The sequence below is a fragment of the Hippichthys cyanospilos genome, chromosome 2, assembly GCF_059441005.1.
Source record: "Hippichthys cyanospilos isolate Australia breed blue-spotted pipefish chromosome 2, RoL_Hcya_1.0, whole genome shotgun sequence".
Taxonomy (NCBI): Eukaryota; Metazoa; Chordata; class Actinopteri; order Syngnathiformes; family Syngnathidae; genus Hippichthys; species Hippichthys cyanospilos.
In genome coordinates, this window is record NC_142370.1 from 17,140,511 (window position 1) to 17,201,458 (window position 60,948).

The 60,948-nt window shown below is 40.9% G+C and overlaps 2 protein-coding genes across 2 annotated transcripts in view; both read left to right on the plus strand.

Moving 5' to 3' along the window:
• Positions 1 to 6,544, plus strand: part of sox18 (SRY-box transcription factor 18) — a 6,715-nt gene extending 171 nt beyond the window's left edge. The window contains exons 1-2 of the mRNA XM_088409181.1: positions 1 to 526; positions 2,028 to 6,544. The exon at positions 1 to 526 is cut by the window's left edge and continues 171 nt beyond it. Of these exons, the coding sequence (XP_088265307.1) occupies positions 169 to 526; positions 2,028 to 3,220 (1,551 nt within the window). The 5' untranslated portion in view covers positions 1 to 168 and the 3' untranslated portion in view covers positions 3,221 to 6,544. The remainder of the gene's footprint in view (positions 527 to 2,027) is intronic.
• Positions 6,545 to 30,125: 23,581 nt separating this feature from the next.
• LOC148427612 (XK-related protein 7-like) lies at positions 30,126 to 60,724 on the plus strand. Its single transcript, XM_088408447.1, has 4 exons — positions 30,126 to 30,864; positions 53,657 to 53,856; positions 54,299 to 54,518; positions 56,184 to 60,724. The coding sequence occupies exons 1-4, from the start codon at positions 30,269 to 30,271 to the stop codon at positions 56,983 to 56,985; spliced, it is 1,818 nt and encodes a 605-aa protein (XP_088264573.1). The 5' UTR covers positions 30,126 to 30,268; the 3' UTR covers positions 56,986 to 60,724.
• The last annotated feature ends 224 nt before the right edge of the window (positions 60,725 to 60,948 follow it).

The following is a 60,948-nucleotide window of genomic DNA, read 5'->3' on the forward strand; positions in this document are numbered from 1 at the left end:
TACTCGGGATTTGTGGTCCAAATCCATCACACTCTCCCAATCCGTCCCGCCTGCATCTGAAAGAGCGTGCGCTTATCCATGAAACTTTGCAACCCACCATACTGAGACAGACGTTTGGAGAATTGCACTTGGACTAAAATCCAAGAAGACAGCAAGCCCAGTTCGGGGATGAATTTAACCAAGCCCGCCTTGTCTCGGCTGCATCCCGGCCAGGTGTCACTGGTAAACCCATCGTGGGCCTCAAGGACCCCGAGTCCTGCCTCTGATCTTGAAATGGGTTTTGACCATAACATCTCCGGAGACTGCAGCTCCCCCAGTGAGCATGGCGGCACCAGGAGAGTGGAGCCCACAGAAGGGGGCCACAGGGCAGATCTGGTGGGAGGCTCAGCCCACGGTAAGGCTATGGGGGGTGAGCAGAGGATTCGTCGGCCCATGAACGCCTTCATGGTGTGGGCCAAAGATGAGAGGAAACGACTCGCCTTGCAGAACCCGGACCTGCATAACGCTGTGCTCAGCAAGATGCTCGGTAGGTCAACCATCACCTCGGGAAAGTTGTCTTTTCGAATGATTGACTATTAAAACAAACGGCCTTTTACATTTGACAGGGCACACGCCAGGATCTGCTATGTTTCTTTTTCAGTAGTTTCATCACACATTTTAATGCAGTAAAACAATCAATTGATTTCACCTTCATTTTGTACCGATGTGTCTTGTTAAGGCAGGGATTCAAATTTACTTGCCAAAAGTGCATTTATGAGCACACTATCAGGACAGTAAAACTGCAGGTTTAAAATAATAATAGAATTGCTCAACCTGCGGCACACTGGAGCTTTGAAAAAATCAAAAAAAGATGGGTAGAGAAATATTTTTTGTTTTATGTGGTTTATAAACATGCCACAAATATATTTTTTTAATGTATTCCAGTGCTTTAAATTGGTTGAATAAATATGACATTTTAACATTTCTGTCAATCAAGATTTGTAGCAATGGGTAATGTTAATATAATACATTAGATTCTATTAACATATTTGATTAATTTCGTGTTTGCTGCATGTAATGGGCTTTAGGATTTGTTGAATACAATACAAATTAGACAGTCATATTTAGATTATATTGCAAATATACACAATGTGTGTATATATACACACACACATATATATATATATATATATATATATATATATATATATATATATATATATATATATATATAGATATAGATATAGATATAGATATAGATATATATATATATATATATATATATATATATATATATATATATATATATATATATATATATAATGTATAATGTTAATCTGTAAAGATAAATTTCCTTTTCACAATCAAAATAAATTTAATGACTATTTTGTATTTAAAAATATACAGCGGCTTTCTATTTTAAAGCTCTTGCCATGTGATAGTGAGAGAAATTTCTAATCCTCAAATGTTTGGATCTGCATTTCTTGCTTTTTTGCTTGTATTTTTTCGCTGCAGGTGCAGTGGTGTTGTAATTTTAATTGCTCCAACTCCTGGCGTAAATAAAACGGGTTCAACTCATTCAGCAGAATCATCACGCAATCATTGTTATTAACCATTAATTTGAAACATGAGCCAAGTTATAGCAGATAAAGTTTGAGTGTCCAGTATACATTCTTCTAAATTATATTACAAGTAGTGCTCAAGATGACGCTGTTGTTTACACCGCGGGGTACTTTGTCAGTGTTGAAGCAGGTCTATGAGGAAAGAAGGAAGTCAGATGACGGATAGAACGGATGAGTGGGGTAACAAAACAGCTGATTTTGCCAAGGAGCTCATGGTTGAACCTATACTTTCCACTGAGGTTCACTGTGCTTTTTTTGCTCCTCGCGTCACAGTTCTTTTTGCCAGGGTGCATTTTTACAAAAGCCCAACCGCCATCTATTCTGAAACCTTAACTAGTGTTCTGGTCTCTCAACCTAACCAAAAAAACTATCTCTCCGTAAATAAATCATGCAAGAAATTTTAACTCTACTCTCCATGTCCATCAGGCCAGTCGTGGAAGGCACTGAATTCGACAGAGAAGCGTCCTTTTGTAGAGGAAGCAGAGCGCCTGCGCCTTCAGCATCTCCAAGATCACCCAAACTACAAGTACCGGCCTCGCCGCAAGAAGACCACAAAGAAACTCAAGCGCGTTGAACCGGGACTGTTGCTTCACAGCTTGGCTCAGAGCCATGGCATGGGCCCTGGCATCGTCCCCCTGGGTGGAGAAAGTGGCTCTGGAAGCTCTCCATATGGACACATGTCTCACCACCACCACCACCCCCACCACCTGCTGCCCTCTCTGGGTCACTTCAGGGACCTCCAGGCACCGGGGCACCAGGAGCTTGAGAGCTATGGACTGCCCACCCCGGAGATGTCCCCTCTGGATATCCTAGAAAACGGAGCGAGCGAATCAGTCTTCTTCCCGCAACATACACAGGAGGATGCAGGAATGGGTGGCTGGAACGGCTACCACCATCCTCACCACCATAATCTACATTACAGCCATCACTTTGGCAACCACCACAGTCCTATGCTTGGCACACAGAACCCGAGCCCACGTCGGAATCCCAGAATGGCTTCTGTCGACTCAAACATGGCCTCCAGCATGAGCCCGGTTTCTTCAAACGGCTCGCGGATGAACTCCGCGCAAACATCAGGCTGCCATATCACCTTGAGGAGTCCCATGAAATGCCCAGCACCTCCCCATGACTCCGTGCCCTATCCCCAGTCCCCAGTCAGCCTCCATGAGACGGTGAAATCCCACCAAGGCTCCCTTCCTGCCAGCTACTATGGCCAAATGTACGGCAACGCAGTCTCCAATTTCCCTCCGACTCACCTGGGCCAACTTTCACCTCCTCCTGAACCCTCCCCAACTTCCTGCTCCTCCTTCCTCCCTCCTGTGCATATAACAGATCCATCCAATTCAGACTCAGCTGGTCATATGGGGCCATCTTCTTCCGCTGAATTCTGGTCAGAAGTGGACAGGCATGAACTGGACCAGTACGTGAATACCGCAAGGAACCGAGAGGAGTTCTTTGGACAGAGTGGGGTCGGGTCGAAAGGCTTGGTCTGGCGTGGTAGCGGTGCCATTAGCAGCGTTGACAGAAATGACGGCAGTGAAGAAGGAGTCAGCCCTCTTATATCTGCTCTTTCAGATGCTAGCAGTGCGGTCTATTATAGTGCATGTATCACTGGCTAAGACATAAATTTATGAATGCACCAGGGTCTGCTTTGGATTCATTTGAAATGTTAAAAATGAAAAACATTGCTTTTGCTATAATATGCTAGCTCTGTGCCTAGCAACATGGTGGTCCAATATGTCCCAATATTAGGCCAAAATCTTGTACCTTCAAAATGGTCAAATTTCAGGAGACCCCAAAAATACTCGGTAAATGTTGATCTGATCTTATGATTCAGGTGGGTTGCAGAAAGAAACAGTGCAAACATGCAGGATCTCTGCCCTGGAGATCTGACGTTTGACACCGCTATGCAGTAAGTTCCATCAGTGTCAAACTCCAGCCCTCAAGTGCCGGTATCCTGCATGTTTTTCAAGTTTCACTTCCTCAGACACCAGATTCCAATGATTAGCCTATCAGCAAGCTCTGGAGGAGCGTGAAAATGATCCGAATCATTTAAGTCAGGTGTGTTTGGGAGAAGCATTGAAAACCAGCAGGATACCAGCCCTTAAGGACTGGATTTTGACACCATTGGGTTCATGCATAATGCTGTCTAACCAGTAAAAGCATACGTATAGGGTGAGTATTTTTTTCTTCAAGGCAAGTGTAGATGGTTTTTTGGTTTGTTGATTTGTCTGTACAAGATTCAAGTTTTTAAAAGCAGATTCTGCAACGATATTTACTACTACAAATTCAAATGTACAGTACTTGTATACATTTTTAACTCAGGTGCTCTGACAAGAAGTGACAATGCTAAAATGAAGTGAACCACTAATTAACTGGAAGGCTTTGTTGACGTTTTCTGTGATTTGTTTTTCACCTGTGAAACCCTTCAGGGCAACAAATATTTGACTTTGACCTAACCATAAAACTGGAGGACATTTAACGAGGTCAGAGTCAAATACCTTGTGGTCATGAGGTTTAGATGAATTGAAGGCGCTTATTTAATGGCCGCATGAAGGCCAAACTCAGGAGAAAAAGGGGCTAGCGGGCGAACTCGATCCAACCTCCATGTGCGTATTTCCGGTAAAGCTTCGGCCACAAAGCCGGGGCAGACCACAAACTATTCAGATGTTTTACAAAATGGCTTTAGGTTTGTTCCTCAACGAGATTGAGATATATTCCTTATTTCCTCACTTCATGCCAACATGTCTTTTGGCAAACATGTGCGGATTAGGAAGTCTTTCCTTTTAATCAGTGGGTGTCTCATGCAGTTCTTGTCTCTTGTTTAGCTATATGCAAAAAGATGGAGCTTCAGGCCTCGCTCTGTAGATCATGGAAACTTTCAAATTCCAAGATCACAATCAGCTCTGAGATTAGCTCTTTTTTTTATTTTTGACAACAGGCCAGATTTGGCCACAATGTGAAAGGAGTATAACAAAAACATGGAAGTACAGATAATACAAAGCCCGTGATTATTGCCATATTTTGTTCATGGTCTGTAAACCACACTGTTCATACTGGCACTCGGAGGTCATGCTAATACATAATATAAGATCACTATATAGGGTATGCAACTGTATACCCCAGTATGAGGCTTTTTTTTTTTTTTTCCTGGCTGGCTTTAAATCCCATAATACAAGAGATTAAGTCTAAAGATCGCTTTTTATAACAGTTAGCTTGCTAGCACCTGACAATTGGAATGCCTGATTTAATTTTATATATATATATATATATATATGAAGCGTTTGAATCTGTGAAGGGGAATTTGAAATATGAAATGTTCTCTTTGCACTGGGTGTAATATAATGGAATTTGAAATGTCATGTCATGTTCATTGTCTTTTTTTATTTTGTGTTTCAATTAAAAGTGATGATTTATTGCTTTGGCCAAGCTACGTTTATACAACTGTGATGCTCAAAACCTAAATTAATGGCATAACCACACGTCAAAAAATGTATTCTAAATAATGTGTAGGATGTTTCAAGCAATTATTTTAAATCCGTTTGTGTAAGAAATAAATGTCCCAAGCAAACGGAATTAAATTGGCTTCATGTTGAAAATTATTTATTTAGTTCGTTAGTGAAGTTCCTATGCCGAACATTGGCGAGGTGAGCTCATCAAGATTCGATCACGGTAGCCAACGTTTCTCAAATTGTTGCTAGAGCTTCTCAAAGGGTTGCCATTTGTTCGCCAATAGTTTTAATTTTTTGTATTTTTTTTTTTTTTTTAACCACAAGGGAACCCCTGGCAACATTATGTCAAACCTTGGCGACCTTGAACGCACCCTGACGAGATCAAAACAGCCGCTTCCTTTGCGGACACCCGCCATCGTTCGCCCCTCAGTGGGATAGGGGCTTTAGAGGATAATGAGGTCTACCGTTTCAGTTGTTGTATGGACCGATGATGGGCCCAGTACGGCGTATACGAATGTGCCTCATCTGCAAATGTTGCATGAATAATTAGCTGTAGAGATGTCACGTTGCCCCGAGATATGTTGCATCGAAACTGATTTGTAGCAGAATTCTCTTCATTTAATTCATGTTTTATGCGTGGAAACATCATGCTCTTCCTTGGCGATGTGAAGGAATCTTTGTTTAATGTTTTTGCATTATGAATGTGACTCTAATTGAGAATGACCCGGCAAATCTGTTACACGTTTTACTTCAGTCAGCGCAAAAAAGGTTCCCTTCCACCCAGATTAGCCATTTTACTGCGGAGTGTAACGGGAATTTGTGGTTTTGTCTGTGCTGGGAAAAATGACAAACCATCCCACTTGTATTTTTTATTTTTTTGTGGATGTTTATACAACATGTAGTTTTGTTGCAAGCGGGCTCTTGAATGTGATCTTTCCCTACATCTGTTGTGCATTAAAGTCACACACAATACATTTTTCTACATGACACAGGAGAAGAATATCAAGTATGTTGTACAATATTTACCACACTGTTCCTTGTGGCCGAATTCATCTTTCCAAGTGTGTCCTCGGAGGGTTGAAGTTCACTCTGAGAAGCAGCGTTCTGAAAAAGTCCTTCTTCGCCAGAATTTTGTTCCCACTTTAATTAGCTGTGACACACAAAGAACATCAGAGGGGCATTTCTTTGGAGTCATGCAATAACTCTGAGGCTTTTGGTTATAATTATGTGCAGTGGGGTTGGGGTGGCGGGACAAAAAGGACACATAGCATTTGAGGATTGATACAAAGGACATTTTCTCAAGCAGCATAAATAAATTATGAGAAGGATTTTTCCCACTCGTTCACAATCTGTTTGGCAGGGACATTTTGTTGACGTAGAGCTTTTGTTTGTCTATTGTGTTTTCTTCCTTGAATATTTGGGTGGTCTGTACATGCTTCTGTGCTATTTTAAGGGGGAATTTTTACAAAATAAACACTTGATGAATGCAAAGGTCTGAATTCCAGAGTCTATAAAAATTCTAATCATCACTACAACTCAGTTGTTATTCTTTTTCTTCTGAAACAAAGATGACCAAGAACCAACTTAAAATCAATGCCAATTTAATTTAAAATAATATTTTATTACGTATTCACTTCATCAGTCCATCCATCCATTTTCTTCCGCTTTATCCAGGGTTGGGTCCCAGGTTCGGCAGCTTGAGCAGGGAAGCCCAGCAACCTCCCCGGCCACCGTCGAACTCCTCCGGGATCTCCAGGCGTTCCCCTATCGGTCCGGGGACATATTCTCTCCAGCATGACCTGGGTCGTCCCCGGGGCCTCCTCGCTGCGGGACATGCCCGGAACGCCTCACCAGGGAGGCGTCCAGGAGGCATCCAAAACAGATACCCGAACCAGCTCAACTGGGTCCTCTCAACGTGGAGAAGCAACGGCAAAGACACTAACCCCCCCCAGAGGACCGAGCTTCTCAAACTAAGGGAGAGCCTGGACACCCTGCCCAGGAAACTCATTTTGGTCGCGTGTATCTGAGATCTTGTTCTTTGGGTCACGACCCACAGCTCTTGACGCCAAGTGAGGGCAGGAACATAGATCGACCGTTAAATCAAGACTTTTGTCTTTGGGCTCAGCTCTGTGCACCACAACTGACCGCTACAGCGTCCGCAGCACAGCAGACACTGCACCGATCCGCCTGTCGATCTCCCGTTCCCTCTTCCCCTCACTCATGAGCAAGACCCCAAGATACTTGAACTTCTCCACTTGGGGCAGGACCTCAACTCCGACCCAGAGATGGCACTCCACCCTTTTACGACTGAGGACCACGGTCCCCGATTCGGAGGTGCTGATCTTCACCCCAGCTGCTTCACACTTGGCTGCAAATCGCTCCGGTGAGAGTTGGGGGTCACGGCCCGAAGAAGCCAACAGCACCACAGCATCTGCAAGCAGCAGGGATGCAATGCTGAGCCCCCCCCAAACTGGACTGGATGGAAAATAATCATCATTGAAGGCCATCATCATTTTTAATTTACTTAGGAGGCAAAAGTTAAACATTTCAATTTGTTTAGTTCCAACGCAAAGTTAAACATGTATAAAAGTGAAAAACAACAAAGCAATAAATCCAATGAGAGGTGCTTTGAGCGTTATTGCTTGAAATACGACTTTCTTGTTTAATAATAACCTCGATTATCCACCTCAATCTTAAATGTGATTCTAATTTTCTTGAAAATGTTTGGTTGAACTGCTATTGAACGACCTCAGCAAGTCAACTTAAGAGGTTCTCACTCATCTTAATTCTTTGCTAAATGAAGCCACATTTTTTGCCACATATGCTAGCTCATGTGGATCACAGATGAGCGAGCAAATTGATCGAGTTATCGGACTTCCAAAAGCTTGAATGAGAAAAATAAGAATAGAATATGGACAGTGGACCTTTTTTGCACTATGTACATCATTTCAATGTATGTGAGATGTTTGGCTCAAATACATTGGACGGATTTCGTTTCATGATTCTTTTTTTTCCCCCAAAAATAAAAATAAGTAAAATGTCCGTTTAGTCAAAGCAATGAAAAAACACACACTTGGAGATGATGTGCAGGTTCAGATCATGCGATCACCACGTCAGAGGCCCTCAAGCTTGTCAAGTAATCTTAAGAGCCACTTAGGAGAGATTTCACATTCAATCTTGTGTAGTCGGATCACGGACGACCTCGAAGAAGATAAGTTGCAAAACCGCAAGTTCTTACAGGAAGCCACATCACAACGGCAAGTGTCAGGGGAACTGTGGTCGGACGAAAAAGCATCCAAATCTTGAATCCAAATGATTTGAGGTTTTCTATGAAGAACATAAATTTCACGCTTCCCTTGATGTTTCGGTGTAAGTCATCCAATAAACTGCACGGGATGCTGACTGTACAAGTTCACACCTTGTTCAGCATGCATGAACAACGCAACCAAATATATGTCCGGGCATGACTCACTTTGTTTGAATCGGTGTGTGAAAATGCATTATATGATGTACTGTGGATATTTTTTGAAAAAGTCCACACGGCTCTGAATAAATGTCGGATATATGTGACCAGACCCAAATAAGTCATTTTAGAATCTTTTTTCCTCCACGAATGCCGACCTCTAACCCACGTGTGTCAAAGTGCCAGCCCGCGGGTGGAATCCGGCCCGCAAGAAGGTTTTCTGTGGCCTCCGGGATGATATCGACTTTTTATTAGAACTGGCCCGCAGGCCTACTGCGGTTTGCAGGCCGCAAACTTTATACTTTATACTTTATTTTCCACAATGCAATGGTGGCGCAGCTGAGCGCCATTCCATTATTCAACAGAAGTCTACAGCTTTGCACAACAGCAAATGTTAACTTTCAATACCGAAATGTTTCAAGTTTGTGACGCAGTTCGCCCAGACAAAACGCAACTCTTTTGAAACGTGAGCCTGATCAAAAACATCTAAAAGAGCACATCAATCTAAAAGAGCTGCGCTGTGACAAAAGCAAAACCGTGAATGACAACGTGACACTTCTGACGATTACTATCCAATCATACAGTACTTGTCACGTTTTCAGTAGGTTCAGTTAGGCGTACAAGACTAAGCGCCGTCTTTTTCACTTTTTTAACCAACATTTGCTCAGTCCAGCCCTCAGCTTGGTGTAATTTTTTTCATTTGGTCCCCCTGTCCATTTGACTTTGACTCCCCTGCCAACCTGTACACCTCAATTGGAATATGTAACAAAATAAAAATAAACAACAGAAAAATGTGGACGCACAAATGTGCACGCCTTGTCCTGTGGATGTGGCTGCTTTTAGAATACACCAATCACATTCAAACTCCCTTCAAACGGGAGTTAGCAGTGATACTTGGAAGTGTTTATCGTTTCCTCCACCATGTCTAAGTCCCCATTTCCAGCTGAAGAAAAACAGCATCATGCTTGACTAGAAGTATGGTGTTCTTTTCGTGATGAGCAGCATTGTGCTCACACAAAACTTTCAATTCGGAACTACGGCCGGAAAGTTCAACCTTGGTTTCATCAGACCATAACTCGCATGTTTTGGGGAGATTTCATTATGGTTGTATTTAGTGTGTCCTTGATTTTTTTCAACATGACGCAAACACCAATGGAACAAACAATACAAAAGAAGAGAAGGGACCGTTTGGGTTAATCAACAACATTCCTGCTGATGGTTGGTTTTGTCCCAGAGGCAAGTGTGGTAAATCTTCAAACAACTGGACAGGTGCGGTTTAATTGTGATTTAAACAAAGCAACAAGACCTTGGGCGATTGTAAGTGGCACATCTTATTTTAAAATGGCACAACCTGTGGCCCAAGGACATATAGAAGACAGATAAGTGCCATAATTTGATTGTAGTCTAACAATTGTAGAAAACGTCAATTTGTAGGGTTGAATGATGCAGACAAGTCGGACAGGAACCATTTGAAAAGTCCGACATTATGAGATAAGAAACCCCGACAACGGCATTCGTAATTGCTTTGATGCCATTTGAATAGCTCAGGAGATGTCTTCAATTTTGCCTGAAAGCTGCATCTGTGCTGTGCGTTTTTGCTTTTGGTTTTAATGTTTTTCATTAGCAACTGATGGTGTAGTGCTACGTGCAGCTAAATTCAATGCTGGCAGCGTGGGTTCAGCTCGAACTCAGCGATGGAGTCAGTTGGGTTGCTTGTCTCTTAATGTGCCCTGCAACTAACTGGCAGTCGATCCAGGTGCTAGTCCACCTTTTGCTCAAAGTTGAGCTGGATAGGCCCTCCGCCTGACACTGAAAATGGGTAAATGCCTAAATGGTATAGAAAATGAACGGTTGGAGGGATGCATGTTTTTCATTAAGCCCGAAGACCACAATGAATTGCGCGCACATGTTGCACAATGTTGTGCGTTTGCGCAGATAAAACGCTGCGCGGTGTCTTAAAAGATGTTCAAAGGGTGCGCCGTCCACTTGATGAACTCATCATAGGATTCTGTGTGGGAGGGGCCTCTATGCCCCATGTGATGGCAAACGAAATGTTCCAGAAGTTTTGGGAGAAATTCCAAAGGGGTGGCGTTTGGATGTCCGTGTCTGAAAGAGAGAGGGAGAGAGCTTGGGGGGTGAGTGACAATGTAAGAGTTGGAGGGATTTTCCCATGTTTTTCATTTGGCCATGTGCTGTGTATGCAACCGTGTGTGCAACTGCGTGTGCGTGCGCGTGCGTGTGTGTCCTACAAGCCAAGGTTATTTAGGCATTCACTGGAAAGTAGGTGATCCAGAGACTTCAGTGGATAGTAACTTCGGAAACCGCTGGTTTTATCTTAGCGCCAGCTACGGACCTAAAAGACAGAAATTGGGTTGATGAATTTTAGGTAGATAAAAGTTGACGATTTATTTTTGTTCAATCGAAAATTGTTGTATGATCACCAATAGTGCATAATGGATTTTTTTCAGGTATGGTGCTACGTCAAGGATAGCTTGCTGCGGAGCACAGCACTGTCAGCGATTCTCCAGCAATTTATTTTCTGTTTAACTCTTTCAGTGTCAAGTGTTTTCGGAAAAGGCAATCCTTAAAGTGCCAGCCGATTTTGAGCATTTTCACTCATATTTCAAACAAAATATTGGGTGCTATGTCTATGACTGGTACCTTACAAACGATTAAATTCTAATCTTCAATCCTAAAAAAAGTACGTTTCCATCTTATTTCGTTCTTTAGTACTCACTGTTTGAAAATAGCTACAGTATATTTTCAGACTATAAGCTGCAACTTTTTTCTCATCATTTGAGCTCTGCTGCCTATAGTCCGGTGCAGGGTTTTTTCTTTTTCTTTGCTAGCCACCAGGAGACAACAAGTGTATGTATCTGTTCAAGGTGTCTTTTCATGGAAAGCTATTAAATAGTCCTGAAAAGATGTGAATCGATGACCGTGCTCAAAAAGAGTTTTAAAATATATTAAAAATATAAAAATCATGCATGAATTGAAGAGCCCACTCCCTTGACCGAAAGGCAACCCCACACATGAACGGTCTCAGGATGCTTCACTGTTGGCATGAAACAAGACTGATGGTAGCGCTCACCTTGCCTTCTCCGAACAAGCCTTCTTCCGGATGCCCCAAACAAACGGAAGGGGGATTCATCAGGGGAAACAACTCTATCCCAGTCCTCAGCAGTCCAGTCCTTGTACCTTCTGCGGAATATCAAAAGTCTTCGCCTCACTATGCGTGTAGGTGCACTCACACCTGCCTTGTGCCATTCCTGAGCCAACTCTGCACTGGTGGCGGTCCGATCCCGCATTTGAAACGCTTTCGGGAGAGGGTCCTGGCGCCTGCTGGACTTTCTTGGGCGCCCTGGAGCCTGTTTGGCAATAACTGCACCTCTCTCCTTCAGGTTCTTGATCAGTCTCCGGCCTTGTCCTCATCAACACCCACACCTGTGTTAATGTGTATGACACCTGCGTGTCATTGACATGCCATTAGCTTGTCCTTTTGTGGCAGGGCTGAAATGTGCTTTTGGTGATAGCGTTCATTTTCAAGGCAAAGAGGAGCTGATCACTCCTCATAACATTCTGAAGTTTATGCAAATATCCATGATAAAAACTGAAAGAGCAGACTTTGTGAAAATTAATATAGTAGTTGTGTCATCCTCAAAACCTTTGACCAAAATAACACTTGTGACAAATACATGACGGTATGTACATGACCATAGCAACTGATATCACATTAACACATGCAGGAATTATTAGTGTTTTTTTGAATGTTCATTTTTGCTTTGAAGGGCAACTGCCAAGGGAGTATCTACCCAACTATCCTCTTCTGCTGAGGCTTTTTCATTTTTCATTATCATTCCTAACAACTTAACATGAACTAAATATTTGAAACATAAATGTATTATGGATTAACCCAGCATTAGACGTGGACCCCCGTCTGAACTCCGCCTGGAGTCAATGTTGTCACAAGGGCGTTCCGATCGCCTTTTCCCTTCTTCTAACCCCCACCACTTCCTGTTTCCTGTCCCTGCAGGAAGTAGCTCTGCACTCACTTCCTGTCAGTGAAGGGAGTTTATGCGACTCTGAGTAAATTTGGTATGAGGCATGAGGTCATGGCAAATTTTCAAAAAATGTGCACACATATACTTCAAACATGAAAGGAAAAGTAGGAGCGCTCACAAAGATGGACTGTCGAAATCAGTGGCCTACTTTTTTTTCCCTATTTTAGTCAACCGAGCATTTACATGATCAAGAATCCTATATTCTGTGTTGATTCAATTTAGCCATTTTAAAATTTGTAAAATTTGAATGGATGGATGGGTGGATGGAAATAAAATGAAATAGGTATGAATTATTTTCTTTATTTAAAACGTACTCTAACTTAAATATATGCACATGAAAGAAAATTGAATTACTTTGTTCTTTATCCAAGAATGACTTGGCCTAGATCTTCTGTTTGAAATTGAACACAAGCAAGATGTCACTCTCTCATTTGTCTTTTCTTTGTGTCGTTGTTTCACTTTATATTTGCTTTGCCTTTTTTTGCATTGGTTCTTATTTAGTCAGTCAACTGCGCAGATCCTGATTCCTAAATCTCCGCTCCTCCTTCCCTCATTGCTTGTTGCCTTTTCGCACTGCGAGCCAAGGTGTGGGTGTCAAACCTCTGACTCTCGCCCGTTTTGGTGGCCTTGGCTCCCAAGGTCTCGTGGGCTGCGGTTCGACATCCTGAGTCCCAAGAAGCCACTGACTAGTGGAGGCCATCTATCACAGTGGTAATAGCCAGCTAAGTGGCCAGCCAGAAACTGAGTCAGCATGAACTTTTTTGCTGGTCTTGTTGAACAAGTAGCGAGTCAGGGGTGCATTTCATCCCTTCGTCAGATGCTTGGCGACATACATTAGATTGTACAGTATATCATTTTGGGTTTCAGAACTATTTTGGGCTTTGAGCACTGGTGTGCTAAAAGTTACTTCCATTTTTTGCTTTCCGGAGACTTTGTTTTATTTTTTTCAAGCAGATATCCATCTTTAATTTCAAAAGATAGAGAGTATGTTCACCAATAATGTCCAAACTCAATTGCGAGAATGTATTTTAGTGTCTGTGGCTCGGAGCTTAACGTTTTCACCTATTGGACGAGTGAAGCATGAGAAAAATGAAGCTCCTGTAAAAGCTCAATATTGACAGTCAAGCCATCTTTTCAGTTTGATCCATCACTGCCGTTGGGCCAAAAGCTCAAGAGTCACCTTTTTGTGACTTTCATATATTTCCCCAAATCTATTCAACAGTCCCCATGTGAGCCTCTATGTGTGTTGATGTTATTTCACAACTTGTTCACCAATCTTAAGTGTTACGAATGGTTAGCTCTCAATCACATTGTTGAACAAGAACAAACAAATCTTGGGAGCCTTGAGAATTGGATCCCTCAGTTGTATTTAATGATAACTTTCCTTCCAAAGCTTCCTTTTGCTGATTGGCTGGAACACAGCTAAAGCAGTGGTTCTTAATCTGGGTTCAAACAAATCCTAAGGGATCGATGAGTTGATTTCGGGGGTCCGACGGAGCCTCCACTGCGGAGGTCAAGAGACGCCCGACTCATCGTTAGTTTGTGTTGGCACGCCCCGCTTGGCCATCGGAGGCTGCTGCAAAAGATCTTGTTACATTGCTTGGCCGATTGGTGCGGCCGGCAATTTAATGCTCTCAGTAGTCTGTATGTAACTGGTGTGGTAGTACATTGTCTACATTTTTCCATTATATTTTAATTCATATTAACTATGTCAAGAAAAAAAAAGTGGTTGGCTCTGGAATTTTTTATGCAAGTCTGTATAGCATATCTTTGCGAGAAATCCTGTTCAAAGATGCCAAATATAAAAACAAAGAAAGGTGACGCCACATATCAAAGGCAACAGCAGACACAATTCACACTGATTTGCAGCTAGGTCATTTTGATTGAGATGTTTGACTGTATTGGTTTTTGTTCTTAAAACAAGGTGTTGTTCATACACAATTCATTTCGTGCACACCAGTAAAAATACAAATACCCACCATATTTCGACAAGTGCAAGTCGAGTTTTTTGTCCTTGTTTTCAACCCCTGCATTAGGATCGTTGACTTATAATCGCACAACGCAAAAGAGACCTTTTGCAATAAAACTAATTTGAATGTGAAATAAGTAATATCATGTCATTTACAAAGCTTAAAATATTTATATGTAGCTTTACTTCAGTGCTTCTCAAACAGTGGTGGGGGGGATGGGTGGATGACCTCAGGGAAAAGGCTTTGTTTTTCTTATGTGAAGTGTAATTGCAATTAGATAAGAATTTCTTTTTTGTGTGTGTTGTTTTTGTTGCTGTTGTTGTTTCAGGCACTTTTTTTCTTTCTTTCTTCGTTCTGTTTTAGACTAAGCTGTAACCCGTGCGGACACTCCAAAAAATAGTTAGGTTTTTGAAAGTTAATTTACATTGTTTTTTTTTTTTTCTTTTGTTAATGTTAGAACGAACACAGGTTTAGGTGTACTTTTACAATTTTCATAGATAATTTATCTATGTAACCACATGGTGGGGGCATGTAGACTTCTAATCGGTGGACTCACGATCGCCTTTTTGTAAAAGTCACCCAAATTGAAGTTTGATTTATAAGCGGAGTCGACCCCATATTTTGTTTTTCATAAAAGAAGGGTTGAGTGATTGCACATTAGCCACTTTCACACCAAACAGTGCCGGATCGCGGGGGTTCCAGGTCTAAAGTTCCTTGTCTGCGGCCCACGAATTTGCGTTCATAACGAGGGGCAGCGGACCGGCTAGCTTATTCAAATTTGACTAATGACGGGAGGCAGTTGGGAGAATTTGCACTCCCCCTCCTGTCTAGCAAGTAGCGCTAACCAAAAAGATGAATGACAAGCAGGATGATGAACTAAAGAAGCTGCCACAGACTGCACGAAAATGGAGCCTAATTAGCTTTTTCTTCATTTATATGCAGCTCTGCTAGCTTGATATTAATAAAATGATATACATTATTTGAGCTGTGTAAACTATGAACAAAGCTAGCTGGCAGAGCGAGCACTTTTGTACTTAGAATGAAAAGGACCATCTTCACTGACAACAATCAGCGGGTGTGAGTCTATGTTCTTTTCTTGCATCATGGAGAGCTTCACGCATGTGCTTTGAGATGCGAGCTTTTAGGGAAGTGCCCCCCAGCTGTGGCGGGATTTCTGATCCCTTCCATAAGTCTGCTTCAGTCGGACCTGGGCCCGCTTCACTCGCTGCATGAGCCGCGAGTTCTTTTTGGGGGGTTGCTTTGTGGAGGGCATGTCGGGAGGCATCGAAACGCTTGGTAAAGGCGGGTGCCAGTGAGCGCTTCATCGGCGACTCAACTCTGTGTCTACACTTGTATTTGGGGGGACTAGAGCCTTCAACGCGAGTTTTGCTTCAACAACGAGAAATAGAAAATGCTCCAGAGAACCCATCCACCTATCAATTTTCTCTCCTTCCATTTTTTTTGTAAACGTTAAACTGGGCACAGCGAAAATGAAGCTCAAACTACCGGGATACAGCGAAAGAGTTCCTGATGTGTGAAAGAGGCTATTGAGACTGGTGGGGTTGAGTACATCCAATAAAGTTAAGAACCTGTGCTAAAGTTTCCCCTTGCAAATAGCAAGAACGCTCAAGTTGAGGGTTTAGAAATAGACGCTGTGGATCACAGAGAACCTGTTATCCAGGGCCTAGATAACATGCCAAATATGGTCCCTTGCATACACTATTTTAATTGCAGTTTTTCAAAATGAAATGGTTTGGATTTTTTTAACGTCCCACTTTTTAACAGCTATTTTTTTATTATTATTATTAAAAGTTCTCCTTCTTTTGTATCTGTCTTAACTTGTATTTTATGTGTTCTCTGCCATAAGCAATTAGTTTGAGATGTACAAAGTTGAAGCAAAAATAAGATACAAATGAGAGATGAGGTTCTCTGTGATCCACAGCGTCTATTTCTAAACCCTCAACTTGAGCGTTCTTGCTATTTGCGTGTCCAAACGTTCTGTTATAGTTCAGAATATTTATCTTTCTGGCCGGCTTGGTTTCCCTGAATCGACATGCGTGGGTCTAAACACTGGCTTTGTAAGCACAGCATCAATGTGGAAATCTGGCTAAAATTAAATGGAATTTCAGTTCGTCTTTCTATATTTGTGCGTCGCTGGTCTGGTCACTATAAGAGGCCCTGACGCCACGTGGGAGGGTGTGCAGCGTGGCGACCCAGTGTGACGCCGCGGTGAGCGCGCACGGCTGCCAGCAGACGCAAAGAGAAAGTGTGGGAAACCAAAAAAAGAACAGAGGAGGAAAAAATATCCCAGAGAGGAGTCATACTAAAAATAAGCTCTTTATGTTATGTGTTGATATACCTCGTGTCTGGACCATGAGTTGTTCGTGAAATGAACCAAGGATGAATAGGTAACAGTTCCAAGTTTGATAAGTGGCAAATTTTTAAAGAATGTTTTTAGCTTAACTTTGATACGAAGTGACACCATCCTTCACCACAGCGATTCTGCTTTAACTCTCTGTCTGTCTGTCTGTCTGTCTGTATTATTGTTTTTAACACCCATTGCTTAAGAGAGAAATAATATGTTCATCTTGGCATGCAATATTTGAAATGAAAAATATTAACAACATTAATTGAGGACAATAATACATGTCAACACATTCTTTGGTCATTTTGCAGAATCTAGGGATGCACTGTTTGACCACCTGTACTGCAGATGTCCACTGGCGCACATTGCCACTCATGTTGGGCGTCACTGTTTTTGTTTGTATCCTGTGCTCACTTTTCCCATCTTAGGTTTCCCCCTACGAGCTATTCCCAACATATCATCGGCGGCGTCTGTGTATGCGTCTGCGTGTGTGAGTGTGTATATGTGTGTCTGGAGCCACGAAATGGAGTGTGTGGTTAGCCACTGGTGTGTTCAAGGACTGTGGGGCACCTCGCTTTCTCTCTTTGTCTGCTGCTGGCTCTCTCACTCTGTCATTTGGCCGCCTGTGCAGGTCATGTGACCACCATGTGTAAAGGATTTAGTCCACCACAATGCATACACTGGTGCTTCATATATAACCTGATTATTCCCATCACGTTCCGATGGAAAAGCCAACGTTTAATGCCCTAAGGTTGTATTGTTTGGAATCGGACCAACACTTTTGGGGGAACATTTACACAAAACTTCATAGTTTGAAACTGCCATCACTCACTACTGACACGCAAAAGCTCACCAGGCTACACGAGAGCTCATTTCAGCAAGCATCGGGCTTGATGTTTTCTTTTTGTTTGTTTTTTTGTTTTTTTTTGACACTGTAAAATGCACAGTGGCAGACTGGTTAGCACATATGCTTCACGGTTCACAATGGATGGATGCACGGATGGATGGAACAACTAAGTGAATCTACAGATCTATAAAAATAAAACGAAAACTTATTTTTCTTTGACTTTGCTATTCATAGATACAGCAGTGACTTAAAAAAAAGTTTTTCGAAAGACGGGCAATTGATTGCCTACATTTTGGCTTTGACTTGAAGTCTGAACTTAAGACATCAGCAATGCTCGGTGTCAGTTAGGTGACTAAACAGAGTCAAATATAAACTATGTAGGAGTGATAGTAAAACCTAATTATTATAAATAAGTAATAATAACAATAATAATAGTGCAAGTAAGATTGTCAAGGGAATGTAAATTATTTGAGTGGATATATGCTCATTTTGGCACACAACAGGTAATGTACCAGTTTGCAATGTGCAACATCCCTTGCAAATAAATTAATAAAAGGAAAAATAATTAATAAATACGAAAATCATTTCACTTTTTTCCCATGTCTCTTTAAAGGCTCCGTAGTTAAATGTTCTCTAGAAAAAAAAGGAGTCGTGCTGTTTATTGACGCTAGAGGGTGGCATTGAGCGAATTTTCATTTCTGTCCCATCACACTCCCAGAGAATAAATTCCGTCCCTGACGATAGCAAAAAAAAAAAAAAAAACATCTGTCTTGCTGGAAATGACTCTCATGCGGTCCTGCTTCTCTTTCAGAAGGACTCTCACTCCTTTACCCCCATAATCCTGCTACAGTTTAGCTACCATGGCTTTTTATACATTTGACTGCTGTGTACTTCGTCTGTAAAAAAAAAAAAAAAAAAAAAGATCAGCAAGCTACTTTTTCTGTGTACAATTTGATCACGTGTCGTCAGATATTGCAACTTCAAATTTGCTTCCGCTTCAGGATGAAATGTAAAAACAATGCTGAGATTCTTTTGTCCGGAGGTCAGATATAGCTGACAGGGGATGGGGGAGGGGGAATACATAGGCGAAATGAGACAGAGGGAGAAGAAAGAAATGGAGGAAATCCCGACAGTAAACATCCTGTTGGAGGAAAGCCTTCTGACACCACAGCAGGTGCTTCACTATCCCTCACTTTAAAGATAATTCAAGGGAACTCATGTAGTAGACATCAACAGTGTGGCTTCAAGTGAAACAATCTGCAACTCAATCTGTAGGAATAGTGGTTAATCATTGTCACTGTGATTGCGAGGGGTAGAAACCAAATACAATCAGCACGACGACTCCTTCCAAGGAACTGTTTTGCAGGTGGTGGCCACAGACTACTTGATATTACTTGATATTATTATTATGTATTTATTCTATTCTATTTAAAATGCATGTACTATTGATTGCATAAAACCGTGACTGTGCGTGGCAAGTTAAAGTATGACGCACGCACGGATGTAGGCATGGCCACACTTGTCTACTCCTTGCTTAGATGTTGTGGCACCCACCCAGGCCACCCCACAGAAAACTTTCTGGCTACGCCCCTGTGCTTGGCTGCCAGCGCATCTGCATGTAAGTAACAGTGAATGTTTTTAATCATCTATTCATTAAAGATTAACAGATTTCACAGATGTTTGGAATAAACAAAAATCGGAAGAAACCCACAATTTCATTAAATAAAAGCATCCAGAAGAAGTAATCACGGCCATATAAATCACCAGAATATAAATCTGCCTGATTTTATTCACTCCATAAAATTTTAAATCATTCTTCTGCAAAATGACAACAAAAAAAGTTAGCCCACATCTCTCAGTGCCTCAATAAAGTTACTTTTTTTTTTTTTCCTTGGGGGCAGGGGGTCCAACTTGCAGTTTATTTTCTGTCACGTCTGAGCATAGTAGGGAAAGAGATTGAAAGTTGTGGACCCAAAAATGCAGGGAAGCAGTTTACACTCAGAAAAATACAAATTTAATATGAAGATAGAAAGTGAAAAACAAGGGAAAACAATGTCCCCTGCCCTACTGCATAAAAGTACAAATGATAAGCCCGTAAAAATGGTTATAAAATTGTATTTATAGTGCATTTTACTGCTTAATTCAAACTTGAATGGGTTAGCCATGGGTCCCAAGATTGCTAGTGATGTCAAAGAGAGAAGTAAGAAGATGATTTATGTGGAAACGAAGCTGAAGATAATCAAGAAATATGAAGCTAGCCTAGCCTGGGCTAGCCTTACTAGGGAATATGGGCCTAAAAAGCGCCACTCGAAGGTAAATAAATCCTTTCTACATGTTTTATTTATATTTTGATGTTTTTACCTGGTGTTCTATATGCAATAGCTATTTAACATAGGTTTTTTATTGCCCGCCATATGGTAAATTCGAGCCCAACCGCGGAGCGGTTTAATCTCGTAACACGAGGGCCTAGTGTACTAACTACCATCACACTGTTGCTCAAGTGACACTTTGCCTAAATGTCACATATAAATGCAATATACAGGTAGTTTTATTCAGCCGATGTCAGCACACTGAATTTTGTCAAATGGTTAGAACCACTGACCCATTTCGACACAACTGTCCGATATTAATGCAGTGTTTTAAGAGGCAGTGTCGTGACTCTAAACATGAATTTGAGTATTTTGCTTCCAAGCAAAGCATTACCCTATGGAACAGTAAAATACGCTGAAATGAATTGATACTTAATGAACAAACATATTTTCACTTGGGGAACGAAAAGCGAGGTATAATTCACTGCCACTTGCACTTCCAATCAATCCATTTTGTGTAAAGCTTATCCTCATCAGGTGAGTCACAGCAAAGAACAATTTAGTCTTCCACCATTGCAAGTTGACATTGTTGAATGGGAGAGATCATAAAGTGATGGGGAAAAAAATACATGGGAAACATGCAAACTACACAAAGAAGACCCAAACTCAGAACTGTGACCAGGATGTGCAAAACATTTTCCCAAAGTAAAAATGTTCATAACAGGGCCATATGTCCCCTTTTTTATTTATGACTTTTTCCATGTTAGTGTTAGAATGCTATTGATATTGTGCCTGGAAACAAATGGCAAAGGCTTTTGGACATCGGTTTCCGATTATACTTGTTTGCATCATGAAGATAAAGTAAGATTGAATACTTGCAGACTTTGTCCAACAGATGGCGGCAGTCTACAGTCACACATGATGCTGAATGAATTACTAAGTTATGTCACTGCTTGAAGTGTTTCTCGATTGTATTTTAAGAGAAAATATTTCGCGCCCCGCCCCCACTTGCCACGCCTAGCATAAATAATATTATCTATGAAAGTTGTATAAGTACCTGTATACCTAAAACTTTAGCCTTTTAACATTGATTCAATGAAAAAGCAGTCTAAAAACACTTTCAACAACGTTAACTTTTTTTTTTTTTTTAACAGCATTTATACAGGTTAAGGATTTGTCTAAACCTATGGTGTCAAACATACATATCTGGTCCGCAATTGGGTTTAATCCGGCACACGAGATGATTTTGTAAAGGATAAAAATGAGCTGATTTTTTTAATAAAAGAAAAACTTGAAAGGTTTTATGTCCATTAAGAATGTTAATGTTTTTTGGTTAACCCAGATGTTGTGCTTTTACTATTACTGGACACTAATAAAAAAAAAATACAAATACATTTGAAGTTGTTATTTTAAAGTTACATAAACATATAGCATGATTTTTTTTTTTTTATCTGACCCTCTTGGGAATAGATTTTCTTCCATAAGGCCCGCAAACTAAAACTAGTTTGACAACCCTGGTTTAAGCGGAAAAAAACCCAAAGTGCATCCGAGTGCATTTGCTCTCGGCACGCCCACGAGTCACGTGATCGTCTCCCAGAGCCCAAGCTGTCAATCAATGTGCTTACTAGCACGTTCACACACGGCAGTAGAGGAGAGACACAGAGAGAGAGATGAAAGCAAGCTTTTGGATCCTCTTGCCTTTTGTAATACATTGACCAGTGAAAAACCAATACAGTACAGCGTCAATATTTTATTTCGAGACTACAATAAAGGTCCTGAGCCATTCAGGATCCAGAGCACAATGCGCTGTAAAAAAACATATATATATATATATATATATATATATATATATATATATATATATATATATATATATATATATATATATATATATATATATATCCACACTGTAAAAAATCCATGAAGCAGCGAACTCATGAAAGATGAACCACGAGGGATTACTGTACATATGAGGATGAAAGAGCAAAATATAATGTAGCGCGAAATATGATGTATTGAGCAGCTTTCCTGCACTGTGCAGGGTTTGTAAGGCACATGTGTGCACGGTAATGAGGCAGATTAGTGCGTGAAGGATTTGTTCAGAATCCGGATGGCCTGTTGGTAGAAGCTGTTTGCCAGCCTGGCAGTCCTGGCCCTCAGCCTCCTGTAGCGTCTGCCTGAAGGCAACAGTTCAAACAGGTTGTGTTGTGTCCCTGATGAGGTTGAGCGTACTCCGCAGAACCCTGGTATGGTAAATTTCCTGTTCAGTGAGGAGTTCAGCAAGACCTTGAAAAATGACTTCCGGACAGAAGTCCTGGTCCACCATCCGGCGTCTCAGGAGGGGGAAGCGGTGCACCATTAACAGTGTGTGCAGTGGAGATGGGGTGCTGCTGACCTCAACTCGAGACTTTGTGAACCGGTGGGCAGAATACTTCAAAGACCCCCTCAGTTCCACCAACACGTCTTCCTATAAGGAAGCAAAGTCTGGAAACTCTGAGGGGGGCTCTCCATCCCTTGGGCTGAAGTCACCGAGGTGGTAAAAAAAAAAAAAAAACCTCCTAGGTGGCAAGGCCCCAGAGGTGGATGATGCAATGTCTTGTCAGGCGTAGCGGTTCAGAAGATGGATGGATGGATGGATTTACAATAAATAATGTAAAATAAAACATGAGACTCTTCAACCGAGCGAAAATAATGCAATTAAAACTGAATATTTTAGTGTGTGCGCGGCAAGAAATAATCTTTCTTAGTCTTCTGTCTTCCTCTCTCATCAAGGGCCCATTAATATCATAATAAGACGAGTACCACTTTTGGACACAAGTAATTCATCCTTACTACTGAAGCTAAATAATTGAAACTGCGGTGGTTACTTTGGGAGATGGCCAAGGGCTACACTGAGACTTTAGACTACACAATTTATATTTAGAAACGCTATAACCATTATTTAAAAAAAGAAAAAAAAAAAAATATATATATATATATATATATATATATATATATATATTGTGGCGAGGCGAAGAAACCACACGTTGCTGTGCTAGTGGAGATCTTTACTCTTCGCATGCCATCACAAAACTGATACAACAAAGTCCAAAACAGCAAAGACAAAGCCAACAGGTTCAAAGCATCAAAGGATCATAGAGACATGCCTACTGGGTGAGAGACATGGTCCTAGTGTCCGCCACACAGCTCCCCCCCGAACACCCAGAAAGGCATAACGGAAAACCCCACAGGGTATTCACCAGTCTGGCACCCTGAGACTCAGTCCGGTCCTGGGCGGTGTATGTGACACCAGGGCCCCAGGTGCGACGGGAGTAAGGGTGAGACGCTCAGCGTGAAAACCATGAGGTAGCGTTGGCAAAGGGATGTTCTGAAGTTCCGCAGGAGCCGGAGTGGCAGTGCTGACCCGCATGCTGGCAGGCACAGTGGCCTCCGAGGGACGGCCGGTCACGGCTGCGTCCCAGACTGTGCCTGGGCATGAACCTGCTGCGGCACCAACACCAACTGACCCGCTCCGATGTATACTCGGACCATACCTGCGGGCATGGTGAATCGGAGGGGCGGCTGAATGATGATGGCTGGAGGTCTACTGCTGAGGCCGGACGGGCATCGGTAGTAGATGAGGCCGCCCGGCTGGAAGATCCCGGTCAACGGCCAGGGACTCCGAAGTTGGACTGCACAGCCGTTCTCACCAGCGCCCGTACCAGCCTGTTGCTGGCTGGCTCGATCCCTGGTGTGCCAAGGGACTGGGCGACGGGTGAGAGGACCCTCGTCGGGGTGTTGGCTGGCTGACGTGGTACCAGCTTGCTGCATTACCTGACGTATAGTAGGCTGATGGAGGAATGTCACGATGTGGGACGTCTGCGGTGATTCCTCGCTGAAACATTCTGACGTCCGGGTCACCCATGTGGCGAGACTACATCTCCAACAGCCTGACGAAACTTTTTAACGTCTGGGATAATAATATGGCAAGATGACCCATCCGGGGTCACCCATTCTAACGTCCGGGGTCACCAATGTGGCGAAGGCGAAGAAACCACACGTTGCTGTGCTAGTGGAGATCTTTACTCTTCGCATGCCATCACAAAACTGATACAACAAAGTCCAAAACAGCAAAGACAAAGCCAACAGGTTCAAAGCATCAAAGGATCATAGAGACATGCCTACTGGGTGAGAGACATGGTCCTAGTGTACGCCACAATATATATATATATATATATATATATATATATATATATATATATATATATATATATATATATATATATATATATATATATATACTGTAACAGTATATCATTGCTGCCAATATTTTTTTGTTTTCTTCTTGCTTGTACTGTTCAGAGTATGGACTACACCATCCACACTTTAACGTAGAACATAAAGACAAAGTTGTCAAAAGAGGGATTTACTATTTCTGGCGCTAAAAACGTGCTAAATCTGTCTCACAACCGTTATGTGTTTTTATGAAGTATTGTACTGGGCTGTAAAACAGTTTTATTACTTCCATGAAAATAGAAATGCAACTTCAGCCTTGATAGACACGCTCTGAGATGTTGAATAACAGTCATATTTCTTTATAAATCTCTAAGCTTTTAGGTTTCACAGTGGTGAATGAGTGGTTTGTCCATGTCTAGAGATTTCGGTTTAAATCTGTGTGTGTGCGCGTGCCTGTGTATGTGTATGAGCGTGCATGTTTCCGTGCGTGCTATGTGAGCGTGCATGCGTGGGTGTATCTGTGTATAGTGCACTTCTACGGTCTGGTAGTTTAGCAATTTAGAGTGTCCAATTCACTTGCCATACATTTTTATAGAATGTGGGCGGTAGCTGGAGTGCCTGGAGCGACCCCACGTTGGCTCGGGGAGAACATGCAAACCCCACAGAGGAAGGCCGGAGCGAGGTGAACTGTGAGGCGGACATGCTAACCACTGCGCCACCTGTGTATATTGTATTCAATGCAATTGAATAGTCATGAGAAATTGCTATTTTCCCCATCAATTTCAATAGTCTCTTTCCTAAATGAATGTTTCAAAAGCAGGGTCCATAAAAAGCCTTTCTTATGATTGTTGGATTTTGTTACCTTCTTGCTTGTCTCATCGTTAACATTTTTTGCATATGTCTCGTTTCCTAGTACATCAAGCTGTTAATAAAGGAGCAGGAGTAGTTTTATTTATGGTGCACAAAAAGTAGAAGTGTGCATTTTATTGTGGGATCAGTGCCACCAGCCTGCGGTTACTCTCAATCAGCAGTGCCTCCCTAAGGAAACATCAATCACCCCTCTGACTTGCGATGGATTTATTTGACATCGGTAGTGTACGTACACTTGCAAGCAGTGGATTTGGTGAGGGCTTCAACCAAATTTTAAGAGCAACAATTTCAACTGAGATCAACATAACACAAGTATGGTACACAAAAAACAAACGTGAATCAAACAGGGTCACAACAGATGTTCTTTAGTCATTTGCAGAGGTGTCCAATCCTTTGACAAAGAGTGCCAGATTTGGCCAGGATGAAGACAAACACCCATTCGTACTCGCCATCACACCGAAAGGCAAGTCAGAGTGTCAAATACCTACCGTGCATGTGTGCCCGGAGAAGACCCACTCAAGCACAGGGAGAACATGCAAACACCACACAGAAAGGTGGGTGGAAGGTGCGGATGTTTTAGCTAAAATAGCCCAAACCAACTCCAGTTCATTTTCGGTGGCATGCAAAATAGGAAATAGAAGATTTGTATGCCGCTGATTAATACAAAAAGGGGAAGGAGTGGATAGAAGGTCTGCAACGGTCCGTTTGGTCTTCAGGATGACTAGTTATTCTACGCATTGGGGGTTTTCCACTAACACAATAGAAAATGCCAGCAAGGACATTGCAATTCAACCAGAATTTCGCTTTTGTTTTGACATTTTTGTCAGTCTTCACTCTCTCTGCCATGACGAAATGAGCCATGGGCCAACGAGCAGAACAGTCGATCATTAAAAACACATTGCAATAAAGCATGTTTTCATTTGCAGCGGATTATGCACTGTTGACTGTACATGGAGGCAGGTCTGCGTTTGTCTCTTGTTTGTTGAAAAGAAAATATGAAATCACAAAAATGCATACATGGTGCCAATGTATCAACGCTGGCCTAAGTGATAACAACAAACTGACATTCGTATGCAGATCAATGTCTTTCTTATGTTTTTTTGTTTATACTTTAATTAAATTCAGACTATGGTAGTATGCGTTCATTGACATTAAACCAATGTTCAAAGCAGGGTGGGAACAGTGCAAATTGTACATTTAATATCACTGGGATTCATTGTGTATGAGTGTGCACTGATCTGAGACCTTTTAATGAGCTTCCTGTTCTCTCTAATTCATTGTGACTCAGTTAATAGGATATGTGCATCTTGTTGGGAAAATTGCTGCACTTGTGAGAAACACCAACAGGAAATAGTAGGACATGTGCATGAGAAGAAGCCTTTACATTTTGGTGAGAGACTAAAAGCGTAGATGCAATCATTTATTTGTTTTTATTCACTAGGGAATAAATGGAATCCACTCTCTGCAATGTCATTATTTAAGGTTGTTCATGCATTAAAGCAGCTCAATTAATGGTCCTCCCAATTTATTGGACAATAGAAATACAAACATGCTCAAAAATTAACAGTATTTGTTATATTTTTCTTATTGATAGCAGTAAAATTACTTAAGTAATGATACTCCCTACAAATAGTAATTCCTTTTCTGAAGTCCTAAAATTCAAGTTAAGTGAGAAGCCAAGTAACAATAATAAAATGACTACACTTAGTTCCTCTTTATGTCCTGATTGAGATGCTTAAATTTGGACTGTTGTCCGATGGGATATCTGAGGCAAGGAGTACAGATGTTTCATGAAGCGGAGGTTCAGAAACGGCCACCGTTCCCGGCTAGACCACAGAAGGTTGCAGCCGCAAAGTTATGTGGCACTTTTCGAGAGGCAGTAAGACATTAAGTCAGTCATGCCAGCATATGAAAGCCCGTTTGATTGCAAAGCCTTGCTGGGGTAGCTCAGACCGGGGTAATAAGGGGTATTGAAAGTGGTCATAATCAATCAACAATTCATACTAGTTCTCTTTTTTTCTTTTTTTTTTCTTATCTGAAGATTATTGTAACCTGGCTGGCTCAATCAGTATCATCACAAAGAGTTTCCGCTTTTCACTACACCAAGTTCAGAAATGGGTTTCAAGTTATATCCTTGATTCATAGAGACGTGAGAATGAAGGTATGTGAACGATCGCAGCAAATAATGAGACTTTCTTATTGGCCTCCCTTGTCATCCCTGTGTTGTGTCACACAGCTACTGGAGCTTGTCCAATTAAATATCACCACAACATTGTACACAGACACAGTATGGTTGGGTGACTGGATACCCTTTTTGTGTTTGAGGACAACATTATGCTTTTAGACATACGCATATGTCACCTTTGGTATAATATATATTTTACTTATTAAATATGAGTTGTTTGTGTGACTTTCAACCCGGAAGTGAGACTTCTAGTCCCCCCCCCCCGCCGGTCCGCAGTCTAAGTTGAAGGCGTTGACCGGGCCGCGGTGATCAAAAGGTTGGGGACCACTGCTCTACACTGCCCATCCTTCTGCTCATGGAAAACTAAATACACGTTCTCCTTGTCCCAGGAGTTGTTCATGTTTTTACTTTCTTTTTCAGTCAGGGAGGAGAAATTTTGGCCAATGTTTACTTGTTTACAATGTTTACTTAATTTAGAATCACATTATAATTAATTTAAAAAATCACATCACAAACGTATGGACGGGGCTTTCTGTCGCTGTTGTACTTTTTGTCCACTTTTTTTTTTTTTTTTTAATCGCGCGAGGAGAGGGGAGGGGAGTGGAGCGAGCTTGCTGTGCACTTTACGGTAGATCCGGAAAGAAGAGCATTGCTGAGAACTTTCACTTTTCCGGGATGTGACAGAGCCAATAATTTCACCGACAGCACCTTTATTCTTTGCGGCAATACTCGCCTGCAAAAAAATAAAACTTTCAATGTCGCAATCGAGTGGCCGAGACCGTGCTAAATATTGTGCTGACAATGCTGCGCTATCGTTAGCTTAGCACAGTAACTACGGTTCAACAGCTGGTAAGTGAAGCAAACGCTGCACATATCAGTAGTCCCAAGTTCTCGCTTCCGCCTTTCGACAAGCCAGGTGAGGGCTCTTGCTTGGCTCTGTTTCATATTGAAAGCTCAGCTGGCCGTGTTGGATCGCTCCCAGTGAGCGCCATGATTCATCCCTGCCCCCTGCGTGAACCGTTGAATGTTCCCAAAGTTGATTGGCTGTGGCGACTCGAAACGCGGAAAAAATAACTTCACTCGAAAGGCGCTTCTCGTGACCGCGCACGGCCATTTGCGTCGCTCCATTCGAGTCGCCCGACGTGCATTCGCACCCAGTCACGCGAACTCCATTGACTACAATACAAAACGCTCCGCTTGTTCGCCTCGTTCGCATTCGGTGCACGCGTACCATTAAACTAAATCATCTCCAAAACATTATTTCGTGTGCAGCCCACGCGGCCCGGCATCTCTCGTCATGTCTCTCGCAAGTTATGTTTACCTGCTTGAGCGAGGTGGTGCTGAGAGCAAACAAGAAGCTAGGAATCCTCTGAAATGCATTCAAGTGACACTGTGTAAGATTTGGACCGTTTTTTTTTTATTAAAAATGAATAAATTTATCAATTATAAATTTCAAAAAGTTGCAAATAAATGTGTTCTTAATGACCAACAGTATGTTTTGAATACAATTTAGGTCTAGTTAATTTTATTACATGGGGGTGGCACTCTTCCGGAGGTCGCCATGTCTGCTACGGACAGCAGGAGGAGGAGTGTGGTTTGCTGCATTCACCATAATGCCCCTGAAGCTCTCACAGGTGCATGCAAAGAAAATATGCATACTACCTTTAATGAAGGAAAATAACACTTTGGAAGGGTTCAGGGAGAGAAATTTACATCGTAACATAGTTAAAGCTAGTTGAATATCCGCGATAAGAGCCCCTTAACCGCTTTGGCTTCTCTAACAGGATTAAACATTAAAAGAGTAAAACACTAAATAATCACAGTACATTGAAAGCAAGGGGTGAAGGTCATAATGGTATGTAGATATTTGTGACGCTTTGCGGCACCGGAGATAACGGGCGTGTATGGACCCAACAGAGACTGAACACAAAGTAACAAATGGGGAAATTTAATAACAAAATGAGCACGTAACACGCGAACGGGAATGGAGAATAAAAAAAAATCAAAACCCGACAGGGGCGGAACCAACAGGACGGCTACGTCGAAAATTGTGTCAAAAACAAGTTAGCGCGCTCGAAAAACGGGCTCGAGGGGAGAAAAGGTAACGACAAAAGAAAGCTCGGAAAATACTCACGAAGTAAAGTAACAACTGAGGGAGACAACCAGGAGACGGACTAATAAATACGACAAGAAGAAACTCGGGAAAAACTCGAAAAGCAAGGGACGCAGACGCAACGGAGGTTCAGAGAATAATCCGTCGCCGCCGCCCTGCTCCGGCTGCGCTAAATAGATGATGGAATTGAGAACAGGTGCGCAGCCGGTGGTTCCACCTCTTACTTGCTTAGGCCTGTCCTGCAATAAGACAAAGCCCCACAAGGGGGAGACGTGGCAGGTCATGACAATATTCTTGGCCCAAATAAAAATGGAAACAAAACCTCCTTTGTGTACACATAAAATGAACGAGATATAAAAGTATCTGTTGTTCTTGTAACGTTTTGTTTGGTGGTGAGCCATGAGCGGTTTTTCCCCTTTCTTTCAAAATACAAAATCTGTGCTTGTTCTGACATGATCCTCTTCAACAGGCGGCGTTTGACCTTTGCTGAAATATTTTATGATTTTCAATTAAAGTGAATTTGTTTGTGCAAGCAATTTTCTTGAGCGTTCGTGCTTTGTTTTGAGGCGTTCGTTCTTTATTTCTTTACTCCCTGCAGTATCTCCACCTCTGCGAGAATGAATCTGCAGCCACATGCATGTGTTTTGAGTGGATTTTCTCAGGCAGACATGCAGAACCTGCGCAGGCTTTTGCGAGCGGTCCAAATGTTCCTTGGCGCTTAATTGGCTGCTGATGAGGCTATTTATGACGTCATCCCCCGTCCTCCTCCTCCCCACCTCCATCACCTCCTCCGTCTTTCTCTCCTACCCCAACCAACATGGCCGCTAAGTCTGATGGAGCAGCGGTGGCCGTGGAAGATGACAACCCACCCAGGAGCCTCTCGGAGCCAGGCCAAGCCGCCGTCACCGCCACCGCCGCCGCCGCCTCCCCCGCGGCGGCCGCTGCCACCGCCCGGCCCCTGCGCGGCCCCGCGGGCGGCCAGGCGTACACTCTGCTGGACTGCTGCTGGATACTGTGCGCCCTTCTCGTCTTCTTCTCCGACGGTGCCACAGACCTGTGGCTGGCCGCCGACTACTACCTGCGAGACGACTATTGGTGGTTCGGCCTGACGCTCGTCTTCGTCGTGGTGCCGTCCGCCGTCGTGCAGGTTCTCAGTTTCAGGTGGTTCGTGTACGACTACTCGGAGCTGAGCGGCGCGGACGGAGCGGCGGGCGAAGCGACCCGCGACGCCGCTTTATCTGGAACCAAGGACAGCGACCAGCGCGGCAACGCGGCCAACGCGACCTCCGTCCCCGCGTCTTCTTGCCCGTCTTCAACGGCCGAGAGGGGCGGGCGACCTCGGAGATGTTGCACCGTGTGCATGTGGGTCTTTCAGACGGTGCTCCACGCCTTACAGCTGGGACAAGTATGGAGGTAGGACATGCTTGCATACGTCCGTGTGCGCGTGCACTTTGCTGCTTTTTGGTCAATGCACACACACGTTCCTACAGTCTGTCTTCGCACACTCCTGCAATGATGCCTTCACGGTGTGTGTCATATGCATGCCTTCTAGTATATTTCTAAGCAAACTCCCTCATCGAAATGCATGGAAATTGGGGCTCCAGACTGTCCATAAACGATGGCGTTTTGCACATAAAAATCGAGTAAGTGCGAGTACATTTTTCATGCCGGCACCTACGTGACCACACGACCAGTAAAGTTGAATATTGTTTTGGTTGTTGACCAACTTCTGTTCCACTCACTTTAGTGGGGGCAGCGGTTAGGTTAGGTTAGGGCACGACAAGTCAACTGCAAACAAATTGCTGTAGACGTATTAGCTTAGTCCAGGGGTGCCCAATGCATCAATCGAGGTCCACCACCAAGCTATTTTTGGTCGACCGCATGACAAGATGCTACATTTTTGGGCACCCTGAGCTGCGATTTGAATGTGATTTCAGAACACCGTGTTATGAATGTGATTTCAGAACAATGTTTCTTACATTGGGAACTGCATACTCTCTGAGAGCAAAAAATTATCGAGTCAACTGCTGTTGCGACCGTGCTTCCATAAGGAAGTGTGTACCAAAGCCAATGGTGTCTGTCATACATTTTTTTGTTATGGTACATTTCAATTTGAAGCATTAGCTGTCCTTCTCACAATGTTTGTCTGTTTTACTATAAAGCAGAGGTTTGACATACAGCACATTCTCCCATATATCTCTTTGCACTTCTGTCCCAAAAAATGGAAAAAAAAAAAAAAAAAAAGTTGTCCCACCCCGATTAGTTTCTGCCGGGTAAATGTGTCTTTCCTGCCAGGGGCATTTTGCTTTTCGCCGCCTTTGTGAAAGAAGAAGCAAATTTAGGCTTATTACAGGACTGCAAACCTAAAAGTAAGCTGAGTCAGTCAGACTCTGTCCCTCACTGTCATTGGACGAATATACAGACATGAGTAACATAGCCCAGATGCGCATTTTCATTCACATGTTGTTTCCTAAAACATGTGGAGTGATATCACGATGCCACACGACGTCACGTGATCTACCATTACTACCTTTGCGACCGGTCAAGCGCTGTCTACGCAATGAACACCCCTGCTATAGTGAACATGACAGTTAGTGTAAATATTTACATTGCAAGCTGATTACAGTGTGTGCTCCTAAATATTGGAGCTACGTACATTCAATTTTAAATGATCTCAAACACACATTAAGGGCTCAAAGAATGTAAGCTTTTAACTTTTTGTAATGCCGAACATGGGTTCTCTCTGGAGTCTCTGGCTTCCTCCCACACTCCAAAACATGCTTGGCAGGTGTATTGGAGATAGTAAATTGTCCTTAGGTGTGATTAGGTACGTGAATGGTTGTCCATCTCTGTGTGCCCTGCAGTTGGCTGGCAACCAATTCAGGGTGTCCCCTGCCTACTGCCCGACGTCAGCTGAGATAGGCACCAGCAAGCCTGCGACATTTGTGAAGATGGCTCTAGGAAATGGATGAAATATCCATATACAACACTTTATTTCTATAGATCTGTTCTAGTATTTACCATTTTAGTCCAGTTTTGATCTATATTTTGCTAGTGTTTTCATTTTTTGCAGTGTCTGTGTTATTCAAAAAAAAAAAGTCCATCAGTGACTCTTGTTTGCCTCTGAACTACTCATCAGTGGTCCCTAACACTTTTTTGTATTACAGACCAGTTTCGCAAGAGATATTTTGACAGACAGGCAAAAAAACAAGTACATATTAACAAATAATTAAATCGCTTCCATCAAAATGTGCATACACCATTAAAAGTGTGTACACAACATTTTGTTACCACTATAGACTCAACTATCTGCATGAGTGCCAATCGCATAAGACATTTTTGGATACGATCAGGGAAAAAAAAAGCAGTTGGTGCGTTGTGTTCCTTTACAAGGTGACTACCACATCGTCAGGCATATTAGGTTGTTTTCCCATGTTTTTTTTTTTTCCAGCTCTGTGGCAATGTGCATTGTTTTTACACCTAAATGTTTTCCTTTTTTACTAGGCCATTGTCGCGTAACACTCATAATTCTCCAAGCTAGCTGTGCAACGCTTACTGTCTCTTATAAAGACAATCAACAGTAAAATACTTTATAGGTACAAATGTAGCAATACCTCTCACACAGGTAGAGGAGCGTAAATATATACAGCACAATGCTACAGTCATTATTATTATCAGTTCCTACACACTGCCACTAAATTATACTTGCCTCTCAATAATTCACTGTAGTTTTATGCAAAGTAGCTAGGGGGGCGCCAGAGTAGTAGTGGCACAAATAAGGAGACCTCAAGCAAAGCTGCACACAAACATCTTCCAAAAGTAGAGAATGTCTTAGTAGGTGTGCTTGTACTTCAATGAATTTTGTATCTATTTTATGTAGTTTCTACTCTCCTTTCAAATCCATTGGCACTCACAAAGCCATATATCTGAAGTGAATATGAATTAGCAGGTACTGTTGTATTGGTCAGTTAAAAAAAGGATGAAAAGAAGTGAAATGAAAAGAATGTTCAAATATCTGTTCAAAGCACCGGTGAAAAAGTATCCCAGTTGTACTGTTGTGAAATATATATACAGTACTTTTTATTAGAGACATGTTCCACTCACAGTGTCATCTCTTGGAAATGTACTGTCTGTGGAATATTCATTTGAATCATTACCTATAAAAGAAATGAATAACATATAATCAAGTCCATTCAATTAACTTACCGTGCCATATACTACTTATGCTTAACAGATATACATGTGTGTTGAATAGTATGATTTATCATGTGAGATAAGAGCGACCACACCACTGCCTTCAACATTGCAATTCACTTTACGCCAGCTATTTTCGAAAGAGAGCATTTGGGATTTCACATAATTACATCCAGCGATAGTAATAAAGGGCATTAATGATCAACTATAACATGCTGAGAGATGCACATTAAGAAAAAATGGCTGATAAGAATCTTGTACTTAAATAACAGGCTAAATATGACAAAGAACTCCTACGAGATGCTGCATTGTTTACATGAGGTCAATACATTCCTATGTGACAGGGTCAATCAAAATTGCACATTATTGATATCGTTAGAGGCATTTTTTTGTTTGTTTGTGTACCAAATACCAAAAGACTGAGCCCTTATGTTGTATTTTGACCATTTTCTTCCACGTAATTCTCACATTATTTTAGCCAAGGGATGGTACACTGCTGGTTGTCTGATAACTGAGTGGTCGTGCCATATTGAACTTTGACATGGTTTTATCATATGAGTGAAATTTCAGCGCCCTGTTCCTTTATTTATGTGCTTTATCTTTGATATGAAATACCTGTGTAATGAAAGGATTGGACACAATAGCGTTGGACATACATCATCGGATTATTTCTTTAAGGATAATTGTTTTGCACTATGACCAAATCTGAAGTTGACAGGTTTCTAAATTTGTTCATTCCATCGTCCAACTTCCCAGTTTCACAAGGGAGTACATAAGAGACCACAAACGGTCCCTGAGGGGATACATTGGGGACATATCAAATTGTACAGAAGAAAGGAGTATCATAGACAAGGATGCGCACAAATAAGGATAAATGAAGCATTTGTGATTGTTCATAATGCAAAATTTGAGGCAATTACATCAACTCCCCTCTACTCCACACTAGACCAATCAATCCCATATAGGGTGTAACAGCTGGATCGGTTCCAAGTGGACCTATGGCTAAAGTGGAGCACCGCCAGCTCCATCATATGTATGCGCATTTGTCTGCACATCACACGATTGTCAATCATTGCCCTCACATTTAATTGGAATTTCACCAGCCAGTCAATTGGATGCTGATTAAAGTGGTTGCCATGGGCAATGAATGTTTCACACTGTTAAAGGAATAACAGATCCTTCACTAAAGTCGCTTTTGATGAATCTATGGCATTCTCGGTCAAAACCCAGGCACAGACATATTGCAGCAACTTCCCAGTTGAGATGCAAGTCCTCAATTTTTGAATTGGAATTCTTCAGAAACGTCAATTGGGAAAGACTGTGTTTATTGTGTCAGTGTCACATGTGATCGAGTATCTGTGATTATTATAGCTCGAACATTTGTTTATCAGGTTTTGAACAGGTGAGTTATTGGTTTTGCAACCATGTCCATGTTTGATGTTTTACTGTGGTCAACTGGATACTAATGGATACTGAGGAGTTCGTGTGAATGCTGCACATGGAAAATTAGGGGGAACGTTGGTTTATTTATTGTTAGTGAGCAAAATGTAGTTGAGATTGCAGTTATCTGCTTATTTTTTGTCTCACAACCTCAACAGTGCTTAATTACAGCAATAAGAGCCCTACAGAATAAGATGTCACACCTCATTCACCTCAGTAAAAAGAAATAGTTCCATTTCAGTCTCACAACAGGATGTGTTAACTTGTGTAGTAGGATGGCGGTGGTCTACTCCTAAGCATATACATCGGGGGGAAAAAAAAAAACACTTCTATATGGATTGCTGAATAGCTCTGTAATTTGTCTTCTATGTGAGATGCTGCACAGTCTAAAAACCGGCAGGCAGTACACCTCCTGTAGTGCTAACACCAATAATCAGACTTCTAGTCAAATTACATTTTTGCTCCAGTGCCGCTACTGTTTAATACAGAATACTCCGTGCTAACTTAAACCTATGGCGGCAATTTGTTGACAAGAAGACCAAGGTAAAGAGCAGCACAACTAATAGAAAACATACAGATTAATTCAAACACATCACGTTTTAGGTTACTCATTAAAGGCGCGGTCCTAGGTTTCATTTAATTAAAATATATCAATGTGTCCTATGGTGAAAATCCTCCCATCAAACACCACAGAGGTTGAGCAATTCTGAACCCTGATTTTCAGCAGAAAATGTGCAAAAACATCAACATTTGGAATAGTGTTGAGTATGACGTGATGTTTTAAACGGATTCGCATTCAAAGAAGCAAGCATGCAGCGTCATCATATGCGCCATCGAACCGTTAAAATAGGAGGTTGTATTGTTTTTCTCAATCTTTCTCAGCAGTAGTTAACTACTTTCACACTTGTATGACAGCTAATGTTGAATTGAGATACGCGGTACATCTGAGGTACCAATCACCTTTGCATTACCATGCACCTTGATTCTTCAACTTTGGACAGAAGGCTCTATTTTCATGAGCATCGTAAACCCTGTGCGCCATGTTGGTTATTTTGCAGACAAGTGCTTGATAATGATATGGAGGACTAGGCTAAATCGCAGCCATACATTGCAGCTCCTTTCATTCGCTTTACAGTTTTTCTCTGATTGCTTCAGCACATTTTTGGGGATGTGCTGTAGCTGTAGTTACAAGTGTTTTGTAACTATACTGTTCCCTTGTTTTTTTGTGGTTAATGGGGGCTGAAAACCACAAAAAGTCAAATCTACTCCTGGCCAGGAGTTGTCATCCTTTCCCTGCCCTCATTGGCCTCGTACAGTATGTTGTGCCACACGTGTACTGTAGGAGTAATCTTGAACTGATTGACAGATTAACTTGCTAGTCGATCTTGTCCAAATGGTTGATTGCCTCCAGCAAGCAGTCTCTACCTCACACGTGCGGATGCGCGCAACAGGAGCAATACAGTCAGTACAAAACACTGCGCTTTTGTAATAACTTGAAATTTCGGGTGTAAACTTTGCTTAGTAGGTAGTGGTAGTGGTCAAGCGGTAGTGTGTCAAGCAAGAGCGTGGCTTTTTTTTTTTTTCTTGAGTTATATCATGGCAGCGACGCTCGAATGCACAGAGGCTCATGTAAAATTCAATAGAGTTATTGATTATGAATAAAAATATGCCTGCGGGGAAAGCGTTGATGATCCGCAGCCACCTGCCTGTCTGATGCGCCAACTGATGTTTGTCTGTCAGCCTCTGCTGAATAATTCACCGCAGCCCTCTAGGGAGCTGTCAATCAAATGTCCTGCGTGTGTGTTTGTGCGTTGAACATTCGAGGTCTCACTTTCATTGATTTTTCCAGCCTAACGGTATGCATACGTCTGCAAGGATAGTCTTTAAAGAAGACACATTATTAAAGTTGTAAAGTATTTTCATATCATTCATTGAATATCCTTGCAATTTACACACGCTTATTTGTCTTTCTAAAATCAGCCAGTTTTTACAGGGAGCAAGCCTCCATCCCTTCCCATTTCCGCTTTGTTCCTGAGGTCTCTGTTGTTGAAAAAATTATAGGTGAGACTTCCTGTAGGACATTAGAAGCATGTGAGGAATCATCTGTTTACCGGAGCGGTAATTATGATTTTTTTTTTTCTGTTTCTTTTTCTAAAGGGTCATAAACCACTCAATCAGAGATGCCCCACTAGATTGAGGCCAGGAGAACTAGATGAGATTTTTTTTTTGCACAATTTGTCATATAAAATAATGCCTAATCTAAATTTTCCAGTTTTCAAAATGTTTCTTTTTATTCAGCAGTCTAACTCTTAAGTACATTTGTAAACATAAACAGAAGAGTCACTTAGGTTACAGGCGTTTTTTTCCAAATTTTTAGCAGCCTGAATTGGTGACTGAACACAATTTCAGAACACAATTTCGTGCTACCATTGTATGATACGATACAAGTCTCCAGCCTTAATGCTAGCCACTAATTGCGAGGTGCGTTCAACTGCAGTGGAACATTTCATACTCAGACACAAGCAAGACGCATCTATGCATTATGTCTTAATGTTGATTGATTGATTGATTGATTAAATCTTAATGTTTGCAAATATATGAACAGTGGAGGATTTCTATCAACCTTTAAAAGTATGTATATGATGTGTATAAAGAAAAATGATGGGAGTGAATTTGACGTTTTACTTCACTTCATGAAGTCACTTAGGTTTACAATACTTATTCAAATATCATGGCTTTCGTCTTCTATTCTGTTGGTTGGTATGTCAATCAAAGTGAAGAAAGGAAGCAGTTGTGATCCACTTTGTTTAATATTTAAATGAAATTAAAGTTAAAAAAAAAAGTCCTCAAACGTCTTGTCTTGCAAAGCAGAGCGGTGTGGATCATGAAGATTGTTTGCACATCTTTAAAGGCAGAAGTCCAATCATTTTGAATTAAAAAAAAAAAAAATCATTTTGAACAGAAAATCATAGACCAAAAATCTAAACTGAATAGAAACATGAAACAGTCAAAGACTTCCACCCCTATTGTTTGGGACGAGGTACTTGGGAGCTAAGGTTCCATACAGTAGAAAGACAAGTCAAAGGCAGTGTGTTTAACTGTCTTACAGAGGTTTCTCCTGTATATTCCATTGGATTGCTTGCTCAATAAGCCAAAACAACAGCCAAAAGAAAAAAGATGTTGTGAGTTTCCGGGATGAGAAATTCTAATCTTGCGCTATCCCATAGTACAAAATTTCATTCCATCCCTTCACCTTAGCCTTTCAAAATGCAGTTTTCTTTTTTTTTTTGTCATTTTAATAGTTTTCCCATAGTTTGTCATTGACACAGGAGGTGCATGGGGCCTTATTTGGCCTTTACAATGGGCAGCACCTTGTCTGCGTGGGTAGCACATCTGCCTTACTGTCAGTCATTTGTCCTGGGTTCAAATCTCAGCCCCTGTCTTCCTGGGTGCCGTTTTCATTTTCTCCATGTCCTTGAGTGGATAACATTAATGTTGAAGTACATACTCAAATATTAAAGGCACAGACAGTTAAGGTGAGTAGTAGGTATGCGCTCACTTTTTTATTCATGTCACTACAGGCTGAACCATCACAGTATGATGTCATATTATTTTTGTTTTTTGTGAATTAAGTAAGGTTTATAGCTGACATGGGAACAAAACTCATAAAATCATAGTTTTCCTGCTACTTTGCACTGTATAGTCCAGCCATTTTGGTAAATTACTGCACATCTTCAGGAGCGACTGAAATGAGATGCCAGCCACTCCCCAGGGAGCAGCAAAGTTCACTGATTTTACGGCCTTTTGCTCCAAACGAAGCGCTCCGTCAGAATTGCTCCAAGTTAAACCCGGGATTAAATCTTAAACAGTTGATACGGTTTGAAAAGCAAACTGTGCTTAAACTATTTTGCTGTTGAATGGGCTTTAATGGTTTTCAGAGCCCATTAAATGCAGACTGAAGGAAATCAGATGTATTTCTCAGCAGCTTTTATGAGATGAACAGCTCTCATCCCTCAGAAGCTGAAAACCTCTGTGACGCCTCATAGGCTACACAACAATCCTTAACGCTGTATTAAGGGATTAAAAAAAGTCTATATTGCCTCATATGGTTTTGTTCGTCAAATGTTAATGCAGCGGAATAACTAGGGACCAAATGCAAGAAGAGGCAGCAAAAGCACTGATGTCTATTTTTTATATTTGTTAACTATTGACTGCCATCGCAGAATATACTCATCAAGTACATTGTTCAATGGGTGAAATTGGAAGCTATTGAAGAAAGTCAGGTTTGTATAGCACTGTAATGTCAAGATTCCTGTCGATGGCGGCGTTTCTTCACCACATTGAAATGTGTCTTACAGCGACAGAATTCCCTCATATTCAACACGATAAACCAACGGTCGGACAAGTTAACCCGTTATGATTTCATATTTTGGGCAACTCTGAAACTGGTTTGGCTGCCATGTACATTTCTGGTGTTGCCCAAAGGAATGCTCTAGGAGTTTTTGTAAATATTCAAATAAAAACTAGAGGAAACATTGAACGGTACCTGTGTTGCTGGCATCTTGCTCTTTCGAAAGTGACTCAATAAACTTTATTTAAATTCCAGTGGATATTTTTTTTTCTTCTCACATTCTTTTTCAAAACCCTTTTTTGAGGCTGCTCCATTCTTTGGTATGTTTCATGAAAAAAGTGGCATACGGTGAAGTGACATATGCATGCCGAAGTTTTAGACTCCAAAACTTCTGCCTTATTTTTCCTGCAGATCCTAAACTGGCACAACCTCACAGATGATTAAGATTCAAAATTCCATTGTTTTCACCTTTATCAGTGCAAGCTCTCTATTGATTTTGAACAACATCCTACAGGGACAAAGATTTGTGTGTGAGTGTGTAACAAACCCCATATGACCTTGCAGCTTGTGTTAAAAGAACAAACATGCTGAGAACTGCACAAACTGTACACACTCACACACACACAGAGGATTATTTCTATCATAGTGGGGACATCACATTGACATGGTAGCGACTAATCCAGTGACAATTTTTTGCCGCTCAGGTGGTTGCGGGATGGGAGATGTTTTTTACGCGCAGCAATGAAACGGTGAGTAAATGATGTGCGCGAATCCAGACTTTATACTCGTGATGTTTCCAGTATATTTACTAGTTATGTATAGCATTGAGCGCTTCAGTTGTGTGGTGTGCTGTTTTCCTTGCGTTGTTTGCGGTGTTGGCGGTAAAAACTGTACGATCTCCCCGTCACCCATCCCCGTGCTGCCAACACACCTGTCCTTAAATATGTTCCTGATTATCTCCTCAACCCTACCCCGCCCACCTATACCGCCACCCAGTGACCATTTATGCAATGATAATTACATAAAGAAACAATGGCTTCTACAGACATAGTGCATTCCTAGTGCAGTCCTAACCCAAACCTTAACCATCACAAAAGATTACCCTAACCTCAACCAAAATCCATTCCACACTTTTACTCTAAAAGAGAGTCTTGACCATCAAAAAGATGTCGGAATTTGTGGGGTCCATCAACACGGTCCCACAAGACTCCACAAAGACAGATTTGGTCCCGACCATGCGACATAAACCAAGTGCGCGCGCACACACACAGCTGTACATGTTCACTATGTTCCAGTGGTATAATATACATAAATATTCTGCCCATGTAAATGCATACATTAATATTTTAGTGTTTATTTAAATATTCACGAAAATACTAGTGCTGGAAACGCATGCATTTGCTGTAAGTTGTAACATAACAAATACAGACATAAAACATTTAGTACACCAATGCCAACATAGTAAGTAGAGCTGGGTGATTACTGATACCAAGTATCGGTAGATTTAAAGCCAAAAATTTATGGCATTGCGTAAGTCCTCTTCTACAGAAGTTGGCGCTATACTGGAGCAGTTGAACACTGAGGAATCATAATATGCATCTGAAAGAAATGTTTTTGTCCACAATTTGTTGTGATTAGGAATTTTTTTATAGCTTCTTTGGAGAACTATCACTACGCAAATCCTTCGAGGGGAAAATATATATATATATATATATATATATATATATATATAATTTTTTTTTTCCTTTTTTTAATCTATCGGGGGTTTCAACCGCAAACACTAAGACAAATTGAAAGCAACCCCCAATTAATATTACTAGACATGATAATACCAAATATTCCTCATTTGGCTGGCTGTCTTTCGGTGAGGTTTGGGGCAAATTTATTGCTATGACTCAGTGTGTGAACTAGTGAAAATTACCCAAACTAAGTGCTCAGGGATGAAAAAATAAGTGGGACAATATGAGGAGTAAAGTTGTTCATTTTGATTTCTTTAAATAGATGTCGTGAAATGCAACTCACATGATTTTTTTGACAGCAGCGAAGTGGTCAGACTATGAAGAAAATGTTCCATTTAGAAGTTTAAATATTGTAACATTCTATTTAAAGACAATCGTAAAATTTGAACTTCTCTGGTGAGTGAATGACAATTTTCGATGAAGGAGAGATCATCGATTAAAATCTCACTGAGAGTGCATGATTGGCGAGGGTGGATGCTAACAATACCAGACTCGACCAACGTGCACAATACAAGAAGGGCAACATAGGCTAAATCGAATATTTGTCTCGTTTGGGTGCATTTATGTCTGCCTGTGTGTTGCCTGTGTTTGATGGATGTGGCAATTGAATCGGGCCAGCCCCAATCCTGGTGGCAGATGAAATCGTACGAGCACCAGGCCTGAGCAATCAATCATCAACATAGTTGAGTTTCTACTTTTACTTTCACTGGGCTCACCAAGCCTGTATGCTTGAAGCTCAAATTTAAAGGGCAGAGCTGAAGCATTTTTAGTCATTACACTTAATGAAAGTCATGTGTTTTCACATCACGTCGCCTACCCCTACCTATCGTATTTTTTGGACAATAAACCGGATTATAAGCTGCACCAACAAAAATTTACCAGCAAATTCATTTTTGTCACGTATAGGCATTAGCGAATTATAAGGCACAGGTTTTAACCTAACAATAGATATAGACGATTGTATACGGAAGATTTTTTTGTTTTGTTTTGATTTTTTTTGTTAATATTTAAAACCTTTTGTCAAACTGTCAGGTTACTGGAACATGCCTGCATGTTTAGAAATAAGAACAGTACCAACATCTCATCTTCAACACAGATTGAACATACATGACTAATAGCGGTTTAGTAGAGGAAAGCGCCCCCTGGTGGCAAGTAAAATAGCAGTTCATACAAGGAGATTGTCCCCTGGAGGCTAGTATAAAAAACTGCAGATAACACGCCAGTACTATAAGCCACAGGGTTCAAAGCATGAGAAAAAAGTAGTAGCTCATAGTCCGAAATGGCGATGAGCTAGTATCGTGACACACATTTTTGTTTTTGCTTCTGTGTTACTCTGAGTTGTTTTCACCTGTGCGATAAGCTTGGCACTTCTTCTTTTCTCTCTTTTGTATGCATTCTGCCTTTCCTGATTGTGTTATTTGGCAGATAGCTAACATTTCTCCAAATGAGAGGCAAACTGCTCTTGCTTCACGCTGTTTATTTGTCCTAAATGTTCATCCAAAGTACTTTCAACACAGCATCATTACCATTATTGTGAGCCAACCATAAGCTGACTGGCTCCACATTCACCTTCAATAGTATCCTATTTGAAAACCATCATACAAAACTGTTACTTTAGAATAAACACAGCTGACACACTGTATTAATTGAACAGACATGGCTTTTTAAAGGAATCGAGTTCACTCTGCTATGTGGAAATATAAACTATAGGATCTTAGCTTTGCCTACTCCAGTGCAAACTGATTTTCTAAATTACCAACCGGGAGGGCACCACTTTGCTAAAAATGAAATATGTAATGTATTTTCATCATGAAAAATTTACAACAAATTGTATCGCTTTTCAATCTGCTGACTGGCAAATGTTAGGACTTTAGCCAATGCTAAATGCCATACATTAAAAAAAATCTAGTGTGAGTTTAACACCAGCCTAGCAGCCTCCTTCCATAAATTATGATACAAAGCATTTGCCTTTCATTTGACAGGCTTTGTTGTAAAGCATCGCTATGCTTTGTCTCTAATAATCAACCGGATGCAGTAGATAGAATGCGTCACCGCAACAATGAAAGCAGTGGGAGTCACTAAGCGACTTTCTTTTTATTTCTTTTCTGCAGCAGCCGTTGTTTGAGAGCCAATCAAAGACAAACAGAAGACTTTCTTGCTCTTTTTTTCTAGTCACAATAAGTACAAGCACTGACGATCCAGCAATGTCATCTTCTCCAGGTCTCAGCGCAATTAAGATAGCAAGGTGAGAAAGTACTGAGCGAGGGGGAGGAAAATGTGTGAGAGCTGGATGAAGACAGGAGGGGAAGTGTAGAAATGAGAAATAATTCAAATGAGTCATTTTAGATTGACAATGGAAAAGGAAGTCGAGGAAAAGAAGCATGATGGGACGGCAACGACACAAGGGCGAGAAAGTCGGACCGATAACAATACGATTGATGCGGAAATAATGGATTTCTCAAACTCCTATACAGGGAGAAGAATACAAAGGAGTAAGACAGTGGGTGCTACTGTGTGTACTGTAGTGTTGCTCGAAGAGTGAGTGAGCTGCAGCCTGTGATGCAGGGCAACACCAGTCTATTTATCACCATTTTTAGCGCTATTGTTTAATTAGTTTTGATGTATTTCCACATGATGGTATTTACAAAATGAAAGTGCCCTGAATTCCTTTCAACAAAGCTTAAATTTTGCTATGAAGTGACATTCCATTTGTCACCCAGGGTTGTTGAAGATCAACAAGCTCGGTTACCTATAAACATGTTATTTTGGCACCGGTAACATTACAAATTAGTGATTAAGTGATAATACGTACATATCGAATGTTATACAGAAGATGTTATTCCATTCCATTGCATGTTGTCCCTGTGCCAGCGTTGATTTTCTCCAGGTACTCCAGTTTCCTTCCACAATGCTGAAAACATGCTTGGTAGATGTTTGGATACTCCAAAATTCGATGATGTGAGTGTGAATGGATGTTCATCTACAGTTATTTGTGCCCTGCGATTGACTGGCTGACACTAGTTTAGGGTGTACCCCGCCTGCTGCCCAATGGCAGCTGGAATAGGGACCAGCATGCCCGCAACCCTTGTAAGGAGAAGAAAACGGGTTGCCGGGTGGTTGGGTTTTTTAGGCTGAAGTTGGAGCTTTGATAACATTGTGTGACTGTAAGTCCAACAGTTTTTTTTTTGTTTTTTTTTTTTAATGAATTGCCATTGATTGTTGCAATTGAATTTGAAACATGTTCCAACACTGTCTAGATAAAAAGAAACATTTAAATGAACTGGGCCAAAGCACTAAAATGGTTTAACACTAGTGAGTAACACGAGTGACTCAATGTGAAGGAAATAGCCCCATCTAATGCATTTCAAAGAAATGTTTTAATTGTATTTGTATTTAATCTTATATCAAACAATGAAATAATTGAACGATCTAAAGCTAGAAGACGCTATGGTCCCGGAACACTGACATCATAGTTTTGAGTTGAAAATATACATTTTCAATGTCATAAAGGAGTATTGACATCAAATATAGTAATAAGACATTTGATTTTTATTTTGTTTTTGTTCACGCACATATATTATAGTTGGAAGCACATCCAACTGAGAAAGTCCTTTGATCCTGATCCGAGCTCCAATGCCTGCCCCAATTGTTCACTCTGCAGAACGTGTTCCCCTTAAGGAACACCAGCTGACATTTACATCCTCATACCACGTGTGTGTGTGTGTGTGTGTGTGTGTGTGTGTGGGGGGGGGGGGGGGGGGGGGGGGGGGGGAGCGATGCACATACCCAATAAATTTGTATGTACATTTCCTTGGAAAATCATAGGATGGATATTCTAGTATAATAATTATCATTGTTCGTATTCTTAATATTTTCCTTATGAATGATGATTGTTATAAAGATCATTTTAATAATAATGAAATGACAAATATTTAATTAAATTAGATTGGCCAAAACGGCACATTGAAGTTACACTTTCATGACACTGGTGATTTTTTTTTTTTTTTTTTTTTTAAATCTGGCGTCACACAACCTCATTCTGCTTTGATCGTCGAATCTGTTCTGCCCAGCACTTTATTCAATTTATTGAAGGGATTCTCTGAACACTTTTATAACTTTTTACACTCCCAAAATGTAAACTTCTTCTGATTTAACCTGACCTCAAAAGTGAGGGCTGAAATCTGTGTCACTTCCTCCTGGGAAGGTGTTCTACCTGTCTTATTCTACTGAAGCCTCCCCCACATCAGCAAGTTGCTATTTCCTGTCTTTGCATCATGCCTGTATGTCAGCGTTCCTCCTCCTTTCATCTTTGTGGAATGTCATCATCCATGTTCAAGTTTTTTCCTCGAGTGAACAACTGTAGAACTTAGCCCTCTTGTTTCATTGCTATGATTAGCATAGCGTATGCAAAGTCAGCATTTGTTTTAAATTGGTCCTTGCTGCATGGAAGGTAAGTACCTTGAATCTCCACATGAAGTTGTGTGCTTGCACACATAGCAGCAATCAAATCATATAAATTACTCAACACTAAGGTTGTCACTAACGATTATGTCAATTGTAGATTAATCAGCAATTTTTTTTACAATTAGACGACTAAATTTGATTATTTTAAATCATTGCTTGAAATTTGGTAACGCTCTAAGGCAGATTTCAGATAAACAGGTCTGCACATAAGTGGGACGCATGCACGACAGAAATTGCCAATGCATGCATCATTTTAACTTTTAAGTGAATTGATAGATTCGTGACTCAAACAGTAATATATATTAGTACACATGTTACAGTGCCAATTAACAGGAGGAAAGTGCTTGCTCTTTTTTGGCTTAATGACAATGGCACAAAAAAGGAAACCTAATCGCTTTTGGGCTCATTCAATGAATCAACAAAGGAGAAGACAATCTTGTCCATGTGGAGTGCTTTTTCTTTGCAAAAAGCACTGGTGCGTTTTGAACTATGGACTTGACCATGGTGCGTGGCGGCGGAGTATGGCGTTATATTTGTGCCACAATTACGCACGCGCGGAAAAAAAAATTGAGCGGAGAAAATCAAACTGAGCGAGCGAAAACAGATTTTGAGAGCAAGAAAAAAACTATTGAGCGCGTAATGATAAGAGTTTGAGCCAAAAAATGCTTTGCACTGATTAAGGGGTGCTATTTGACTGGGGCTACATCACTGAAAAAAGGTTGAGAACCACTGTGCGAGATGGTGCCCCAGCTATCAGGGGCACGCAGTGCAGCGTTTTATTGAAATGATGTTTAATGGGCCATGTTTTAGTGTAAAGCTTTAAATAAACTCTAATAGTTAATGACTGATCAAAACCTTAAAGTTATTAAGTACTTGAACTTTTACTTTCCAAATATTAAACGATGTTCCTGAAGTTTAATTTGTGGCATTTTGGTATCCTCAGTTTTCATCTTCATCTTCTTGCCTCATATAATGAACGCAGTTTAGAGCAATAGGGACATACACAAAGTGGTATCGTCATAATGCGATTCCTCATTAAAGTCATTCACAAGTGCCATAAAGACATGAATGGAGCAACAGCTGCAGACTCTCGCACGCACCCATGATGAAGTGGCAACGAACGTGAAATCTGAGCACATATTTCAGCGCTTCTCGCAATCAACACGACCAAACGTATTCCTTTTTCCATCTCTTTTGACACATTGTTGGGTTTTTCGTCATAACCTGTCTGTCCACATGATCCTCTGCTGCTCATTTCACCTCCAAAATTAGAAACAGTACCTCCTCCACTTCCTCCTCCCATCCTGTTTTCAATCTTCCTTTTATCTGTGTAGCAACATCACAGATAATATTTGTGTGAAGATTCAATTGAACAGTGGGTTATTAGATTTAAAAATATACAAATTACTGTTAATTTTTCAATATTTTTCAGATATTTGCTGATCACCAAAAAAATACATGTTCCATTCTACAAGGTTGGCGCCTTGTAACCCTCACCCTATAAACCCTAATTTCAACCCCAAACCTGAATTTGAAACCCTAACTCCATTTTAAGACCCTAATTTGAAACCCTAACCTGACTTTGGAACCCTATATTGAAACCCTAATTCCATATTAAAACTAATATGAAACCATTTTTAGAAACCTTGATTCTATTTTAAAACCCTAATATCAAAACCTAACCTGAACCCCTATGTTGAAACCCTAAGTCAATTTTAAAACTCTTATTTGAAACCCTAACATGAGTTTGAAACCCTTTTGTGAAACCCCAAATCCTATTATAAACCCTAATTTGAAACCCTAACCTGAGTTTGAAACCCTGAATTGAAACCCTAACTTAATTTTGAAATCTCAATGTGAAACCATAGCCTCAGTTTGAAAACTAATTTGAAACCCTAATTCAATTTCAAATCCCTTAATTAAAACCCTAACCTAAGTCTGAAACCATATTCCATACTCCATATTCCATATTCCAGACTCTAATATTAAACCCTAACCTGTGTTAGAATCCCTATTTTAAAGCCATAATTTCAATGTAAAACCCCAATTTGAAACCGTAAACTGATTTTCAAACCATAATATAAAACCCTTACTCTGCTTTAAAACAATAATTTGAAACCCGAACCTGGGTTTGAAACCCTAATTCAATTTCAAATCCCTTAATTAAAACCCTAACCTAAGTCTGAAACCTTAATTTCGAACTCTCACTTTATTTTAAAACCTCAATTCAAATCCCTAACCTCACATTGAAACCTACTTTAAAACCATAAATCCTTTTATAAACCCGAACTTGACACTAACCCTAATCCTATAAACCCTCATTTGATCCCCACATCTGAATTCGAAACCATACTTTGAAACCCTAAACCTTATTATAAACCCTAATTTGAAACTCAAACCTGATATTGAAACCCTATTTCCATGTGAAAACCCTAAATTGAAATCATAAGCTGATTTTTAAACCCTATTTTGAAACCTTAACTTTTGAAATCCTAATTCTATCCTAGGTTTAATTTATTTATTTTTCAACCCTACCTGAGTTTGAAACCCTATATTGAAACCCAAATTCTATTTAAAAACCCTAATTTGGAACCCTAACCTGAGTTTGAAACCCCATTTAGAAACCCAAATTCCGTTTTAAAACCCTAATTTGAAACCCTAACCTAAATTTGAAACCCTACATTGAAACCCTAATTCCGTTTTAAAACCCCAATTTGAAACCCTAACCTGAGTGTAAAACCCTATTTAGAAACCCTAATTCCATTTTAAAACCCTAATTTGAAACTATAATCTGGGTTTGAAACCCTAATTTGAAACCCTAGCTCAATTTTAAAACCCTTATTTGAAACCCTAACCTAGGTCTTCAACTCTAATTTGAAACTCCCACTTTATATTGAAACCTCAATTTGAAATCATTACCTCACATCGAAAACTACTATGAAACTCTAAATCCTATTCTAAACCCTAATTTGAAACCCTAGCTCGATTTTAAAACCCTTATTTGAAACCCTAACCTAGGTCTTCAACTCTAATTTGAAACTCCCACTTTATATTGTAACCTCAATTTGAAATCATTACCTCACATTGAAAATTACTATGAAACTCTAAATCCTATTATAAATCCTAATTTGAAACCCGAACCTGAATTTGTAACCCAATTTTGAAACTCTATTTCCACTTGTAAACTCTAATTTGAAATCATAAGCTGAATTTTAAACCCTATGTTGAAACCCTAAATTTGTTTTAAAAGCCTAATTTGAAACCCTAGGTTTATTTTGGAACCCTAAATTTAAATTCTAACCTCAATTACAAACCTACTTTGAAACCCCAAATCCTATTATAAACCCTAATTTGAAACCCAAACTTGAATCTGAAACCCTACTTCAAAACCTTATCTACTATTTAAAACCTTAATTTGAAATCCTAACCTGTGTTTTAAACCCTATATTGAAATGCAAATTCCTTTTTAAAATCCTAATTTGAAATCCTAACCTGGGTTTGAAACCCTATTTAGAAACCCTAATTCCATTTTAAAACCCTAATATGCAACCCTAACCTGAGTTTGAAACCCCATATTGAGACCCACATTCCGTTTTAAAACCCTAATTTGAAACCCTAACCTGAGTTTGAAACCCTATTTTGAAACGCTAATTCCGTTTTAAAACCTTAATTTGAGACCCTAACAATTGATAAATATCGTCCATTTGCTGCGTCATTGGTGGAATATTCTAAGCTATTGTTTAAAAGGCCATACTTGGCTGCTGGGCCAGGCCCGAGAGGAAACTTTTTGTCATTTTGTTCAACAGGAAATTGAGCATCATTTACTCAAACGCGAGTCTGGTTAGAGAAAATAAGTGAAAGCAAAACACACCCCAAAATGATTCATTCTCTGTTGCTGTCTGAATTGAGCACTCTAGCCATATCAGGCAGGAAAATTTGAACATTCTGTGCAACTTAATTTTCACATTTGCCATTTTTGGAATCAGCACTGTTGCTAATTGTTCATTCATATCCTTTCTAACTGGTAAAGCGAACTTAATTCAGTGACTTACCTGAGGGTGGCATTGCGTTTGTTTTCCTTCCACTGATTGGCCTGAGGGATGCCTGCATCACAAGAAGGGGACGTCGTGTTTATTGTGCAGAAACAACACACACCGCTGCAGCACAACACACGCAGCACTTCCTTCTCCCTGGATTTCAAACACATGGCTCAATATAGCGCTCACTGGCAAACATAGGCACATGCACACACGCACGCACGCACACACATGCGCACAGCTCACTTGAGTGGCTATGTGGGACAGCAGCTTGGGGATAGACAACTGATTCACTTTGAGCGGCACATGGATATTTATAGTGTGTGTGTGCGCGCGCGCGCGTGCGCGTGCGGGTCTGCCTGCGTGTGCGCGTGTGTTTTTATTAGTGTGTGTGAGGCCGAGATAGATTAGCAGTGTGAATGCTCATAAAACGGTATTGGCTGTAGTTCCTGTCGCTGTGCTGTAACCATGGTAACGAAGTGTTGGGAAAAGTTACACTGTGTTGGACACTTCTGTGAATCTCACACATTCTGCACACACATGCATAAACACACACATAATGAACATGTTTTTCAAGATGCGTGCGCATATTAATAAAATATGAATTAATGTTGCTCAGCACAATAAGCCAGGATCATGCCTGGCAAAAAATGTTTGTTTACTTCTCTTTGAAGTGTTGCCACATTTGTAAGGAATACGTATCTGTGGGATGAGTGTGTGCATCAATCAAAAAATAAAATAAAATTGTCCGCCAAACACTTTTTTGTTGTTGTTGCCACCGGATGGTACGATTGAAGTTTATAGAATCCGTTTTGGAGAAATCCATCATTTATTAATGTAAAAATTAAAGGATTATGATTTCGGGGTCTCCGATTCGATTAAGAATCGCTTTTGGATTTTCGGCGATTTTCGATTCAAAACGATCCAGTTCAATTAAAAAAATGATTTTGACTTGTTAGCAAAATATATTTTTATGCTAACTATAAACGGTATCGCTTTTATATTATTGTTTCAAAGTAACAAAATATTATGTGAAAAACTTGCCCAAATGAAAAATATGAATATTTCTCAGTACATTTATGACAAACAAGATATGAAAATGAACAATTTCAAGTGAGCAGCTAAATTGATAGTATGGAAACATGAAACGTGCCAGTTGCTTCATCTGTGAGCATATTGGGAACATTATCAGTTATGACTGTTTGTAACAACAGTACAGTGGTTCTCAACTGAGGGCACGAGTACCCCTGGGGGTACTTGAAGGAACTCCTGGAGGGTACTCGAGATAAAAATAAAACAAACCCACAACATACAAAAAATACTTTAAAAATAATGATTGAAATAATTCAATGTTTGAGGAAAATACAAGATCATCAAACGAATTTTATGTTCTTTTTGATAACAGATCATTCTTTCTGCGGACCAGTAACAAATGAAGTTTGGAAAGGTTCTAAAGTTTGAAGTTAGCTGTTTCAAAGGTTTTAAATCGGACACTGATGGCATGTTAAAAGATTTTTGGTTTTTTTTTTCCACACCCCAAAATGCTTTGCACTGGCTAAGGGGGACTTGGCTGAAAAAATATTTCACAGGGGGTACATTACTGAAAAAAAGGTTGAGAACCACTGATTTAGTACAATAGACACAATATTGCGATTCATTTAAATGTATGTCAGTAACATGCGTTTGTGAATTAATTTGCATACTTTGTTTTGTACTTTATCTTCTTTTATTTTTGTTTTGTGGACGTGCTGAAATGCTGTGTTGTCTTGATGACGAACCATTTGCTTTCCGTTTTGGATGAATATTTTGCGATTAGCTCATTTATTTATCACGTGCGCACAAAAGCGGGGTTTTTCGGAGTGAGGGAAAGTGGAAGACGTAAATAATTCCCTTCGATGTTGCTTTACTTAGAGTGAAAAAGGCAGAAATATTTGTCACGACTAAATGCAATTTGAACCCGCAATGGGGAAAGCCACTTTAAATGCTTACACAATCATCCCTGACGATCTCACTCCGTTCCTTAACAGCGAAGTGAAAATGTACTGTCATTGCTGCAACGGGTATAAGCTTAGTCCGCGCCAGTGAGCGAGCTAAACTCTGAAGTGATGAAGCAAGATATATGGCAAAACATAATCGAGAAGCACTGGTCCATCACGACATGCTATGTGTTCTTCCTTGGCTTTGAAACAGAAATGTAGCAGCAAACCTGATTGAGTGGTTGAATCTGGAATTTTGCTTCAACGATGCCTCTAGTGGACTAAAGTTGCATTACAAGATATGGGGCCCTTTTTAAAAAGGGAAGTGCTGAAAAGCGGAAAGCGCAAAAGTATATGACTCTCCCAATTCATCACTTTTATGAGCCCATTATCATTCATTTCTCCCTTTCTTTCATCCTGTCCATTCATCCTCACTCCGTTTCTCCAGGAGTGCGCCATTAACTGTGACGGATCGGCAGTGGTGGCAGCTCAGCCGTCTTCCCCTTTGCTACCCACATTTTTTCATGTCTATTTCTGCCACACCTTCATCTCCTCTTTCCGGCATAAAATTCTCTTGTTTTTCCTCTCAAGTGATCCAAGTTATCTCCCTTGTGTCCTTCTTTTCATCGTGCTTTGTGTGTGTGTGTGTGTGTGTGTGTGTGTGTGTGTGTGTGTGGGAGGGGGGGTATTCGTGGTTAGCATGTCAACCTCACAATTCTGAGGTTCATGGTTCGCATCACATGGTTTTACACAGCAAATGTGTGTATTCTCACAATGCCTTCTATTTCTGTTTTCTCAGAAATTCACTCATTGCAAATGACATTGATCGAGATGGGCATTGACCCACTGTTGTCATGGGAGCAAATCCATAACGTGCTGGACAAAATAACTTGGTTCACAAGATGGACTGTATGGGAGGGGGGGAATGGTGTTAACTCCTTCTCTCATCTATTTCTTTCATTTGTCCTCCTCTCAAAGCTGTTGTGCATCAAACTCATCCTCCTTTCTCCTCCTTTCTTTTTTTGTGACATCCTCTCGTCATGGACTTACATATATATGAATAAACAAACAAAATTGGCCCCTCGCAGCGGAAGCCAGAGGGCCGCCATCTTATGTTGCCACTGTTACTGCATTTTCTCTCTCTTTACCGGTTCCTATCAGATTCCTATTTTTTGATATTGTCAATATGGTATGAGACACTAAAAAGCGACAGAATAGCATGCGTCCTATCAGGTTGTAAATAATGCAGCGAAATGTATGTTTATGAACAAGACGGCTCGGTAGAAGAGTGGTTAGCACATCCGCCTCACAGTTCAGAGTCCCGAGCTCAATTCCAGATCCCTGTGTGGCGTTTGCATGTTCTTCCCATGCCCGCGGGGGGACTCTGGCTTCCTCCCACGTTTCAAAAACAAGTTTGGTATGTATAGTGAACTCTCTGAATTGTCCTTAGTTGTGAACGGTGGTTCGTCCCTGTGTGCCCTGCAATTGGCTGGCAACCAGTTTGGGTTATCCTCCGCCTTTTGCCCGAAGACAGCTGGGATAGGCGCCAGCAAGCCAACAACTCTCGTGAGGATGAGCGGTTGTAGACAATGGATGGATGCGATATGAACCCAAAAGTGAAAAGAATTGGTTTAGATCATGATATAAGACAAAAAGAAGTGAACAATAATTAATATTTAGTTGCAAATACGTTGCTTATCGTGAGTCAATTTACTGATATTGCAACAAAGGTTCTCAAAATAGTCAAGATCGGGACATAACAAAAATTCAACACAAAAATGTAGAGCAATGCAAAAATGTTGAAACGTTTATCTGGTCATTTGAGGTTGTTTTTAGTTTACGGCGGAAATAAAGGAATTGACCTAATTGTTCTAGTACTTTCGGAGGATAAACGTACTGGTTTAATGGCGTCACGGATCATAGTGCATACATGAACAATGCATCAATGGCCTTCAAAACATTTTCCAATGGAGCAATTACCTTTATCACTATCCTCATCTTCAGGTACATCCACGCGCTCTATCTGGGTGCCCAGAGTCGTTGGCACAGCAACGGGTCGCACCGCCGCTTCCATTGGCGCCTGATGTTCGAGAGCGCTGACATCACTATGCTTCGCCTCCTGGAGGCATTCCTCAAGTCGGCGCCGCAACTCGTCCTCCAGCTAAGCATAATGATCCATGGAAACACCATCCTCCCACTACAAGGTGAGACATGCACAGGTGATCCTTGAGGCTTGAGGTTCATGAGAAAGTGAGACGATGTAATGATGTCAGATTCATGAACGTTTGACCAATTTAATTCAAATGTGTTGAAAATATAAATGCTTATACAATTGATATATTAACACAGGTATTATCTACATTAAATATAGGAAGTCCACACATTCCCTGTTCAAATATTGGAGGGTTTTTTGTCACCGAAATAAGTAAGACGAAGTGAATGTGGACAAAAATCAGCAAGAATAGGCAGTGGCTAGGTAAATTACTGCAAGAATTCTTGACCATCTTGATTTTTCAAACGTGGCAGACAGGTGACAAATCAAGTGTCATCCAATAAACAAAGTAGAAAACCAAACTGTCATCCTTCAAGGGAATTGATGGTCACTTTTATTTAGGTTAACGTAAACTGTCTGTTGCCTCGGTACAGGTCTGTCGGCCTCTGCCTCTCTGGTGTCCCTGGCCTGGATGATCGCATCCTACCAGAAGGTTTTGAGGGATTCGCGTGACGACAAGCTGCCCATGTCCTACAAGGCCGTCATCGCCCAGATCCTCTGGCACCTGTTCACCATCGGGGCCAGAACTGTGGCTTTTGCCCTTTTTGCCTCCGTCTTCCAGCTCTATTTTGGAATATTCATCGTCAGTCACTGGTGTGCCACATCACCACACGTCACAGCAAACCCACTTTCGATTAAGAAATGTGCAATGGCTTGCATACGTTTTGTTACTCAGAAATGCTGGCTCTTCTAGTTTTAGCAAAATGTTGTTGAGTGTTGTTCATAGATTGAAAAAATTACCTGTAGTTAATTGATCTAGTTTTTCTCATTTTAATCTCACCTAAAAACTCCAATCAGTATTCACTTCAGCATATGATTGCGCTCTTCTTTCCCATCCCCACCGATGCATGCGCAAGAAGCCCGATGCATGAAAACGGATCAAATGACCATTCGGAAAGCAGAAGTTAGAGATTAAACAAAATAAAGTAACTCCATTTTTAAACGTAATGTTTTCACTATGATTGTCATCAATTGATTAATCTGTTAACCTGACTAAAAGGCAGGTGCCAAGTTAAAACTGGTCTAGAGAGGACATGAGGGATCGGTGGTTATAGTCTCATAAACCAGAGTTTGTGGGTTCAAGCTAAGCTACTGTAACCATGTCAAAGTGTCCTTGGGCAAGATACTGAACCCCCACTTGCTTCTGATGCTGCATTATCAGTAAGTAAATGAGTAATCAGTGGAAAGCGCTCTGGGTAGCTTGTAAGTGGAAAAGAGCTATCCCAGTGAAATACCATTTAACATAAGATGTAGGTCATCATTTGTTTGTTGCAAATGGTCCAGTGGTATCATACTCTTCATGTTAGTACGATGCCTTTTGATTGTCTGACAAGAGAGTTGGATTTTACCAACACATTGCCATAACGTTTCATCACAACGTTTCAATATCATCACATTGTCCCACGTGTAAAACCAAACAAAACAAAAAAACAAATCCAACGCAAACATCTCACTGCGGCGGTGGCTGGCTAGAGAGCAACCACTCCTCTAAGGGTCACTAATCAGTTTAGTTGTCGTAGTCAAGACCACACCAACTGAAACTAGAGACTATCACCACAGAGATTTTTGGAGGTCTAGACAAGACAAGACCAAGACTGCTTATACAGTATCAAAGAGAAATCACAACAAAACAAAATCCCAACTCCACCCTGTCCGAGACTAAGACAAGAGACCCTTAAAAAGTGGCCTTGACAACATGCAAGGATGATCTCAAGAATTAGAACACTACTAATCACAAAATACTTGAGTAACTGTTTGATAATGTACTGCAACTTTCACTGTGAAGTCTTGCAAGCAGCAGAGTCAACAGCTATAAAAAGCAAAGTAATAGGTGTCTAGAGAGGAAATGTGAAAAATAGACAAGCGTTCAAGAAAACAAGATATGAATTTACACGATATCCCAAGGGGAAGGCCCACTAAGGTAAAAGTATATCAGTATACAGTACGGCACTCTTCTCCATCATCAGAAGAGTCACAAAAGACCAGAATACCACATAAGGGTTAAAAACCAGCTATGTTGTTTGTTTGTTCGCACAATGGGCTACTGTACTGAGTTTTATTTTTGAGTTTGAAGGTCTACACATCCAAAGTTCTCAAAATGACATGATTGCATCATATCTTATTTTACTGGCTACTGTATGTGAGATCGATTGTAGTCCGTAATCTCTTTTACGTATGCCGCGTTCAAATACAACAATATGTTTCAGATGACATGGGCCGAATTCGTTCTGTGGTCTTTAATGTAGTTCTGTCTTTCAGGTGTATAATGACATTCTGGATAATCCAAGGTGAGACTGACTTCTGCATGTCCAAGTGGGAAGAGATCATCTACAACATGGTGGTGGGCATCATCTACATCTTCTGCTGGTTTAACGTCAAGGAAGGGCCCAGCCGCCTTCGCATGACCGTGTACTACACAGTAACGCTGGTTGAAAACGTGGCCCTGACAGCTGCCTGGTACACGTACCGTGGTCCTCACACCTCTGACTCGTACGCCCTGGTGGTGGTGTGCCTGGTGGCCTGCAGCTTCGCCTTAGGGACTTTCTTCATGTTGGTTTACTACTGCTGGCTGCATCCAGACGGCCCGGTTCTGGGCACAAATTGGGGAGGGTGCGTGGATGAGGGGATAGTGAGTGCAAGTGGTGTGGTCGGTGTGATCGACGCCTGTCTCACCCCGTCCCAAGGTTCTCAAACAGACATGGTCATCACCAGCCCTCCTAGGACTCTACCCAGAACTAAAGACACGGGGGACATGGTTCCCGGGGAGCAGGATAGAGACAGAGAAAGGGATCGGGACAGTTGCCTGCCGGTTTTCCAGGTGCGCCCGTCCCCTTCTTCCTCCCCGGCGCTTCTCCACCGGACCTCCTCACAAGAGGGTCCCGTGATCCGAATCGACCTGCCAAGGAAGCGGTATCCGGCCTGGGATGCTCACTTCATTGACCGTCGCCTCCGCAAGACTATCTTACTTTTGGAGACCACGTCAGCATCCAGCCCCAGGATACAGTACAGGAGTAGCATGATGGGCAGCAAAGAGGTGCTGGAGTATGAGACCACTGTTTAAGCCGACTGGGGCTGTTCCACTGAGGAAGGCAGTCCGGGATCAAGGCTCAGCTCGAATCCTGTTCATCGACCCAGCGCTCGGCCTGCCGGGAGACACTTGGATATTGAACACGGATAGTCAACTGTTTTCTCACCACAGATGGGTGTCTAAACTTGATTGTAAAATGTGAAGCGCAATCTCTGACGTAGGCACTCTCTCGCCGCTTGGCCACGTCCAAGTTGAAACTTTATCGGTCGGCTGATGAGGGAGCCGGAAACGGATAATCTTCGTCTAATTGAACTGCTTGGAGGAGAGAAATTTAATTTCTAATTGTGAGACAGAAAAGTTCTGTATTAGATGTCATCCTGCATGTCAGGATGAGATTAATGAGATGATATATGAACATGAGCCCCAGATTCCGGAGAATCCTCTCCTCCTCTCCCTACTATGCGCTTACAAAAAAAAAAGAAAAAAAAAGGGAGTTAAAGGCTATTTTGTGTGAGGGTGACAATGGGGCAAGGAATTATTATGGCTCAATATCATATGCTGACAAAAAACCTTTCATTCATAGTTTAAATGTTAATCTTAATTAAAACTAGACTGGAAAAAAGGCAAACACAGTGAAAAATATAGTTATTATAAATACAGTCATCATTGGCACTTCCCCCTCCGATCGAGTCTAGTTATATAACTTCACGTTGAGAGTAATATTCATCTTGACTGTTGTCTCACCAAGTGAAGACATAATCAGAACTTGCATCCAGTCGATTGCATGTCTCTCTTCTGACCTCTGAAAGTATTACACAATGGTCTGTGTAGGTTCAGATGATGGGATTAAGTGTTTACATCTTATGACCAAGGCCTGGTGCGACTCAAGAGCCGCCTCACACTGTTGTACAGTCAAGTAAATACTAACGTCTGATATAAGCTAGTAGAACACGTAGTTACTGTAGGTTACCAGTGACTCGACAGAGTCTAAATGTTCATTGAAGTTGAATTTTAGCAAGGGATTCATGGTGAGGATCATAGTTCCCCCTGTGTGCTCTAACAACATTTTTCACTTTGAATTGGGACAGTATGTTTGCATTGTCTGTGAAGGTTGGGATGAACTCCAGCTCACCACCTAATGTGGACGAAGGTTATGGAGAATGGATGTACGGATGGTGTCGTTGTGATTTTGACATACAAAATATTTTCAGTGGTAACACACTCAAAAGAAAATGTTGCTAGCATGCCAGGATGGAGGTTGGATTCGTTTTTGAAGGGCAGAGTAATTTACAAAAGGGTAACACGTACCAGCCTTTTATTCACTGACTAAGCTACAATTACTAGAAAAAAAAAGATGCGGCATCAGTAAACAGTGGCGTTAGCACAAGCACTTGTTGCAAAGATGCACCAAGTTCAGGCAGCTCTCATAGGCTAGAGACCCAATGCTCCAGGCTACCATTCACAACTTTCATGACATTGAAGAGATCCTCATACAACTTTCATTTTCTGAATGATAATGTTTTTGTGATTTAAAAGCAGTAAAAGAAAAACAAATTCCGTATTCAGTCATTCATTCCAAATGTCCTTTAGATGTTTAGTTTTTTTTTTTAGTCCAACCATCCATCATGGCAGAACTGTTTACAGAGGTATGTAGAAAAAGCTAAATAGTTTAGCGTCAATACATTTGTGTTAGTCTGTCCCTTTCTCGGTTAGTAAGGTGACTACTTCCTGATTTGTGGAGTTTCGAAAACACGCGGACAGTGACGTGGTTGATTCTGATAATTGAATGGTTGGTTTGACTGATACCATAGAAAGTTCGAAGATGAAAATAGCTGCTGTGAAACAATACCACAGCAATCCTTATCACGAACTAAAGAGTTTGTACAGTGATTTTGTTCCTAAGATACATTTTTTGACGTAATTGTGAGTTTAGGGTATATCGTTTTGATGAATTCTGACTTATACAAGCCAAGGCTTTTTTCAGAGAAGGGACATTTTGCATAAGGATCATTTCAGCCTGAACATGATGGAATGTTTACACAACTAAGCACTTCAATCATCACTTTGTAAAGATACAAACTCAGTAGTGTTGCAATGCATATTTTATCCCAGTTTTTATCGCTATTTTCAAAACAAATAACTGATAGATAAATAAATAAATTGATGCTTCACCCCAGTTAAACAGGTACTCCAGTTACTCAGAGCTGTATTTTTGCTTTCGGACCCTTGTACTCACAACATTCTCATCATGACATCATGTTAAATTGAGAAGTGCCAAAAAAATTGAGACTGCTATTTTTTTTTCCATTGTAAAGTGCATTCTGGCAGTATATAGAACCCGTCCATTTCCGAGTTTACATTTTTTTATAATATATATATATATATATATATATATATATATATATATATATATATATATGAAGTAGCCTTGTACTTGTAGTAAAATTATTTCAATTATTTTTTTTTCATTCCAGATAAACTAAAACACAAATTCAGTACATTTGTGGAGTACATTTTGTTGTAAAAACACATAATATATTTGATCCCAGTCCAAAAAGAGTACAATTTACTCTCTTCCAAGTGTAAACTTTACTTCTACATTTTTCTCTATTTAGACTCGGATCAAACATAATCGTTTTAGGGTAAACGCTCAAAGAAATTTACCAAGTACCTGTGTTAGAATCTGACATACCCCCTGAGGGCCTTCAAGTACTCCCAGAGAAAGTTCTGAGGTCTGACATTTGAAACTCATCTCCAGAGACGCATACTCTCCCCGTGCCTATTTAAGCCTCATCCCACTTTGCAAAAATACGTTGGGTTAACTAAAGACAGACTTGTTGTGTCACGTCCCACTATAAATGAAGAGTGTCCGACTATTCTGAATGCATTATATCCTGGCATTAATCAAATCACCAAAAACAGTAGCGTCGTTAATGTAAAAAAAAAAAAAAAAATCGTAGGGACCTGGGTGACTATAAGGTCCTCAAATTGTTGCCTTTTAGAGTTTCGGATTGAAAAAAAAAAAGCTAGCAAAACACGTCCTCAAATATTGTTTTGAGATTAGAGTTTTACACAGACTCAAAAGTTTCTGCATGTTTTATTTTGTGCCGCGGGATCAACTCCTCGTCCGTCTCCTTGCTTCTGTGAATGTACATAATGACAGCACAGCGAGGTCACAAGTCAAGATCGTCTCCAGGAAGAGCCTGCAAAGATCAAATCGTTGTTGTCGTCATGGTAATACAACTCATGGATGTCGACGGCGACGTTAATGGTGCTGCAAATGACAACTCAGTGTTGCCCCCTAACTCCTTTACCCGCAACCTGTTCATTCTCCTCACCCACCCCAGCCCTCTCCCTATCATGTCAAACATGATAGGCCAATGTGCAGAAGTTGTCACTTGCTGGGGGTGCGGCGTCGCTCACTAATGAACCAGATTTTTGTTTTTGCTGTGGTGATAATTTATTATTAACTTGAGATATTTTTTTAAAAATGGTCATATTCCGTTTATTGATGCAAGTATTTATGATTATTTTTGTATTTGTTTTATATCTATTTCTTATTGTTTTATCACTCAGTGGCCATATGTTTGGTATGACTCTTACATCAAGATGTAAATAGGTTTTTTACTCATTCCGTCAATATGTACATAACAGACGAATATGTGAATGAGTGTGTGTGTTGTATATAGCCTAAAGCGTGTTTGGAGCCGGGTTGACCACAACCGCATCATAATCTTCAGAGTGAAACTTTCTTGACTGTGTTTTAAATGAAGTTTAAAAAAAAGACAAAGTTCTCAACAAAGCTGTGCTGACAAATGTAGATGAGGAACAATTACTGTAGTAAACTTGGCTGAAAAGCAGACAACGTGTCTCTTGTGTCTTCAAATTATTTCTGTGTGAGCCTGTGTGTACGTGTGTGTGTTGAGTTAGAAGGACATAATATACAGTGTTTCTGGTTGATGGGGACAGAAAAACAAATCCCAAAAAGTGAAATCT

Coding starts and splice junctions, on each gene's coding strand:
- LOC148427612 (XM_088408447.1), top strand. CDS start 30,269: ATGGCCGCTAAGTCTGATGGAGCAGCGGTGGCCGTGGAAGATGACAAC. Junction 30,865..53,656: donor CAGCTGGGACAAGTATGGAG/GTAGGACATGCT, acceptor CCTCATCTTCAG/GTACATCCACGCGCTCTATC. Junction 53,857..54,298: donor CACCATCCTCCCACTACAAG/GTGAGACATGCA, acceptor GCCTCGGTACAG/GTCTGTCGGCCTCTGCCTCT.